We start from the raw sequence: 72,089 nt of genomic DNA on the forward strand, positions 1-72,089 counted from the left end.
TTTAACACCGCGCTTCGCCTCGGTCACTTCCCCCGAATCTGGCGGCGGGGAAGAATTATCTTCCTTTTGAAGCCCGGTCGGCCGCCCGAGGCCCCCGCGTCGTATAGGCCGATAGCAATCAATTCGGTCGTCGGAAAGGTGTTGGAGAGGCTCCTTTACGATCGCCTGTACCATTTCCTGTCCCGTTGTGGACTGCACCACGAAGCTCAGTTCGGTTTCACGAGGGGTCGGGGGGCTGTTCAGGCCCTCCATGCTCTAGTTTCCAAATTGCGGCAGCTGCGGGACGCCGGTCTGCATGTGCTGCTTATTTCCATAGATTTCCAGGGGCATTTGACAGTGTGTGGCATCCCCTGGTCCTGAGTTCGCTTGGTGACTGGGGGTGCCCGAGGAACCTCTGCGCGTTGCTCCGGTCGTTTCTTTCTGACCGAGAGGTGGTTTTCCGCTGTTTCGCGGGAGACGCGGTCGCGTGTCCCACCTTGGGTAGCCCGCAGGGATCCCCACTGTCTCCCCTGCTGTGGAATGTCGTAGTGCGTGGCCTTTTGGCGGTGTGCATGCCGGAGAGTGTGTCGCTCCAGGCGTACGCGGACGACGTCGTCGTTCTGGTGCCTGGAGCTGGGAGGAAGGAGCTTGAGCGTTTGGCGGACGATGCGCTCGGTCGAGTTGCTGCGTGGGCGAGAGAGGCGAGAATTACAGTCTTCCGCGACAAGACGGTGTGCGTGCTCATTTCTCCTCCTTGGAGGGGAATGGGTCGCACTATGCCTGCCGTTCACCTTGACGGTGCCCGCCGTTCTTTCAGGCCTGCCGTTAGGGTGCTCGGCGTCGTCTTTGATCGCACCCTCTCATTCATTCCTCACGCAGAGAGGCTCAAGGAGCGTGCCGAGACGCTGTCTGCCCGCTTGGCGACTTCCTTCCGCATAAGCGGCACACCGGCGCCTGCTCGTCTGAGGGCGCTTTACCGCCAGGTCGTGCTGCCAACGCTCGCCTATGCGTCGCCCGTTTGGTGGACTGAGCGTCCCCATTCCGGCCTATGCTCTCGCTTAGTGTCGGTGCAGCGGCCCCCGCTTTTGGTGCTGGCGGGGGCCTATTCCACAACGAGCACGCGGGCGTTGCAGATTCTTCTGCACGCCCCACCCTTGGCGATTGACCTTGACAGGTTAAACGCGAAGTTCGACCTCTTCTCCCGTCGGCAGGATGTAGCTTTCGGGACGAGGTCCTTCCGTGCTGTCGAGGTCGAGGAGCCCTTCGACAGTTCCGCTCGGCACCCTTCGGAGGCTGTCTCTTTTCCGCACAGTCGTTTGGATGTGGAGGCGGCGGCGGCTGCGGCGTTGTTGCCGGCGCATCACATCTACACCGACGGTGCTTACACCTCCGTCTCTGCGGGCGCTGCTTTTGTGGCGTTCGGCTTGCGGGGTCGCCTTCGGGCGGTCGGCCGTTTTCGGGTGGAGGGTGCGACCTCTGCCTACGCTGTGGAGCTGATCGCCTTTACGGAGGCGGTCACCTTCGCGCGGTCGCTTCCGGGTGCGGCGCCGGTTTGCTTCTATAGATTGTCAGGCAATATTATCGGCCTTGGCTACTACGCCACACGCGATTCCAACATTGACAAACTTAAATCAGACCTTTTGGCCCTAAAGACTTCTAGACCATTTAAACTTTTTCACGTGCCGGGACATTCCGGTGTCCTCGGCAATGAAATTGTAGATGTTGTGGCCTCGCGCGCGAGCTTGTCGCCGCGGGTGAGGCGCGTGCTGCGCTCTAGGGCCTCTGCTCGCGTCGCTTTTCGCGAGGTCGTTCGTGCCAGGTGGGCCGTGTGGTGGCGCGATTTCAACGAGGGTACCGGAATTTTTTCTTGGGTGCCCGACGTTCTTTCTATACCATTATCATTTCCGCCCTCGCGCCCTCTCGTCTCTCTTGTGACCGGCCATGGCCGTTTTCCTGTCTAGTTACATAGATTTAGGATTGCGCCTTCTCCAGGGTGTCCGTGCGGAGCCCCTGAGGGAAGCGTCTTACATTATTTGACGCAGTGTCTTTTAACACGTGATGCGGTGGCCAGGTTGCCCGGACACGGAGAACAGCCTTCTGCAGCACTTTGGCGCAGATAGCTTGATCGCCGTGCGTCTGCCATCTTGTGCCAGATTGTCTCCATTATTAGTGAGCAAATTCCTGATTATGTTCGAGGGAGACGTTAGCGCTCTTTTGGTTTTTTATGGTGCCTGGTTGCCGGTCGGCCGTTCGCGCCACCCCGTGGTTAGCTCGGGGGTTGGACGACGTTTCTTTCGACGGCGGCCCTCATGACTCGGGCCAAAGTTTCCGTCGGGGGCGCGTCCTCGAGGCGCCCTCTCCTCTTTGGCCTTGGAGGCCTTCGTCGGGAGGGGTGTTTTCTCATTTTCCCCGTGTGTTTTTCAGGGCGCGTCCATGGGAGCCTCCGCGGGATTTTTTTTGTTTTTCTTTATTTTTTTGTTTTCTTTTTGTGCTTATATCTTTTGTGTTTTCTAATTGTTTTTCTTGTAATGTTCTTTTCTATTTTTATTTTACTTTATTTTGCTTTTTATTTCTTATTTATTTATTTTTTATTTATTTCATTATTATTATTCCCGCGGCATTGTGGTTTTTCCGGGGAGCCTTTCTGGCCACTTGAGGTAGGCGATTTATTGTCGTCTGCTCCTCAGGGAACCACATGCCGCGGTTTTATCTATGTGTGCGATTGTGTGTGTGTGTGTATGGTTTTTTCTTGTTTTTTTTTCTCTTTTCCTTTTTCTTTCTTTTTTTCATTCTGTTGTTTTTGTGTGTGTGTGTGTGTTTGATTTAGAATTTTTGTTCTTTTTCCCATTTTTGCTCTTTTCTCCATTTTATTTTAAATTCCTTTTCGGGCAGGAATTTTTCTGTTCTCCTCTTTTCTCCTTTTGGGTCTTTGTCTTTTATCTTTTGCAGATCTCTTCTACTGTTCATCTCCTGCCCGTCTCTTCTCTATCTTGTATTTCAACTCTTCACTTTCATCTTTTTCTTTCTTTCTGTGTCTATTTGTCCTTTCTTTTTCTTTTGGGCACCCTCATTCTGAATTAAAATCAATTTTCATCAATAAATCAGCTCGCGCGAGGATTTTTCATTCCTCTGTGCTCGTTGCGCCCTTAGGATACCGTTTCAGTTACCGTGCCCACCACGTTATTTTTCAAATTGGCTTTTTCCACCAAATTAAACTTTTGGCAAATGGGCCCTGTTCATTTTTTTTAATTGGTTTAAGCCTGGTGATGATTCTGCAGGTACAGGCTACTTCTCATTCCCACTTTATTTTTGACATTGCTTTCCTCCATTTAACCGGGAATGAGACTTCGATTGGGGGCAGGTAGGGGCAAAATGCGTAGACCAACCCATCTACAATCTCATCTTGGGAAACATTACAGGTGCAAGAAGTGTCGAAGGCCGCGATCCCGAGTGGAGGATGCTCGACGTTGAAGAACATCCAAAGGTGGAAAGGCCCGCGACAGCTCAGACGGGTGCAGTCAGTTTCTCGTCTGCAGTGGAGACAAGAGCTCAAGCGACAGCCCGAGCAACGCAGCGTCCGCCCTCTACTCCTGTTACGATGTGCCTGAGCGTAACACCGGGCGAAATTGCAATTAGGCAAAAAGAAGACAAAGCTTGAAGGCCTACCCGCCGCGGTGGTTCAGTGGTTAGGGCGCTCGACTACTGATCCGGAGTTCCCAGGTTCGAACCCGACCGCGGCGGCTGCGTTTTTATGGAGGAAAAACGCTAAGGCGCCCGTGTGCTGTGCGATGTTAGTGCACGTTAAAGATCCCCAAGTGGTCGAAATTATTCCGGAGCCCTCCACTACGGCACCTCTTCTTCCTTTCTTCTTTCACTCCCTTCTTTATCCCTTCCCTTACCGCGCGGTTCAAGTGTCCAACGATATATGAGACAGATACTGCGCCATTTCCTTTCCCCCAAAACCAATTATGTATTAGCTTGAAGGCCTGCTTCGAAAGAGCCGGGGAAAAGTGAAAAGAAGGAAGAGTCGTCCGTCATTCGAATATCAGTTTTTAAATTGTCTTCTGCACAGGGAATGCATATTTAGCTCGGGAAGGCAGGTCCAACAGCTGGTGTTACCGAGAGATATGCGAGAGACCGTGCTACGCGTAGGACATGACGGCATTATGGCCGGACACCAGGGTTTTCAAAAAACGGTGTCTAGGATCACCGAGTTCTTTTGGACGGGTGTTCTGAGTGACGTTAAGCGCTTTGTTCGCTCATGTGACGTGTGCCAGCGCACAGTTCCGAAGGGAAGAGTTGGTCCCGTACCTCTGGACAAGATGCCAGCCATCGACCTACCGTTTCAGCGAGTGGCTATTGACATTGTGGGACCAATCTCTCCAGTATCCGCCAAAGGCAATAGATATGTGCTCACTCTGGTTGACGTGGCCACTCGTTATCCTGACGCTATTCCACTGAGAACTATTGACAGTATCCAGGCGGCGGAGGGTCTCGTGGAAATGTTTTCGCGTTATGGGTTCCCGAGGGAAGTTTTGAGTGACCGGGGCTCGATTTTCACATCGGAACCAATGAAGGAGGTTAACCGCCTTTTGTCAGTAAGGCAGTTACTGACTACGCCTTAGCATCCCATGTGTAATGGGCTTGTAGAGTGGTTCAACGGCACCCTAAAAATATGATAAAAAAATGTGCCAGGAGAGACCTACTGATTGGGATAGATATCTCCCAGCTCTTTTGTTCGCTTACCACGAAGTACCGCAAACGAGTCTTGCTTTCTCGCCTTTCGAGATGTTATATGGGAGAACCGTTGGAAGTCCACTTGCAATACTCAAGGAGCTGTGGGCTAATAAAGAGATTGCATCAGGTTTCAAGACAACATACACGTACGTTATTGATTTGCATGACAGGTTGAAGGAAACATGCAGGCTTGCACATCAATGCCTGGAAAAGGCGCGTGAACGCCATAAGGGATATTATGAAAAGTAAGCCATTCGCAGGAATCTGGATCCGGGCGACATTGTTCTCGTCCTGCTACCCACGGATCATATAAGTTGCTGATGCAGTGGAAGGGCCCGTACCTTGTGACGCGGAAGACATGGATTATGATGTATTGATAGATGGCACTAAGAAGGTTTTCCATGTAAATATGTTGAAGAAATATGAAGAAAGAGGTCCCGTACGGTGGTACGCCCACAGGGTAGCTTGTTCGGTAGTGGCCGAGGAGACAGGCGATGTTGCCGAGGTGCCCACATGCAGTGGGAAGAAAAATGCAGGAGGGGATGAGGTACTAATGAAGCTCAAGATGAATAAAGACATAAAATCACAGCTCTACTCCAAATCAAGGGGGAGACGTTTTCGGATGGGCCACACAAAACGGAGGTCATATGTTGCAAATTAGACCTCTCTACAGGTAGAGCCAACTGAGCAGCTCTAGGTATATCTGGGATATATCTTGTTGTTGCTGTGCTAATGTATCTCTGGGATTTATCTTGTTTTGTTGTTGCTGTTGTTGGTATTATGTGGTTATACAAGGGATGTGTTGTGGACATCGACGTGTTTATTAAGGACTCTGTAGGGACAACGGCAGCGGTGTGTTTGTGTTCCGAGAATGCAGTTTGGTGTGCTTTTTGTGTGTGCTGGACATCTGCGGTGCCTTGTGTGCTGGGTCCAGAATCGCCACAGAAGATAGTCGGTTGGCTGGATGGCTTGAAGATGAAGGTGACGTGAGCAGTTTTTCATGGAAAAACTCTTGAGAGAGGGGCCTTGTCACATATATTAAGGAGCCTAAATTAAATTTTAAAGGAAAGGTGTGAAGAAGACGACGTGAATTAACCGAAGAATAAAGAAGAGGAAGAAGCATTCAGTGAGGTGGAGAGAGATGATTGCTGGAGAATCATTCGGTGAGGTGGAGAGAGATGATTGGTGGATAAGGGAAGAAGACGACAGGGCTTATGTGGAGTAACGCCGAAGCTATAAAAGGGCGAGGGAGAGCGAGACACGGGGGGAACAGCAGAGAAGCGGAGGCTCCGGCGGGTCAGGGACACATGGGCTGGAAGAGAGCGACGCCGGCTACTGCTCCGGTGAGCTCGCGTTCTACGGCTTCGCATCGTGGACTACCTGCCGTGCCTGAGCCCGTTCCGGGGAGTGAACGGAGGAAGCTACCACCTGCTACGGCCAGGGGCGTCTCCAGCGTTGTTGCCACCCATCCGGGTGGTGCCCCGAACGCCAACAACACCGTCGCCACCTCCACAGGCGCTTGGACCGGGAGCTTATACGACGTAGCCGGTGACGCCGCCAGCGACGCCATCCCAAGCACGTCGAACGCCACCTCGACGCCGGCTACTGGATCCTTACAATGCCGCAGCCGCACCGAACCAACCGTGAGCACGAACGCCGGCCACTAACAGTAGAACACTAGTAGTAGACGCTGGTAACGGTGTTCCCGGGTCGTGTGTATTTATAGTCTGTGTTTGGTGTTAGTTTTGTTAATTTCTTGTTCTAGTATGTGTGTCACGTAGAGTGTATTAAATGTGCGTTTGTATGGGTACACCTGTCGCTTAGTCCATTCTTTCGGTCCGAGTGTTATTCGGGGAGATCCGTGACAGTGTGCAAGAAATTAAGCATAAATCATCCCGCGAAATTCGCCTACACCGGGTAAATAACTTAGAATTTCTTTCAGAAGTTGTGTCAATTCCGATTTCATCAGGTCAACTCTATCCCGTCGCTTCTTTAAAGGCGGTCGACCCTGCAAACTAAAGGCAAGAACCTTGCCGATACGAAGAGCCCTGCTGCACGCCAATAAAAGTAATTTCGAAAGTAATCATTCATTAAATTATTCAATAACAGGACAAGAAAATATTGATTACGCCACAAATTACCAAACATTAATTGCAGCGATTTCATCAGAGTAATTTAATTTCTACCATGTCTATGTGGGCGTATGCAGTATGTTGAGTTTGAGTCTCGAGGCTGCACATAGTGGATGGCTCCGAACGAATTTCGATCGCCTGGGGTGCTTTAAGGTGCACTAACATCGTAAAGCATACGGGCGTTTTTGCATATAGTCTCCATCGAACTGCGGCTGCCGTGGCCGCGGGATTCGATCCCGCCAGTCAGCCACCGCGACGGAACTACTTGCTCGTAAGTTACTTTTTGTAGTGATAGCTACATTACGGTAGCATTTCGAGCCTTCAGCGTGGCGGCGCCGCCACCTTGTGGCTGCGCCGTCACGCTGTCACGTGGTTGGTCACGTGGTGTGGAGCAGGTGCCGGCGGCGCTGCGCCGTGGCTGAGCACGTGGTTCGTCACGTGGCTGGTCACATGACCAGCCACGTGGTGCGGAGCAGCTGCTGCTGCCAGCGGCGCGGCGCGCCGGCGAAACCGAGCTGCCACAGCTGTGCGCATGCGCAGTGCCAAGTGGGACGAAGATGAAGGAACGCCCAGCGAAACGGAGCAGCGAAAGACTGACTGCAATTCAACTGATCAAGTTCCACTCGGCAAGCTGTAGCTATCGCGTCACTCCAGGTTTAACCAGAACTAAACCACCGCGAATTTTTTTTATCCTTAATGATTGAAAGCCTATTACTGTAAATAACAGAACAGGTGCGAAGACCGATCCAAGCGAATTTATTTCTCGCCGGGTGCAACCGAAGTTTGGCCTCTGCCAGGCAGTACTGCACCGGCGAGTTCCACCGCTGGGATCGTCACTCGCGAGCAGCCGCACCGCGCCAGGCGTGGGAAGTCTGCGGAGACGTAGCTTCAACATTTCGCTGAAGAGGTGAGTGGGAGTGAAGTAGTGACATTTAGTGGGCGTAGTTGTTGCGGAGGAAAGTGCTACGTAGAGGGGAACCGAATGCTGCAAGCGGTCGTGCGCCGGTTGTTTTTGCGTAAGGGCAGACTTTAGCCAGCCTGCGATCGCTATCCCGGCGGCTGTTGTCAACGGATACTGTATTCATGGTGGCGCTTCGCTGCTTCGAAGGGACCATCACAGGGTGGTTAATTAGGTGGCGTGTGTCATAGGTATACACGTTGAGCGGTGGCTATGCGCGCATTGCTGGCGAAGTTAAACAATGGCTGTGACAGCTCCCGGGCGATTGGAATAGCTACCAACGTCGAGATATATCAGCGGCCATTCGGACACGTGGCCAGAGGCACGCGCAGCACTGCCAAAACAATCTTTGCAGCACTGCACGAGGCATATCGCTAGGAAAAGTGGTGTGGATTCCCATCACATTAAGTGGTGATTTGTCCTTGTTGCCAGTGGGTGAGATGCCGCTTGGGATGATTTCTTCGAAGCTTGACGTCATTTGCGCGAAAGAAGCGAGAGAGGTCACGAAAGAGGGTGGCAAACTGGCGATCAGTACAAGCTGGTATCGTCGCGGAGATCTTGTGCGGCTGGCTCTCTCTGTCTATCTCTCAAGCCCACCGGTGACTGACTTCTGCGTAACGTCGCCGAGGAGGAGGCCTTGAGGCCGCAGTGCGAACCGAGGTCGATGCAGGTGGGGATGTATCATTGGTTTCCAGGAGGAGGGAGCGGGCACACGGTGTCATGCGCAAGCAGCTAAGCGAGGAGGGGGTGCTGACTTGAAAGTCCCCGAATAGGTACATGTGTCACAATGTGACCAGCAAGCTTGGGGCAATGCTAGCACAAACTTCAGCTCATGTGACTTCGTTCACATGAATAGGCATGAAAAATAAATGGTCACAATGACGCGCACACAACTTCAAAAAGACCATCTAAATGATAATAAAAACGAAACTGTAGGCACGCGCACTTCTGCAAAGTACCAGTTGTCCACTAACTCTAATGGGATGCCCACTATGTCGTCTAAGACGCGGCAGTCTTCCGGGCAGGAGTCAACGTCGACGGGCAACTCACCCGGAGTTACGACGGTTCCAATCGCAAACTCAGGGGGGATGCTGAACTCCTGATTGTCGTCAGAATCAACGGCCTTGGCACTCTCCTGTTCACGGTCGTTTGTTTCAGCCGTCGCGGACGTCTTAGCGCTGCTGTTTGATTCGGTCTTGTTCGCCTCTTTGCTCATCCGTCGGCGCTAGTTGATCTCGTAGCGTGTCGTCCCATTGCGTCTCGGTGTATTGGTCGTTAGTGCGGCAAGCTGCACGTCGTACGGTAGCGTTGGTGATATCAGACAGCGGTCTCCTAAGCCTGGTGTCCTCCGCGGTTCAGTCAACAGAACAATCGTCTGGTCATGGCCGTGTTTCGCAGTAGCCCGTGCTGGACTATACGGTTCGTACGAACGTGCAGGGTGCGAGGTTGTGCGCACGATAGCCGCGGCAGGAAATGTTATGATGTCCTCAGGCTGAATGGCGCATATACCCATGGCGGGGGAGTGGGCAGGGTGCATTGCTGATACAAACGCACTCATGGGCACGGAATGGAGTAATTGGATAATTTTGTGACCTTGACTCAAATTTGGCTTAAAAATGGAGTTAAAAAAACGGAAATGAAAACGCAGTGAATTCTTATTCTAGCAGAGGAATCTACTTGATGCAACTATATATTCGAGAATAAAATCGCACACTGATTTCAAGGCATACCCCTTGGCGCTGGCCACGAATTAGAGGAGAATTGGAATAGATAGAGGAAGCGTCAGTCGAGCGAGGGGGATCTCCAAGTGAGAGAGAAGCAAACCGCCTGCAAAAGAGGAAAAGGTGATCTATGGACTCTTTTTTATTCGAGATGTTTGCCATTAGGCATAATGAGAAAGGGAGAGAAAGAAGGAGTGTAAACAAGCCTCGCTTAAAAAGTGGTAAGAGTTCGCCTCAATTTCGCCACAAGACTCACAGAGGTTGGTCAGAGATAACCCTGATAGACAATATAGAGATTTAGTCGCGGTATTCTGCAGCACAGGAGGGTCATGGACACCTCACATTGCTTTGAACTGCACAACCGCACACTCCAAGGAAACGCCAGGAGTTGAAAATCCGCTGCAGCAAGCAGAGGCTTATGGCTTAAGTAGTGGAGACGCTGGAATCGTTGGAAGCGTGCTACAGTCAAGTAGACAGTATTAGGGACGAACGGGACAATATGTGCACCAAGGGCGGGCTTTACTAAAAAATCAGCCCTCTCATTAGAAGCAATGCCACAGTGCCCAAGGACCGTGTGGAAGCGTAGTTCCGTAATATGTGGGGGATTAAAAACTCGAAGGGAACGGCTGATAGGAGTATCCCTCGACTTTTCGAGCGCTGTCAAGACGGAAAGACTGCCTGAAAGTATAATAACCTGAGAGATACTGCAGAAAATCCTTATTAAGGCCAACTCAATGGGCAGAAACTCGGCGCGACAAAAATAGGGTTATCGTCAGGGGCCCGAAGAGACCTTGAGTGAATGCCAATGGCTGCCTTTTCATTTTGCTGAGATGCGTCTGTAAAAACGGGAATATGGTTAGGAAAATTATCGAGATCTATACTCTTCGATAAGCCCATTTAATGCATTGGCAGGCACAGTCTTAGCATTTCTTGGGAATGTGTCGTCACAGGAGACTGCAGTATCATCCCGACGGTGGTTCACTGGCACTACAGAATTTAATTGGTACAGAAATTTTTTACAGCAACGAATTAGTGAACAAAACTCGAGGAAGCTTGTGCCTAGTACAAAAAGTACCAAAGTACAGATATGGATTCGTTGTAAATATGTGGTTAGCCTATCCAAGAACAGGTTCCAAAGACCTTGGAAAGGTCCGCACAGTAAGAAGCTGGAACCGCAATTTAGATCATGTATCCGCGCCTCCAACTACAGCACAGCATTAGCCACTGATTTAGGCAGACCTAAGCAAAGGCGCAGAGCGCGTCGCTCCATAAAAAAACGGGTTCAAGCTCGTACCTTGGGCATCCAGAAAAGAGAACAGAGCCAAATTCAAGTATTGGCAGTACATAGGTCTCATAAAGAATGAGCAGAGTGTCCCGACGCATACCAAATTTTTTGTTGCTGATCCCCGCCAACAGGCCAAGTGCACGCTCACCTTTAAGCACAATGCTCCTAATTTGGGGCCGGCAGTCTAATTGTGGGTCATATATTATACTCCAATATTTAACAGAATCAACTTACGGGATTGGGATAGTGTGATATGACAAAAAATATAAAAAGGGGATGACTGGTAAAACAAGGACGGCACGCTTGCTGACATTTAAAGTCAACATGGTATAAAATAGAAATGTGGAGAAAGAAAAAATGAGAGTTCATCAGGGCCCCTCACACTTATTTTATTTTTGGTGTCTGTGCGACTGCTCTAAATGCTTCTTTTTTTTAACGACAGTTGAGGGAGTCGAGCACCTTATCAGGTAGCACCAACTGAAAAAGAAGGCATTTTAAAAGCAACTATCCAAAGCAAAACGAACGGCTATAAAACGCGTGAAAAATAAGTTTTCAGATGGTTAGCGCCTTAAATTGGTCATATAACTATTCCAATGTCCGGTTCAAAAGATGTTTCAGAATATTTCTTGTAGGCGTAGTAAAACAAAACGTTAAAGTAGTCTATAGAATACCTCTAGCTCCCAAAAGTCGTAAAAAAGACGTCTAGAAATTAGCAGCAGCGGGACATTTCCTCTACGAATGCAAGTGGTTTAGAAGACGTGTACAGTGCGATTTGTAGCATTAATTTTGTACAAGTGAAATTTGTTCGCTTTGTTCAGCGAAAGAGGAGCTTAGGGAACTCTAGGCCCTCAGGCCCACATCAGGCTTGCACGGTGCACAGCACAACCCTAGTGCACGCTGCAAGCTTCATGTTAGCGTCTACTGCGGCTGTTCCGCATAAATGAATAACATCAATATCAAGACAATACTGTTTGTTATGATGAATAAAAGATCATATACAAACCAAACGGCACAAGCAGCACCGCAGCTGGTTGCACTAAACGGGCAGCGGTAAAAAGAGTGCAGACCTGAAAAAATCGTATCATGAGCATCTGATGCAGATGATTGGTCCAGAAAAAACCTCACGACACAAGCAGATAAGGTCTCATTCGAAATCTCCGGAGACGTGCTACTTTACTCAGTCGCGCTGACATTGTGCACGTGTTGTGGGGACCTGCCCCGCAGTCCCCTGTGCTTGCTTTCCCGCGAGGCACCGTGCAGCAGCAGCCTCGCCTCGAGGAGGAACACATTCCCTTGTTAGTTACGTTAACTAACGAGAGAGGGCGCCAGCGTCGTGCTGCGACGCTAGCGCCCTCTTTTCGAAGGAGGATAGACGAGTTACTGCAATAGCTTCACTTGAGCAAAGAGAGAGGGAAAGGGCAGGGAAGTTTCCTTGTGGCACATCAACAGGACCAGATGGTATTCCGATTATGTTGACAAAGAAGCTAGGACCAAAATCTAAGCACACAGGTAGTGAATAAAATTATAGTGGATGGGAAAGTCCCCGATGAATGGCGATTAAGTAGAATGAACATGATATATAAGAAAAAGGGGGACAAAGCTGACGTAAGTGACCACGGTCCCATAACAGTGACATCTGTGCTTTACAGGGTGGTGATGCAGATTATAAAGGATAGATTGCAGGCTTGGGTGGAGAACGAGGGGGTGCTAGGGAACTACAAAATGGGTTCCAGAAACAAAGGAGTTTGGAGGACAATCTATTTTCATTGGCGCAGTGTATAGAGATTGCTGAAAATGAACACAGGCCCCTATGGCGAGCATTTCTGGATATTAGAGGAGCCTATGACAACGTTATTCAAGAGTATTTCTGGGACATACTGGGCACATTGGATGTGGAAGATGGAGTAATTAACCCTTAAAAGATATATATAAAGGTAACAGAATGCTTATAAAATGGGAAAAAATGGATCGGGGCCTGTAGAAATACAGCGGGGGCTTAGGCAAGGATGTCCTTCTTCTCATTTGTTGTTCATGTTGTACCTGCAAGGGTTGGAGACCAAGCTAGAGAGAGCGGACTAGGCTTCAACCTTTCATTTTTCAAGCAAGGAGAATGGATTAAACAGTCTTTACAGGGACTAATTTACGCGGATGATATAGTGCTAATGGCTGACAACAAGAAAGATTTATAGAAGTTGATATACATATGTGGTACAGAGGGAGATAGATTAGGTTTCAAGTTTAGTAAGGAAAAATCTGCAGTCATGATATTTAATGATGAGGGCAGCGAGCATAGAATACATGAGTTCACGCTAGAGTTAGTGGATGAGTACAAATATCTTGTGGTGTGGATAAAAAACGGTGCGGAGAATCTGACAGAGCATGAAAAATATGTAATGAATAAAGCTAGTAGGAATGTAGCTGTCATGAAAAATAGGGCACTGCGGAAGTACAATAGGTATGAAGTGGTAAGAGGCATCTGGAAAGGGGTGATGGTTGTAGGCTGACTTTCGGTAATGCGGTATGTGCATGAGACCAGATGTTCAAGCAAGGTTAGAAAGTAAACAACGTGGCGTAGGGAGGATACGTTTGGGAGCACCTGGCAATGCACCAAATCAGGGGGTACAGGGTGATATGGGATGGGCGTCGTTCGAGAGCAGACAAGCTAGCAGTAAGGTATCATTTGAGGAGCGATTGAGAAAAATGGGGAAAAGCAGTGGGCTAGGAAAGTTTTCAGATACCTGTATATAAAGAATGTTGACACGAAATGGAGAAAGCGAACTAGAAAATTGACAAGGAAATATCTGGACAGCAGTAAGGGGCAAATCAGCAATTATCGGTTAAGAAAAAGGTTAAAGAAACAGAGAGAGCTCTGTGGAAAACGAATGCTGACGAAATCGGCACTGGGAATGTACAGGATCTTTAAACAGGAAATTGCCAAATAAAATATATATGAAAATTGTAGGGGAAGCTCTTTGTTGTTTGAGGCCAGTACTGGAGTTTTGCGGACTAAGACATATAGAGTCAGGTACCACGAGATATACATGTTGTGCATTGCGTGCGGAGAGGAGGAGGAAACGGCTGAACACTTAATACTTTTCAGTAAAGGGCTTCACCCTGCAGTGGAAAGCAGTGGGGCTGATTTACCCAAGGTATTGGGATTTAAGGACAATGAAGGGAAAGTAGATATTAAGCGGGTAGAAGTAACCAAGCGAAGGTTATATGATTGGTGGCTAAAAGCAAGACAAGAGTAAAATTTCATGTAATGGCTAGGTGGCTTGAACCACCGCCTGATTTAAAGGGTTCAGCCGTATCCATCCATCCACCCACCCACCCATCCATCATCCATCCATCCATCCATCCAGCCGCCCACCCACCCACCCACCCACCCACCAACCCATCCACTTATCCATCCATCCATCCGAGAGACTGCTGGCACGCGGGAGAGGGCAGAAGGGTCTTTGGGGCTGGAATCGTCGGCGCGAGATGACGTGTCGCTCGCGGCTCCGCTCTTCGCCAGCAGGGCGAGGAAGCGGCGGGAAGACTGGCTGCCGTATCTCGTCCCGTCCGGCCTCAGAGTATATCCCTTGCCCTAGCGTGGGCGAACATTCGCTCGGAACCTTGCTGGTGAGTCGGACGACTTCGATTCATTAGCATATCTTGTTGCTAGCTGGCGTTGTTGTTCCTGTAGCAATAAATGTCAGCCAATGTGTCGTTCCTTTGTTCCCTCAGAGCAAGGCCCACCGTGGTTGGCGTGCTCTCGGTAGCGTACGCTATCACGGGGAGGGGTCCGCGGAGCTTTGAACCGTGTCAGCCGCTATTAAGCGTGGAGAAACTATATCTCCCCAATTGAGCCCCACATCTTGCGCCCAACGTGGGGCCTGTTCTTTGAACATTGGATGACTGTCCGGTTCGAGGAACGCTTTGTCCGGACTTGACAACTGCTCAGCCTAGAGTGAATTTTGATCGCCATGCCCTGTGGCATGCTTTCTTGAGTGCGAGATGCATTGCGCTGCAGCATGTTTGATCTTTTCGACATGCTCAGCACATTTTTGATCTAGTTTTCCCTGGAATTTTTTCACGAGAACCTCTTGGCCCACATCGATGGAGCGCGAGGTCTAACGCCCGCGTAGTTGGCGAGCCCGAAGCGAGTGAGTACGGAAGCCGCGTGGGTGGTCCGAGTTTCTGTATACATTTTCTCTGCTGTCTCTTTTTCGACTCTGGGAGTCGCGGCTCCGGGAGCCGGGTGGCCTGGGGCCACGGGTGCCGCTACGAGCTCGCTGGTATTGGAGCTCGGCACCGGGCGCTCCGACACCGTTCGATACGGTGGGCGCCGACCGCTCAGAAGCTGTTTCGGGCAGTGAGTGGGGTAGGACCAACCCACAAAGCTGATGTCTCCTCGCGGCCTCGCGCACCTAACCCTTGTCGGGTCTTTGTTGTGGTCACGGTCGTTTTCAGTGGTAGTCAGGCCTAATGCTTTTCAGAGCTGCCTGCACCATGTCAGAAGAGGTACGACCACCGGACCGTAGTGTTGAGAGGGGGCGCACTTTGCTGCCCGCCCGTTTTTCTTATAACCGCACGAACTGAGCAGTCTCGTTCAACTCAAGAAAGGGCTTTGTTCGCTCGAACTTTGCGTTTGTACAGCCGCCCGACGCGTTTTGCTAGCGAGTTAGGCATTGTGCCACGAGGCCTTTGCGCATGCCGTTTCCCCTCCCGTGACCTATGTTAAAGGCACGCCGAGAGCGTTTCGGCAATTTTGCAGATCCGGTGGAGCCACCCAGGCTTGCTGTCTGGTGCACATCGTCTCGCTGCCACCTGCTGCGACGGAGCGGCCTGCATCCTGTTCACCGCATCCGTCCGGGGCAGCTGTGGCGAGACCAGTCAGCAGTCACCTCTGGCTGTTGCTGCCTTGGCGACTACTGCAGAATCCTGGCCTGCAGTTTTCCCACCGGCCTACTATTCGCGGGCCATGCGAGTCGTCCCAGCGAAGACCTTTACGCTGCCTTCGGAACACCGCGGAAGTCTTCGTGGACGCTGACGGCGTGACCTCCGTTGCAAGACCTGCCTCAAGTGCATGAAGACCAGGAGACTCCTCCATAGCATGTACTTTCAGGCGCATGGGTCTATTTAAGGTTTGGGAGGATGTGGGGACCTGCCCTGCAGTCTCCTGTGTTTGCTTTCCCGCGAAGCTTCGTGCAGCAGCAGCCTCGACTCGAGGAGGAACACATTCCCTTGTTTGTTGCCTTCACTAACGCGAGAGGGCGCCAGCGTCGCAGCGCGAGAGACTGCTCGCACGCGGGAGAGGGCAGAATGGTCTTTGGGGCTGGAATCGTCGGCGCGAGCGGACGTGTCGCTCGCGGCTGCGCTCTTCGCCAGCGGGTCGAGGAAGCGGAGGGAAGACTGGCTGCCGTATCTTGTCCCGTCCGGCCTCAGAGTATATCCCTTCCCCTAGCGCGGGCGAACGTTCGCTCGGAACCTTGCTGGTGAGTCGGACGACTTCGATTCAATAGCATATCTTGTTGCTAGCTGGCGTTATTGTTGCTGTATCAATAAATGCCTGTTTGCAGTGTCAGCCAATGTGTCGTTCCTTTGTTCCCTCGGAGCAAGGCCCACCGTGGTTGGCGTGCGCTCGGTAGCGTACGAGATCACGGGGTGGGGTCCGGGCGGCTTTGAACCGTGTCAGCCGCAATTAAGCGGAAAGAAACTATTTATATCTCCCCAATTGAGCCCCACAGTGTATGCCCACGCTTGCTTTGTCGCGAACCATTCGTTCGATGGCGGGCAGTTTCATTAAAACTGGTCGTATTTGCTGCCCTCTTCACCCCGCAGTGTAGGGTCGCTACTTGTGCCAAAAAACTTTACTCTGGACGCGGCACACGCTTTGGGTTACAGCACTGAACGCGTGCCTGTGTGGTTGTGCGGAGGGTACTGGGCAACCACACAACGTACACAACTACGTACCGCGCGGTTCGTTTTGGCGTATTCTGCAAAACTGACGCCGTGACACTCCCAATTTTAGTTCTCCTTCCCACCCCACACGTGACGTTGCGACGTGGATGCGTGGTCGACGTGGATGCGCCCGAGAACCCGAAGCTCTGGTGTAGAATATTGTTTTTCTTTACTACTCGCTGACAGCTTACTCTCTTTATCCGTAATAATTTACTGCATGCCTCTCGTCACAGCTAAGATAACAGAAGCAAGGTCGGTCCAAGTGTACAACCTCTGTCCATAAAGTTTCGACACTGATTTATTTTCTTCTCTAGAAATTATTCCCCAAAACAATTGTTGGTGCGTATGTGTAGCTCCATTTTTTCGGGCTAAACTGAGCTATTTATGTTATTTAACGTGGCAGCTGCTAGATGGCACTACATGTAGAAAAATACGTTGCCACTAGTCGTTTTCGCATTCTACTGTGAGTGAATTTGGAGAGATGGACGTTCACATCGAACTGCGTGTACACATATGATTATGTCTGAAGCTTGGTAAGATAGCCACACAGGCGTTTGAGCTCCTTCGTGACGCTTACGGCAACGAGACATTATCGCGGGCGCGAGTTTTCGAGTGGCACAGGAGGTTCGTTTCGGGGAGAACGTCGGTGGAAGACTACACAAGGCAAGGGAGCCATTCAACCTCACGGAATAAAAGCAACGTGGCTCGGATCAGGGAAATCGTGCAGCAAGACCGCCCCATTACAGTCGGCATGCTATCAGATGCTCTCGACATTAGTAAGACAACGTGCCATCATATTTTGCGTCGGAACTAGGGGAAACGAAAGCTGAATGCCAGGTTTGTGCCGCACTTCCTCATACAGGACCAGAAGGGCACGCAGGCATCTGTGAGCGCTGATTCGCTCTTCGAAGCAGGGAAGGGTGCTGCATTCGTCGACAGCATCATCGCTGAAGAAGAAACATGGTGTTTTCAATATGATCCTCAAACAAAGAGGCAGAGCGCGGTCCACGATCTCTCCGGTGTCGAGAAAGGTGCGGAGACAGAAAGCAAAACAAAGACAATGCTGATAATTTTTTTCGATGCCAGAGGTGTCATATACCACGAGTTCGTGCCACAAGGGCAGGCAGTGAATCAGGAGTTTTATATCCGCGTGCTCCAACATATTCGTGATGCACTGCGACGCCGTCGCCCTGACTACTGGGCATCTGGACAATGGAGCCATCTCCACGGTAACGCAAGGCTGCACACTGCTCTCAGCGTGACAACATTTCTCGCCAAACACAGCATTACTGTACTTCTGCTTCCGCCATACTTGCCTGACCTCTCCCCATGCAATTTTTTCCTGTTTCCTCGCGTGAAGAGAGCCCTATAAGGTTGCTGGATGGGGAGCGTGGAGGCCATTCAAGACGCCATGACAAAGGAGGTGACAGCCCTGCCAAAAGAAGTGTTTTCCAACTGTTTCCAAGACCTCAAGAAGCGTTGGAACCTGCAGTGTATAGACTGCAAGGCAGACTATTTCGAAGGGGTGCTGCACAAATGATTTCAACGTTAAATGCATTTTTAATGGACTCAGTCTCGGGACTTTAGGGACAAAGGAAGTATTAACTGTTCGCCAGATGCTCTCGTGGTTCGGTCTGTTCCACGCACTATACGCACCGCTAGGTTCCGCAGGTGCGATCGCGAGTCACCTCCAGCTGCGCTAAGCGTCGGAAGGGCGCCGAGACGGAGTTTCTACTTGTATTTTGACGCATAATTTTAGCTGCGTGTTTCCTTCTTTGAAATGATGTATCAAATAGAATACATGGCTCGCCACGTGGCATTCGCCTAAAACCGCTAAATAATGAATACTTGAATTTCTTCTTGATGCTGTTTTGGTTTCATCAACCGAACGATGGATGTGATGCGTTGGGAGTTTAGATCACATGAGGCGCGGAAAAAAAAAGTATAACCGATGATACGTCGCTTGTTGTCATTGTAGCTCTTGAACCATGTTTGCTTAAGCGTTGAAATGCAGTGAATTTAAACTACGTTTCAGCGAATATATTGCAGTTTTTGTTTCTGTGTGCATCTCGGGACCTAAACACACACACACAACGCATCAAAGCCATCATTCGGTTGATGAAACCGGAACCGAAACATAATCAAGAATAAATTCTATTATAAATTATTTAGAGGTCGTTCGCAAATAACACGTGGCGAACTATGTATTCTAATATCTGGCGCATCATTTGAAACAAGAAGGCCTCCTACTAAAATTAGGTGTCTATGGCCCTTTAAGTGGGGAGGCAGAGAGTAAAAGCCGCTGCGGTGCCTCAGCGGTTATGGTGCCCGGCTTCTGACCCGAAAGACACGAGGTCGGTCCCGGCCGCAGCGGTCGCATTTCTATGGAGGCGAAATGCTAGAGGGCCGTGCACTGTGCGATGGCAGTGCACGTTAACGAACCCCAGGTAATCGAAATTATCCGGAGTCCTGTGCCGATTGCAGTACCAGTAGCTCCAGCGGAAGGTTCTGAGTGATGAATCACTTAAGAGCGCAGGGTAGACCTCATACTTCCCATGTATTTTTAGCCATATTTAAGACGCATTTTCTCAGCAAGTGCTACATGTAGCTTATTAGGCTTTCCTTCATTTTATTCTAATTTTGTTCTTCTTTCAACCGCACTAGAAGTACTGTTTTATAGTAAATATTTATATTTTTGTTATCATTTTTCCTGGAAACATGCTCTGAACCGAAAATCTGCTTCGATGTGTACCATTCCACTCCAATATCTTTGCAGCTCTGATAGCTAAAGCTGAAAAAAAATCATCCTTTTTATTTGTTGTGTTTCTGATAACGACAAAAAAGCATTTTGAGATATTCAGTTCCAAAAATTGTTTATTTCAATTTTTGGGCAGTGAAAACGTGCACTGAAGCATCTATAAGTCAGTATCAGTGTTAATTTTGAATTTCTTAGTTTTTCACTCGGCTTTTACGGACTCCGTTGTGGTCCCCCTGCATCCACAGTAAAGTACTTTCTGCGTGGGTCTCCATTCGGCAACCATATCACGACGTAGCGCCCCGGTGGTATCCCAAAATCCTTCACGACGTTAACTCGGTCCATGCTGTCATCATAAAATGTGCGTCTAAGGTGGCAGTTCGGAGATTCGCATTCTGAGGAAAGCATTCTTTGGTACGCACTCGCAGACGACCTGTTTAAAGGACTCGTTGGCATTTGGTTTCGCCCGTGAACGCACTTTTTTAGAAGCCCCGGCTGAGCTGGTGACTCGAAAGCATACTCCGTGGCGTGAAGAACTGATCTGGACGAGTATCTGTGGACAAAAAGCTCGTTTATATATCATCTGGCTCTTGTGCGCATACCAAGTGTCAGGGAATTTCCTAGAGAGCCAGTGACAGGGATCAAATGTGGAAACATTTCACCGAAACAGCCTTAGAAGGACAGTGAGGAGAATTCTATGAAATTTTTTTTTGTTAGCAAAATCTGATAGTTCGGCATTTCATGGCTTTGTTGCCGCTTGTCCGGGGGCGAAAAATGAATTTATTTCAAATAAATTTGGATTCGAAGTTGAAAAAAATTTTCCCGCCCCTTCGATTCAAACTCCAGAACTCTTATGACGTCACGGCGCACTCTTATGACGTCATAGAACGGAGTGACGTGAAACGTGACGTAAACGCATACTCCGTGATTTCTGGCGCTAAGCCGTGCGGTCTAGCAGCAGCCGAAATGAAAGCTACCGCCGCCGCACGTTGAAGGCATCTATCGGGGGTCGGTACCATCGCTTCGTTCACATTTGCACCGGCGTCTTGCCAGCATTACGTTGGATCCCGTTGCCGAACCCGACGACGAAGTTCTCGCAAAAACTCCGGCCTACATTTCAACGACCTCAGCCCCACAGTGCGTGAGATGCTTTACAGGGAGCACGGTTAGGTTAGACGCCGGCAGGTCGTTTCCCCCTTCCTCAGTGAGCAGCCGTTGCTAATTAAATATCTTAACCCCAGTGCAGGGAGTCGCGAGGGGCGAGGACAAGGTCGGCACGTCACGCCCATCGGAGGCTGGCCGAGGCTTGAGGACAACAGATTGTGATTATTTGAACGGAGCGGTTGCACGGTGCAGCAGGCGGCGTCGAGGTCTCCCACGGTCGCAAAGGCCAGGTTATTTATTTATTTTTTTGCCACAAAAAACGGATGGGTGGTCAAGGGTGCTCGCGTTTAAAGCTGGCGGCTTGAAAGTAAAGCCGACGCACGACGCTTCAACGGTTTCCGCGCGTTTCCGGAGGCACAGAGTCCACTGGATCGGGCTGTCTCGCCCACTTGCATGTACCACTTGCATGTACCGTGGCCGGGCCGGCCACGGCTGGTGCACTCGGCGCGAAATAGAGAAATGCTCCAAGTCTCCGCCAGTGTGGTCAGAGTGCGCCGAAGCCGCCGAACGCGTCGGCGGTCAAGCGCATTTGGAGTATAGAGGGTCTCGCTTTGGCCGACGTGACGTCGCCGTGAAGCGCGCGCGCGTTACGCCGGAGTATAAATGCGCCTTAACAAAGCCTGCGCTTAACCGCTAACCAACGTATTCGGTGGCGGCATCTACGGGAGCCACTGAAACCCTCGCCCACTCTCTGAATAAAAAAAACCGTGCCGAGGCTCGGAATTGAACCAAGACCTTTAGCGTTTGAGGCGGAGACGCTACCACTCCGCCACAAGGGCTCAAGATTTAGTCATGAATAAAGGCGCAGCTAGGAATGCACTCTTCCGATGCAGATATGTCTGCGCTTTCGCTGCGTATACCCTGGCCTAACAGAGCTAGACCATGAGCAATTTTTCTTAACTGCCTTGTACCTTACCTCCCGTCCCTTATAAGCGATTTCCGTTAAGTAGTTTGAAGTTGACTGCCACAACCGGGAATGTTTCTCCGGGCGAGCGTGCGAAGACACAAGTGCTCTTTATGCTGCGAACTGCCTTGTACGATTACCGACCATCGTGCCATCATAGTTTTTCATCGACCGTGGCGATCATCTGACCAGTCTTCACAGGCTCCTTCAAAGGTTGACTAGCACTTGAAGCGGCACTTGGAGGTCCTCTGCTGTTCGGCGCTTGCAAATCGATGCACGTCAAAAACAAAACCACGGGGCACGCAAAGCTCATAGACGCGAAGTGCCATAGCAAATCGAAACTCTTCTGGCCGCCTGTGGCGCCGCCAAGCATCGGTTTTCTTTGCATCCCACATTCAGGTTGTCTTTTGTCTGTCTTCCTTGAGTGATAAAAGTGCAGTATCGGTTTTAAAAGAAAACTTACTTCTGTACTGAACCGCGCAGCCTTCCTTTGTCAGCCTCAGAGATTCGAGGTTCCCATATATGAACGAAAATTCCTCCAAGGAGGCGTATCTTGTCCTATGACGTCAGCACGTTTGTACTTGCGAGATTGGCCTCTGGCGGCGATACCTGTATTTTGGTTCTTGCTATTTCCTACCTTACAAAAGCTTTGTTTTCGGTAAGTGGCGTTTCTGTGATCAGCGGCTGGTATTCTATCGATACAAGCCAACTTCGATTTCTCCTCAGTGTCCTTTTTTGTTTGTTTTACAAGTATCTATCCGAAATGAAACGACAACTTTCGAAATAATACACAGGAGTGAAGGAATCTCGTGCCTGACAGGGACGAGAAGAGCAGAGAGTAAAGTGGGACAGCGTTCAATGAAACCTTCCATATACCTTGTTCGTTGTGCTTGATTGCTGTTAAAGAATCAGCTGAGTTTAAAAAAAGTATTGCTTCAGAAACACTTTTTTGTTGCAGCAGAAATGCGAATGAGTGGAAGCTCCGAAGAGATCGGGCGTGGCCGCCCACCACTCGGTATTGAAAATGGCGCTGCTCTCATCCTGCTGTGTGGCGGAAAATCATGCGAGCGGCTGAATGAGATTCAGGAAGGTTTCCGCATTCGAGACTGGTAGGAAACCAAATATAAATTTTACTTGCATTTCTAATCCCTGTATCCTCAAAAAGAAAAAGAAAAAAGGAAGACGAAAAATGAGCCACAGCACAGTTCACGGTCGCTCTAAAAAAACACATTGGCATGCCGGAACCATGTTCATGACGGGCTTGTTCCTTTTTAATCATCTAATGGAACTGGCTTGAGGGGCTCGTCAATGGGCAAGTCTTCTATGTCACTTTCCTCACTTTGGCTTCGTGGTGGCCGTCCAGCGCTGAAGTCTGGCACAGCAAAATGTGGTAGGCTCGACCATATGCCGGAAGCGGTGCGCTCGAAGAACTCTGAACTGCACTGCACCGAGGATCCAGACGACAAGTTGATCTCGTTCATGGAGGCGTCCGGTTCACTGCTGGAGGCCTTATGCTCTCCGTGGTCGGGGCCACAAAGGTCAACCGAATGGCACTCCACCTGCTCATTCTTCTCTTCGTGTACCACGGCAGCGCCAGGCTCAGGAAACCCCTTCTGGTCCTCAGTATTAGTGGCACCACCAGCGCAGGAGACTCTGGGCGCAGCAGGCCGGGCGGCGAACCGTCGCGTCGTGTTCGTCAGATCTTGGAGGGCTCGCCTGGGCGCCTCTTGGTAATTTCCGGACGTCGAATTGGATGGTGGGACGTGGCCGTCCATCGTTTTCACAGAAATTGAATCGCGTCGGTATAGATAAAGCTCTTGGTAACGGATTATTCTTTAGTGCACATTCGCTGCTGGGCGTAGCGCGTGGAAGCTGCGCGAGGAAACCAATTTTTCCCCCAGGGGGCCGCTCGTGGGAGCCTGCGAAGATTCGGAGTGACGGCACGAATGAATGATTGAATCAAACTTTATTTTCATGAAGGAAGGGGATAAGGGGGTGGTGACTTGGGCACTGGGTTGTTGGATGGTTTCAGAAATCGCGCTCTGCCTTTTGTGGGGACCTCTACGCTTATCTACTTTGAACGAAAGTACGTGCGGGCGCAAAGATGCTGTCATTTCTCAATCGCTGGACGTAATTGGTTCAAAATTGCAGGATTTAAACCAAAAACTGCAGTTCTAGTATTTCGTAAGGAGAGTCTTGTCTAAGTATTCGTATTAATTTTTCCGAGTTCCGCAGAAACATAAAGCGTCTTTAAGTTTGGGTGTGCAACATTACAACGTCCTAACCGAAACACCATTGGAAGGCTACAAATTTGGTAATTCGATTCTTCATTGCAGTCGCGCGTATTCAGGTTTTGCGCGAGGCAAATAAAAAGCTGGGATGGATGGGTAGATTCAAGGATTCTCGGGCCGACCGCTGTTGAATCCGGTACGCCTTGCTATCTCCCCCATCCCGCAGTATGGTCGCCACCTGTTCCGCAAAACTTTTCTCTGGATGCGGCACCCGTGTTGACCTACAGCAGTGGACGCCTGCCAGTGCGGCTGCGCGGCGGAGTGAAAACTGCATACTGTGGGCGTCCTTATAGCTTCTTCTTCAAAATTGACACGTTACACTCCTCCCAGTTTTCTCTCCATGGTCCCAAAGGGGACGTTTCGGATGGCGGCACTAAGTGCAAGTCTTCGAAAACCGAAGCCACGATTCAGAATACCGTTTTGTTTTACCACTCGCTTCTATAAAATGATACATGCATGAAAGAATTACGTTTGAAAAGTACTTGAATTTGATTGTTCAGCGCATGCCCGAAAATAGCAATAATATAATTAAATAACCTTACCGGTTACTGCTCACGAAAATTAATGGTAATACAATTAATTATAGAATGTAACGCAATGACACTGAAATTCCTTGCTTGTTTGTAGGCATATAAAAAGTTCACTGGTCGTAGCTTCTACAAGCATTTAAGATTTATTAATTTATTTCACCGCCGGAGATGAGCTTCAAACTGGGCGTCGAAAAATTTGCCCTGCTTTGAAGAAAGGGTGTCTTTCTCTTTGCTGGAAAGTCTTGTCAGCCTTGAGTAGGATAAAAAAAATGTAGAACTGGTAATCGGTGTGTGTCGGGCGTATGAAGCACCGGAAGGTACGTCGGGGCCCGGGGACAGTTGAACAAACTTATGGCAACACCCTTGAGTACCTGCGAGGAGACATGAGTAAGTACTCACCTCCACACGAAAAAGGTAAATAAGGGGGCAGTTGGTCAAAAGAAGACAGCTACAAACTCGTGCCCGTGTCTCTTTAGTTTTTGGACTGAACAAGATACACCCAGCCGTATATACATGGACACCTCGCTGTATTTGGTGCAGGGTCAAACTATATCGCACTACGTAAGGTTGGAAGCAAGCAAGCGCCGTACCAGTCATACACGAAACCGGATCGCGTCAGTGGGAGGTAGCGGTGTCCAGCTGGGATCTGGGATTGGTGGCTTTTGAGGGAGGAAATAGTGATGTGACTGTCTCACTTTTTAGTGGATACCTCAATCATGCCGTGAGAAAAGGAGGAAGATGGGAGTGAAAGAAGAAGGAGAGAAAGAGGTGGCGTTGTGGAAGGCTCCAGATCATTTCGACCACCTGGGGAATTTCAACGTGCACTGACATCGCACAGCGCACGGGCGCCTTTTGCGTTCCGCCTCCATCGAAACGCGGCTGTAGCTGGGATCTCACGCCGCAGGAGCCATATACTATAGGGGCTCAACCACAAGAAGCTTTTAATAGACTTGATTTTGAGCAAATAGAGGCGTTCTTTCCCACTCTTTTCACACTGAGGTCTGCGCCTACATCGCCACTCCTCCGCATATGAAACTTCGCTTGCTTGTTGTTGTTGGTGTTATGCTCATACAACGGCACATGGCCACACAAGGGGATCGGCTTGATGACCCTGGCATTTCGCACGTCACTTCTTTTGAGACGGCCCGCCCTACAAATAAGGCCAAAGCTTTGTCGATACGAATAACAGTGCTTCATGTCAACAAAAGCAATTTCTAAGGCCATTAATTACTTCTATTGCAGAGTTACTCCTTCAGGTAATTCATTACATCACTGAATGATTATACGAGAAATTTAATTCGTTACATTACAAATTACCGACAAATCATTTAAACTGCTTTTATTTCAATACAGCAATTTAAGTTCTGACAGGTCGAATATGGTATGCGGTATCATGAGTTTAAAGCCTCAAAGCTGCGCGTAGTGGAGGGATCCGAATGAATTTCGGTCGTCTGGGGTTTTTTAACGTGCTCTAACATCGCACAGCACATGGGTGTTTCTGCGTTTCGTCTCCTTACCCGCCGCGGTGGCTCAGTGGTTAGGGCGCTCGACTACTGATCCGGGGTTCCCGGGTTCGAACCCGACCGCGGCGGCTGCGTTTTTATAAAGGAAAAACGCTAAGGCGCCCGTGTGCTGTGCGATGCCAGTGCACGTTAAAGATCCCCAGGTGGTCGAAATTATTCCGGAGCCCTCCACTACGGCACCTCCTTCTTCCTTTCTTCTTTCACTCCCTCCCTTATCCCTTCCCTAACGGCACGGTTCAGGTGTCCAACGATATATGAGACAGATACTGCGCCATTTCCTTTCCCCCAAAAAACCAATTATTATTATTAATTTTATCTCCATCGAAGTGCAACAGCCGTGGCCGAGATTCCATCCCACCAGTTAGCCATCACGGAGGGACTAGTCGCGGGTAGGTTCTTTTCTTTATCCTTAATGATTGCATGCCTCTTATTGTAAATAACAGACGTGGAGGCTGCTCCGAACGTATTCACTGCTCGCCAGGCGCGACCACTGTTTGGCCTCTGCCAGTATTGCATCCTTGTATTCGACATGCGGAATCGCGACCAGCGTCCAGCCGCGCCGCACCAAGCGCGGGAAGTCCGCCGAGACGCAGCCTCTACATCCCGCTCAAGAGGTGAGTGGGGAGTGAAATAATGACCTTTAGTGAGCGTTGTTGTTGCGCAGGAGTTCTACGTAGAGGTGCCGATACTTATTTGCGTGCGGACAGATTTGAGCCAGCCGTGCGTTCACACTGGCCGCAGCGGTGGCTCAGTGGTTATGGCTCTCGGCTGCTGACCCGCAAGACGCGGGTTCGATCCCGGCCGCGGCGGTCGAATTTCGATGGAGGCGAAATGATAGAGGCCCGTATACTGTGCGATGTCGGTGTGCGCCAAAGAACCCTAGGTGGTCGAAATTTCTGGAGGCCTTCACTACGGCGTCCATCATAGCCTGAGTAGCTTTGGAACGTTAAACCCCATAAAGCATAAACTAAAGAAACTACCATATTGGCTGTTGCCGAGGAAGGCAATGTATTCGTGGTGGCGTTTCGTTGCTTTGAAAGGGCTATAACGAGGTGGTTAATGAGGTGGCCAGGGGGCAAGTGCCACCCTTATACGCGTTCGCGCGATGGTGATACGCGCTGCTGCCGAAGTTGGATGTAGCAGAAGGGCGGTCGTACGGCGGCAATGACAGCTTTTAGGCGAGCGGAACAGGCACAAGCATCGAGAGGTTTATGAGCGGTTAGACGAACACGTCACCAGGTGCACGCGCAACACTGCCGAAACAATCTCTCCAGCACTGCACGAGGAATAGCGCTTGGAAAAGTGGTGTTGAATCACACCACGTTGAGTGGTGGTTTGTCCTGGGTGCCAGTGGCGGAATGATTTCTTCGAAGCTTGATGCTATGTTAGCCAGATAAGAGAGAGATCACGATAGAGTGTGTCTTCAAATTGGCGACTAAGCTGCTATTGTCGCAAGGATTTTGCGCGGTTGAGTCTGAAGTCCTCCTGTGACTGATTTCTGCAAGACGTCGCCGAGGCGGAGACCTTACGAACCGAGGTCGATGCACGTGGTGAAGTTGCCAGGGAGAATTAGCTGGTCGATGGGATAATGGGCAGGTAGCTAAAGCGTAGTGGGTGATTACTTGAAAGTACCAGAATAGGCAGGGGTCACAATGTGACCAGCAGGCTTCGGGTTTTATGTAATCGCAGTTTTCAGGCTAAGGCATTTCGTGCACGTGTGATGAATAATTATTAAAAAAATAGTTGCAGTGACACGAACACTAGTAAAACATTTTACCAAAATGAAGAAAAAATAATGTAGGCACGCTCGCTCGCGTAAAGTAGCAATTGATCACTTGTTCCAGTGGGATGTCCACACTGTCTTATGCGACAGGTTTTTGTGCAGCATCCTCAACTCAAATTATCTCTTCCGATTATGCGTTATAGCATACATAAGATGTGCAAGATAAAAAAAACAGCGCGTGCACCCAGGCTTTATTAAGTAACTGCAGGACAGCCTTGCATATTCACTGCGTGTTCTAAAGAATACCAATTTAACATATCATTGCCTATAGAATTGACAAGAAACGCCCCAGAAAAGCTCCGGAATTGAATCAGCGAAAATAAGAAGGCTCGATCGCAGATATCAGTGAACGATCTATAGTTGCTAATTAAATAGCTGTATTGAGCTTAATTTAATTGCCTATTTTCAAAGCATCCTTTCATGTCCCGGTACACGCCGCCATATCACTAAACGGTTTCATGACTGAGAATCAAGGTGTAAGATTATACGTATTTCTTACTCCCGGCTCGGAAGTGAATTTTATTTCCTACTCTGATGTGCTTTCTATGTTGCTAAATTTGAAAACCGAAAAGTAATGTGGCCCATATAACGTTTATAATTCACAATAAGCTGAATTGCTTGCAAATATTTTGTGTACCATGTTTAGAGCATCCTTGCTGAATGGAAAATTGGCAGATGATTGGAAGACGGCTGAAGTTTACCTAAAAAAGGCGATCGTTTACTGCTGAAACACTTCCGCCCAGTCTCACTCATATAATCATATTTAAACTGAGCGAACACATTGTTGCTTCTCGCATAAATCAATTTTCAGATGAGCACTTTATTCTATCAAAATTTCAACACGCTTTTTGTAAAGGCTATTTGACAGGAACTGATTAGTATTAGTAACAGCGATCCATTCCCTTGCGTTGTCTTTCGACAGTAATGGTCACGTCGATATAATATTTTTTTATATTTCACTAAAGCTCTCGATAAAATCCGTTATTATCAATTAGTTCTAAATCTTGTATCGCCTTTCCTGAAATTTTGTTTTCCGGAGTTTCCGACTACTTAATTTACTGTATAAACAGCAATACGTTTCCTTCAGGGAGAACAGTAGGACTGTCTTTCAGTCACTTCTGGTGCACCACAAGGGAGTTTTGTTGGAACTCTATTATTTTTGCTGTGTATTGACACCACTGAAGTAGTTTTTACAGTAAAGATTCTTTTGTTTCCAGAAGATTTGGTGTTGTACGAAGGTATTACATGGGCCAGTCACCACATTGACCGCGATATTTCGCTAACATCAGGGCGTGGTGCGAGAAATGGAGTATGCATGGTTATTAAAACGAATCTACTTTCCTTCGCATATCATTGCAATTCATGAAGTCTCTAGCTACAATTATTAAAATGTGACGATCACTAGCAGTTTATCCTTGAATTTGTATGTTAAAAGTATCAGCGGGACGCGTTTCGCGAAATTGGCTTTTTAATCTTGGAAAAGTCCTTTCCCATGTTTAATCTACTCGCTTACCATTCACTTAATATGCCTAAGCTCCAGTATGAACGCATAGTGTGGGATCCATGTACCAAAATCGATATTAACCAATCTGAAAGAACAAAAAAAAAGCTTAAGGTTTATTTATTCTCATGACCGTTTACCCCAACCGGTCGGAAGCCAACCACTTAAAGCAAGAAGAAAAAAATTGGCACAAGCACTTCGGACTGTTAAGAGACCCAGAAAGGGGGTCTCAATGAAGATGCGATATGTCTGGGATGTTAAAAGACGACGGTTCATAATTATCCTCCAGCAAGAGTTATTTTAATGCGTTTTGATGAAGCTGAGTGATATATTAAAGAAGAAATAACCAGCCAAAAAAGACGAACACAGAAGGAGATAACAACACAGGACAACAGCTGGACTAACAACTGAATTCTTTATTGAGTACAGACCACCGAGTAATCTCAACGCATGCGCCAAGGTGACAGACACTCAAACATGGTTGTTCAAGTAATCAAGTTCTTTTATCGTCAGCGGTATCGATGGTGAACTGACGCAAGCATCGCCATGTTTGGCTACTTGAAAGGCCTCAGATATTTCGCGGGCCTTCCGAGTTTTTCCATAGCCCAGAATGGTGACATCAGAGAAACGTGGAAAACATTTGCCAGGACATCTACTACAGTGCCAAGCAAGATTGCGATCTTCACCAGCGCCAACTTTTGTTTTGTGCTTGCGCATCCTCTCTTTCACACAGTCGCACCTCTGACCTATGTAAAATTTTCCACAGGTCAGCGGAATCTTATAAATCACTTCGGTCCGGCACTTTGCGTACGTAGTTCCATGTTTGGTCGTGCAACGCTTCTTGTTTCCGCCAGTCATAATTCGTGCACAAATACCTTAAAGCTTGACGGGGGCCGAAAAAATCAAATTCAACCCTTGGCGCTCGGCGAATTTCTTAACATTGTGCGCCACTTTGTGCAAATAAGGCATGACTTGAAATTTTTCTTTTGTCAGTGGCATCATTGTTTCCTTCTTGACCCCGCCGTTCATCTCCTCTGATACGGATTCAGTGACCGCTCTCAACATTTCTGCTGGGAAACCTGCATCAGACAGGCGTTTGGCTTGCGTAGTGACACTGGTTGACACGGTGTGGCAGCAACTTTTTTTTCACAGCGTTTTGGAAACAAGCGTTACCAATACCTCTCTTGACTAGTTTTGAATGGTTAGATTCAAAGGGTACGAGCCCTTTTTTGTTCTAGGTGAATACATTCAGCACAGATGGCCGTCTCCAGAAAAGGTTAGTAACAAGTCTAAAAAACGGGTGGAGTTGTTAGTGGCTAACTCGTGAGTAAATTTCAGTTGGCATGAGCAGCGCCTAAAGGCACCCAAATCATGGTCAACTATCATCTTACAGGAATCATTAGTTCCGGTATTTAAAAGCACTAAAAAGTCATCAACGTACCTGACAATTCGCAGAACACAAGCGTCATCCAAAAAACTTAGAAGCGAGCGGTCAAACTCTGCTAAGGAAATATTGCAGAGCACTGGGACTACGCAAGCACCTATACAAATTCCATTGTTCTGAATATAGAACTTGTTGTTCAACTCGACAAGAGTAGAAGAGAGGTACACAGCAAGAAGCTCCAAAAAACTTTCGCTCTGGATTCCACATCTTGTTTGAAAGGCCAATTCTCCAGACTCTTCAATCAATTCTCTCACCGCATGAAACAGTTCGTCGTGAGGAATAGAGTAGTAAACGTCCTCGATGTCCACAGAGAAGGCCATGTTTGCTCCTAGTAGGCCTTGATGTAGCTCCTGCACGAGAGCTGCAGAGTCCCTAATCCCGAAAGGGTCTTTTGGCGTAAGGCTATTCAGATGTCGTTGAAGATAGTGTCCAACCACCTTTTGCCACGAGCCCTCTTCTGTAACGATGGCTTATGTGTCTTGGCTTCGTGGCTCGAAGCTGACTCTTCTACAGTCAGACAAAGAAGGCTGTTTTGTTGTGCTGCCTATGGGACGGTTCAGCGAAAAAGCTGCGGCAGCCATGGAACTGCTTCGAAAAAACCGACCAAGGTTAGGTCCGCTGCTGAGCAGCTCCTCGGAGAACTCAATTTGGATCACCTGCTAAAATCTGTAAAGAAATTTTCGCAGAATTCGCCGCAAGTTTTTTCTCAGCCAAGACACATAAGCCATCGGTACCGTTGAGGGCCATTGTTACAGAAGAGGGCTCGTGGCAAAAGGTGGTTGGACACTATCTTCAACGACATCTGAATAGCCTTACGCCAAAAGACCCTTTCGGGATTAGGAACTCTGCAGCTCTCGTGCAGGAGCTACAGCAAGGCCTACTAGGAGCAAACATGGCCTTCTCTGTGGACATCGAGGACGTTTACTACTCTATCTCTCACGACGAACTGTTTCATGCAGTGAGACAACTGATTGAAGAGTCTGGTGAATTGGCTTTTCAAACAAGATGTGGAATCCAGAGCGAAAGTTTTTTGGAGCTCCTTGCTGTGTACCTCTCTTTTACACTTGTCGAGTTTAACAACAAGTTCTATATTCAGAAGAATGGCATTTGTATAGGTGCTTGCGTAGCCCCAGTGCTCTGCGATATTTCTTTAGCAAAGTTTGACCGCTCGCTTCTAAGTGTTTTGGATGACGGGTGTGTTCTGCGAATTGTCAGATACGTTGATGACTTTTAGTGCTTTTAAACACCGGACCTAATGACTCCTATCAGATGATAGTTGACCATGTTTTGGGTGCCTTTAGGTGCTGCTCATTCCAACTGAAATTTACTCACGAATTAGCCACTAACAACTCCATGCGTTTTTTAGACATGTTACAAATCTTTTCTGGACAAGGCATGTGTGCTGAATGTATTCACCTAGAACAATAAAGGGCTCTTACCATTTGACTCTAACCATTCAAAACTAGTCAAGAGAGGTATTGGTAAGGCTTGTTTCCAGTACGCTACGAAAAAAAGTTGCTGCCACACCGTGTCAACCAGTGTTACTACGCAAGCCAAACGCCTGTCTGATGCAGGTTTCCCAGCAGAAATGTTGAGAGCGGTCGCTGAATCCGTATCAGAGGAGATTAACGGCGCGGTCAAGAAGGGAAACAATGATGCCACTAACAAAAGAAAAAAAATTTCAGGTCATGTCTTATTTGTCCAAAGTGGCGCACAATGTTACGAAAGTCGCCGAGCGCCAAATGATCAATTTGATTTTTTCAGCCCCCGTCAAGCTTTCAGGTCTTTGTGCACGAATTATGCCTGGCAGAAACAAGCGTGGCACGACCAAATATAGAACTATGTACGCAAAGTGCTGGACCGGAGTGATTTATAAGGTTCCGTTGACCTGTGGAAAATCTTACATAGGTCAGACGGGCGACTGTGTGAACGAGAAGATGGGCAAGCACGAAACAAAAGTTGGCGCTGGTGAAGATGGCAATCTTGCTTGGCACTGTAGTAGATGTCCTGGCAAATGTTTTCCACGTTTCTCTGATGTCACCATTATTGGCTATGGAAAAACACGGAAGTCCCGCGAAATATTTCAGGCCTTTCAAATAGCCAAACATGACGATGCTTGCGTCAGTTCACCATACCATCGATAGCGCTGACGATAAAAGAACTTGATTGTTTGAATAACCATCTTTTAGTGTCTGTCCTGCCTTGGCGCATGCGTTGAGATTACTCGGTGGTCTGTATTCAATAAAGAATTCAGTTAGTACAGCAATTGCCCTGCGTTGATCTCTCCTTGTGTGTTCGTCTTTTTTGGCTGGTTATTTCTTTAACATGCCATACCAACAGGACCACCATTCTGCCCTGCCTGAGTTATATGCAGACAAAATTTGAACTTCCGCGTCTTCGCGCCTTTCCCTCTACTCTCACACACCAAAAGGGCGGTGCTCCTCTGCCGGCCCCACCCACTCGGCCCCTCCCCTACCTCCGCCGGCTGCGGCACGCGCGGAGTGGCCGCGGCCGCGGTAGCGCGTGACGTCTGAGAGTTTGGCGCTGTGAACCAATGATAATCCCCCGCTGCTGACGTCATTTGCAAGACGTGACGTCGTATGCCAGGTTTTCGTGCGAAAGCCCGGCACCGCGCGTCGCCGCGAGGTGCGAAAGCGGGAATTTTTAAATATATATTGTAAATTTCCCGCCCGCTTCTGAGGTCTCCTACGCGGCATGGACGCTCGGTGGCCTGTACTCTACATAGTGCAAGCATTTTAAAGCCAAGCTCAAACACCCATTTCTGTGGCCCTTTAACGTCGCAAGACGTAGACGTTTGCTTGAGGTCTACGAACTGATTTCAGGCGATGAGTATACTTTTTTCCATGAATGAGACCCCCAGCCCCCACACGCGCGCGCGTATGACACCACGCTAAATGCTGTACGATGAATGGTTACATCAAAGTTTTGATATGTCTGGGAAGGCATGCAATTCAAGGTGCATATATCGTCGGCTCGAATCCCTGTCGCAATCTAGCCTCCTGTTTGACTACTACATGTAAGCTATACGCAACGAAAAATCGTAAGACGCCACCCGGAACGCTGTGTGACAAATGGTTGTGTCACAGTTTAGAAACGAATGTCGGGAAAACTGGAGCCACATGGAGGTTCGAGTAGTTCGCTATACGAATGACCTAGATTGTCTGAAGTGGCGGTGCTCGGCTTGCTGGTTACGTCATACGGCCGCTTCATGACGCCACACTATTTTTCTTGACATCGCTGGGATTTTCTACATCTGAGAGTACACACACAGAGACGGCGCCGGCATTTCTCTTAATGAAACAAGTAATGCTTTTGCATTAAAAATCTGCAGCGAGGATAATAAAGTGGCACTTCATTCTTTACAGTGTTTATCGTCGTTTCTCACACGACAGACGTCACTGCCATCCTGGTGCACTAAGACCTTACTTCGCGCGGACCGATGCATTCAACCTTTTTTTAGAGCAAAAACACTACTACGCCATTTCTTGCAAGGTCATTAATCCCGTCGCAATGACCTTGAGCCGCCGGAGCTCAAGTGTGGCAAATGTGACGTCACGGCACTAGGCGAGGGTTTTACGACTGCTTCGCCGGTGCTTGGTCGCTCAGTCTCGCAAACGACGGCGCGCCGGCTAGGCCGCCTGTGCGTGCGCTTCAGCGCAAGCGACAGGATGAATCCAATCATCCAGTAGAAATAGCTAGACGGCAGGATGCGAAATCTCAAGCAGAGAAAAATTTGACTGCTGAAACAACGGAGTAAAGGAAGGCCGGATAAGCACGCTGCAGAGAAGCTTACCAAGCGCGGGAGCGTGCCAAGATCGAAGCTACTTTAACCGTCGCCGTCGTTCAGCAATACGAAAAACAAGGAGACGGTGCCGTGAATACAAGCAAAGGCACTCACGACGAATGTTTGACGAAACACACCCTTCGGCTGGCGGCAAGCTCAACTGCGACGGCCAGGCTTCACCGCGACCTCACGCACAACCCGCTCGGCAGCGTATGTAACGTGTGTGAAAGATGAAGCCAAACTTTAATGAAACATAGTCTTTGAAAAACGAAGGCGCGTAACTGCACAGTAAAGAAATTTACACCCCTAAAGGTGTAAATGGCTTGTAACATGGGAAGCACCCTAGGGATAAGTATATTAACACCCCCTTGACTGGGCTGTTGCATCTGCACACTTCTAACTGGGTTGCTGGGACCACACCCTTTTGCTAGGGGTGCTGAACCTGCACCCTTCAGGGTAGGGTGTTTCCCATATGGCAGGTGTGTTCCTGTGACAATTCCCAATTTGTGCTTAACGAACGACTCCATAAGTCTTTCGTAAAGCAAAAGCTAGGAACTGCACAGGATATGCAACTGTGTAGTGTTGCAAAGAAATTAGTTAAAAATGAAAACAAAAGCACACATAACAACCGCATTGGTGGAAAATGCAACGACCTACTTTCATTCCACAGGCAAGAACATTAATCAGGCATCTTCGACGCCTTACTCCCAAGTCGGCTTGCAGTAACATCCTGCTTACTGGATTTATAAATGGGTGAATATAAAGAATGTTTCTCACAGAACCACATGGAATGTTTTTTGATACCTATACAGAAACATAAAACACTTTCCAAGCTTGCACCCCAAAAACATGCTTGCAGATACTACTATTCTTACGCTTTATGCCAACGAGTTGCTCAGCCACTGTGCTGAAATGGATGTAGCGCTGTTTTTATAAAAGTGTCAATGAAACAAGGCATTTGTAGAACTCACAAAAATTTATTAACACCAAACAGTTGAGTTGGTTGACCCTCTTAGATGATGCCAAAGAAACTAGCACTTGGTTTCTGTTTCTTGCATTAAGTTTCTTGGACGTCAGCACTTGCCACTGAATGCTTTTTTACAATTCTGTTTAAAAACTTCGTGACAACTGTTCGGGGTGTTGTCACGTTCATCTTTAGGTACAGGCGCTCCAAGAGAAGTAGCGTGTTAAATGTGTCACTTGAATAACAAAAGTTGAAAAGCCAGTACGCTCTAAGCAAAACAATTAGTCCTTCTGCGTTGCACGTAGAAAACAGGTGCTTGCGTTCCACGACGAGGTAAAAATAGTCTGCGTCTTCAATGGACCCTCCACAGTAGAGTACACAAGTTGTTAGTGGCATTAGAATATCTTGACCCTGCAGTGAGAAACAAGTTTACAATTTAGGTGGCTAATTGCAGTAGTTTGTACTAAGTGGCTTGTTACTTTAAAGCTTCCCTCATCCACAATGCAATATTTTTTGATAGCATTAAGATATCATAGGCCATAACAGGATTTATCAGATACTTTCCAAATAAATACACAATGGGCATTATTTGGATGTATGCATATTCATTTTTAAGAAATGCTCTTACAAACCTAAATGAACGCATCATCTTTGTTTGCATGAATAACTGAGATGTCAGATTCGAAGCAGTAAAAATGCAACTTATGCCATTTTCTCTCAAAAAATGCTTAATTTGTATTCACAAGTAAAATTCTCCGATTGGAAAGTAATCCTAAAAATATAAAGTTGGCATTACTTACACCTCCTTGCACAAACATTGCATGAAAAGCTTTTGGTTCTTTTACATTTAGGGCTATTATCTTCAAGGCTGCGAGAGAAAGGTGGTCTGAAAAAATTGCTCAAATATACCTCCAGCCGCAATGTTGACTCGAAAAAGAAAAACAATGCCATGACTCATTTTGCGTTTCCCACATTTCGGATCCTACCGGCGACACATGGTTGTTTTTTCTTCTACTTTCTGAATATTTATCTAGATGATTACATTACTATTTCACACTGACACCCGCAGCAAAAAAAAAATAAAAACATTCCCTATGCTTTCCTTGGGGTCAGTTGCTGTTGGCTTCCTCTTGAGTAAGTATTTGACAAGTGACATGAAAGCCACGCCACATCAGATGTTATGCACTTTGCACTTGACTAGTTCAAATTTCTTTTACAGAAACCTATGTCGCTGCGATAAATGATATAACAGGCTGTTTTTAACCAGAAATTTCTCTTTGATCATGTCTTGCTACTAGGGCCACATTCACTCCTAAAAACATAGTACAAAAATCGAGCAAAATATCTTGCAGACATTTTTTCGATAACGTCGTTCTGCCAGACACTCAGAATCGCATTCAAGTTTACAGCATTTATTCTTGCATAAATATCTGCAAAGTCGAAGTTATCGGATTTAGAAATGTTTTTATATATGTTTTTTGAACAACAGTCATATCACCAATTCTATATTTCTGAGGCAATTACATCGAAAATAATTTTTAAGGCAGCAGTTACTGTAACACATGTAATAATCTAAACATTAAAAAAGTGCTTTGAGCCGCTTGTATGCCACTTCTGTTTTCATGCTAAAAGTGAACAAAACAAAGCATGAAAAGAATATTCTGCACAAGTAGTTGAAATTGATTATATAGTTTAATTTAAATTCCGCACGTACGTCGTGTACAGCGTCGTGCTGGGCATATTGCTAATGTCCCTTGCAAAAGCTGTAGTATCGGCTCACTGCACGCAACAACCTCCTGTCGTCCAAGAGCAACCGTAGTGTCAATGCCACGGCTGATGCAATCAGTCACATCCGACCTTATGAGCCGTTTGAAGTCCGCAATGAACTACATGAGACAACAGAACTTCATGCATATTGCTGTTTTAGGTTCATTACTCCACAGCACTATTAAGAAATATCACGCCTAATTATGGAAAACAACATATTCTTTAGGAACAAAAAGAAAGCAAAAGGAACAACAAGGGTTAGGGGGAAGCCTCAGGCACTAGCCAACGGTTCGGCAAGAGGACTTGACTTTGTGAATACTAGTCCTCTTCCTGAACTGTTGGCTAGTGCCCGAGTCTTCCCCTCACCACTTTTTCATATGCTCTGTACCCTTCAAAGAATTTCACCTTCCAACCCCTTCTCTATAATGTTCGGTAGTGTTTTCTGCAGGAAAATCTTGCTATTCATTATATTATTGGTAGATTAGCTATGAAGTCTATTTCTTGAACTAATGAAGTTAAAACCTAGCTCTTCCATATAGTGCAGCTCTTCACCTTCTGTGAACCTAAACCAGGAAAGATGGAGTCAGTATAAAGTCTTGTCAATAAAGGCTAAACATGCCAGCAAATAATAGAAAAGGGTCAGATTACCAATGATTCTAGTAATGTTCTTGCACCTTTCATGCAAAGCCATCTTTTCTAACTCTAATTATACTTAATTACAAATCTCATCAAATGTCACAGTGTTATGAGTAGTTAGGGCATGTGATAAAACATTTTGAGCTACAAAATTGTATGTTAAGTATCCTTCATTCATATATGCAAAGAAAAAATTAAGCCAATCACTTACCCTCTCTGGCTGCATCATATATAGATACAGCTTTTTCACATCTTCAATTTTCATCATTTTGATACTTTGCAGCCTGCTTTTTGCAGTCAGACTCATTCTCTCTCGTATGCAACTTTCATCAGGATTTCATTTCTTTGCCTCAGCTAAAGCCATTCTTCATGAGCTGCCAAGGCGGTGTCATCTTCGCCCAAAATGGTTGTATGCTTTATATCCTGGAATATTTCAGACAAGCTTCTAAACAAAGAAATAAGTTCTTTGGACCTCTGGGTGCCTACTCCTAAATGCATCTTTGAAATGCTGACCTAGAATGTATGTTTCATACAAGCTAAATAAAAATTTTACCTTTAAATTCATTATCGGATTTGCACATGCCATCTTGATTTTTTGCCTTCCAGCTTGTGAAATTGCAAAACAAATCATGACAATGTTTTGATACCTCCTGTAAAGTATGAACGTTTAGAACAGGAAAAGCTTGACGCTTACCTTCACCGGCGTATACTAGCAGAAAATGGCATCAGTTTAAAAATATTATGAATGACACATGATAAACTGCATGCAGGAAAGGAAAAAAGTATTTAGGAAGCATGCACAATTCGTTTATAATGAATATGACTGAGTGCAACTGCACATAAACTTCCACAACGCAAAGGAAAATCATACCGGTAAATAATGCTCACATCACAGCATTAAAACTCGAGAGGTTTCTCACTAGCTTTGGTCTTGTGTGCCTCTTCAATTCGGTTGAAGTGAAGCCTTGAGCCTGCTTTCTTTGTGAACCAAATTTTCTCGTTTTCAGCTACTAGTGGATCTTCTGAAAGCCGTCGTTGCTGGTTCTTAAACTTAAACCGTAATGTAACTTTCCAGGAATCCTTTAAAAGAAACAGGACAAAATAAATAAACAGCAGCACTGCTCAATATACACAGTTCAAAATGGCTCAGAATTGAAAGCAATCGACTGAACCTCTAACATGGACAAGAGATCACTGTAAGAATAAAATTATTTTAGGCAAATTGGCATGCCAACAAAGCACACAAGAATACTAAAAGGAGCTACATCATATTTTGTAACTCTGAAACAATGAAACGGAGTTTCCTTGCTGATCCAGTTCCCACGACGTCTGTCAGTTGTGGGTACTTCTGAAGATGTGTAACTCTAGCATAGGAGTCCCTTGTAGGCACCCTGTACAGAGAGAAATGCTATTTTTAGAGACGTTCGAAACATTAACATACAACAGTTTCTAAGAAACATTACAAGTTGTAAACAAAAATTTATTACAATATGGCCGTTTTATTCTCAACTGGAATACCAAGCAAAATCAGACTGACTCCCATAGTGGCAGAGCACGCAATGAAAAGTTTGCCAAAGTCTGCCAAAATCACCTCTGATGTTACCCGTCGCGGCGGCTCAGCGGTAAGGCACTTGACTGCTAACTCCAAAGACGCGGGCTCGATCCAGGGCGCGGCTGCTGCTTTTTTTCGATGGAGGCAAAAAGCAAGGCCTGTGTGTACTGTGCAAATGTCGGTGCATGTTAAAATGCCAGGTTGGCGAAATTTCTAAAGTCCTCCAATACACCGTCTCTCATAGCCTCAGTTCCTTTGGGACGTTAAACCCCACAAACCAAAGTAGCCTCTGATGTGTCCAGCACGACCTTTTTAAATTAGGTACTAGGTGGGCATTATGCTAAATGTGTAGCTTAATTCATGTAAATTGGCATTTGCTCCCTGTAGAAAATGAAACCCAATTAACTGGCGCGATTCTTCATGTGTCTAAACTAAAGACGTGCGACACCATATAAGGGTGGCCAGGACCACGCTCTAAGCTCGACTTTTCTGAATCTTCAAAAGGTAACTTCAATTGCAAGGGTTTACTGCATAAACATTTAATAACCTGGAAGTTTATCCACTATATATATTCGCCCTGGCTACTTTAAAGAGGCTCCATGAGCCGAGAAAATGAAATGTGCAAAACCATGTTAACACTGCATGCTGAAACAGAAATGCCACTATGACAAGTCTGGAATGGGAAAATGTATAGCATTTTACATACTCAATGGCACTCTATGGGCCCCACAGATGCAACAGTAAGTCATGCTACTTTAACTTACACTGTGTACTTCAGCATAGCATAGAATAGAAGATCGACAATCTTTCCCTGCACAGATGAAGACAGCGGCTTGCCAGATATGATTAAATCATGAAGACCACCGAAGCTCGGCATTTCAAAGGCTTTTCCATCGTAGTCTGGAAATGGCAACCTAAAATATGATTTAATTTAAGCCTGTGTAACTGTTTCCAGTTATCTTAGAAAGTCTATTCACTTTATGAAAGAGAATCCAGCATAAAAAAGTGGCGGGAAGACAGCATAATACGGAAACCACTCAAAGTTGTCTAGCGATCCAGAAAATCAAGCAGAGACCAGAATTCAGATGTACCGAGGAATGGACACGACAAGGGAGGCTTCAGCAGGCACATACTTTATGGCAGAAACCCAGCACTTTCAGCAGCTGGTTAGTATATCATTTTCATATTACAAGGTTCTTTAACTGCCGATATTTTTTTCTTCCCTAATAAACTGACGTCACAACTTCACAAGCTTATATGAAAGATCCCGGCACCATTGAGCGCCCAGATTTTTTTCTTACTACTGCTCTCATTTTCCTTCAGCACTGGCATTAAATTTTTCCCGTTGTGCTCTGACAGGGTAGACCCTTTAGTTTTTAGAGTTCAGTATGCATATCTGAACTTATCATTTCTGTTCTTTCAACTGGTGCTTGAAGCAGCCACTCTAGCTAAACTGCATTCAAGATCAATTTATTGAGGCACTTATTGGCATTATCGGCAATACCAAAACAAATATTTTTTCAACATAAATATTCTCATTATTGAACATACAAGTTACCAATTAGAATGCTAGTTAGAGAAAGCTCAACAACATAATGACCACATGCATTTTAGTTCAAGCATCAAAAAATACTTACACATCAAAGAACACAGGTTCTTGCATTGGTTTAGCTCCAATGTTAGTGTGAACAGGCGTATCGCGTTCCATCTCAAGCATTGTGTTCTGAAGCAAGAAATGAGATATGATATTACCATTATAAAATGACTGATAATTCTTCCTGATTTCTCAACAAATTATTACAACAAATAACAAGTAAAGTCTTTACTGCAAATATGTACTGAAAACAGCTATTTCTGATTTATGCATTTATTATGAAACTGGAAGCCCATGTTCTCACTTTTGCTTTTGAAGCAAAAAGTATTTTGGTCAGACAATGCTTTCAATCACTAATTTTCAAAATGCGTAAGGAAAATGTAAACAATAAATAGGCATACTAAATGCTTGGGGACAGAAAAAAAACAAAAGCATCATAATTGTGCTCCATAAAAATATATTGTGACAGGGAAATTCATTTTTCTGAGCTCTTATAATCATGCGCTCCAAAGAAAACAATACTGAGATGGAGAAACTATATTTTTGTTTTTATATTTAGGTGTTTGACTTTAGTTAAAACACACACAAAAAGATGAACGTTCGCTGAATAAAAGTTCCAAAACTGATATTTCACCAGGAAATGGCACTACTATTAATCTTCAACAGCTAGTGTGAGCCATGCCGACGGAAGCTATAGGGGAGCGCACAACAAAGCTAGAACAGCATGACACCTGGGAGAAGAAATCTCAAAAAGCGGAAACCACAGAGTGAAACAAGGGGCTTTAAATGCACAGAACATATATACAAAGTCCAACATAACTTTGAAACTTGAGATATATAAAACCGAAATTGCAACTAAGACAACTGAGCTATTGGGAGTTTTTGCTCTGAAATTGGCACAGGAAAAAATATGAAAGCCAATAAGCCCAAACTATAACACATACAGTATAAAATTCGCTTTTTTAAAAGTACGATGATGCACTCAATATTTCCCTGTATAATGCACTTCATTCGAAATTTTGTTAATTTCAATAAGCAAATTGTATGGACTGAAAAAATTAGCAAGTATGAAGCGGTGTAATATATTGCACAATGGCATTCAGGTACTTGCTGTTTGTCACATGCCAAAGGCGGTAGCTCAGATGGTTGATTCGAGGCTTGAGCATCATTAGTTAGTACAGTGACTTTGCCCATGTCGGGAATTTCATCTCCCGCTGCCAGGTCAACATATTCTTGAAAATGGCCATCCAGAATCTACAAACAAATTCCAGTAAAGATTACGCCAGTTGGTGTTTATACCGATTCGGCATCCACAAAATGTTGTGATTTCATGATGTAAAAGTGGTGCACTCTAAGCTTTGAAAAACTCACAAGAATACTCAGGAAGCAAAAAGACGGCAAAGAATATGCCCTTTGTACTTCGCGGCCAGCCGCACTAAAGCGGAAATCGCCCATGTACCGCGATGCAGCTTAGTATATAGAAATGGCGTCGCGTAATATTCTCCGAGCTGCACCTCCACGAAGCGCTGCGAGTTGGTAAAAATTCGCAGGATGATTACGATTCTCCATAGTGCGAAATTTCGGCGCACCTGCGAAGGTGTGTTGATGTTCTGATATACTGAGGTAAAGAATTTTGAGATACGTGTATGTATAATACCAGACAACATTGGGGCCAGCCTATTTCCTCCGAAGAAGCTTCACCAACAACCGCAACAGCTCGAAACCAGCCCAAACGCTCTCATCTACCAAACTCCCAAACTGTTAAAGCCGGCGGCTGCGCTGAGAGCGGGAGGAGGCGCCGCAGCACGCTCCCAAACACTGAAATACAATCCGAAACTTTAGAAACGGACGAAGACGCTGAGAGAGGCAAGAGGCGCAGCAGCACACGTTAATCTGCATGGGCACAAGCAAAGAATACTCTAATCCGAAACTTCAGAAGAGAGCTGGGGCGATGAGGAACGAGGCACCACAGCGCACTATAGTCTGCACACTCACAAGCAATTAAAATACCTAAATACGGATGTTTAGAAATGAGCTGAGGCGCTGAGGAACGAGACACTACAGCACGCTATAATCTGTACGCTCACAAGCAATGAAACACCCAAATCCGAAACATTAGAAGCGGGCGCGCTGCGCAAGTGCCGCGAAATCCATATCGAATAAAGCAACAGGTTCACCACGCTTCGACAATAATTTGGGAGTGTTAAATTGTCGTATTCCCGGGTTCGAACCCGACCGCGGCGGCTGCATTTTTATGGAAGAAAAACGCTAAGGTGCCCGTGTGCTGTGCGATGTCGGTGCACGTTAAAGATCCCCAGGTGGTCGAAATTATTCCGGAGCCCTCCACTACGGCACCTCTTCTTCCTCTCTTCTTTCACTCCCTCCTTTATCCCTTCCCTTACGGCGCGGTTCAGGTGTCCAACGATATATGAGACAGATACTGCGCCATTTCCTTCCCCCCCAAAAACCAATTATTATTATTATTATTATTATTATTATTATTATTATTATTATTATTATTATTATTATTATTATTATTATTATTATAAATTGTCGTGCGCATCCACTGGCCTATCGGTCAAGTGCCGTCGCCAAATTTCTCACGCACGTGTGTCCGTGAAAAACCAATATAACACGTACAGAGCAACCATACTTCAGTTTACTCGCAGTACGTGATAAAACGCGGTCACAATGAAAGGATGATCACATGAAATTTCACTCCCAAAGGGTCGATGATGCCTCCTAACACGGGACATGACGTGAATGCCTCTGTAAAGCATGATAATGAGCCTTCCAGGATTGTGAGCGTCCTCCTCGCATTCACATGCGGAACAGAAACCATGACACGCACAGGCGGCATTTCTGCGCCGCAAAAGTCGGACGGGGCTCAAAAGCACTGTATATCACCAAAAGCTTGCGCCTTCACCGTCTGTCACCACCAAACGCACCAGCGTTAAAACGAAGCAATGGCGGACCACGGGCGGGATGTGGGCGGGAAGATCATCACGTGATCAGCGATGCGAATAACGAATGCTGCGTCCGCAGCGCAGTGCACGTATCCGCCCATGTGTCCGTCTGTTTCTCTGAACGACCGAGCGGTAGCGCTGGCCTATTACATAGTCGCGTAAGTTTTTTTGTAACATTAGCAGTGATCAATTTTATTATTACAAATAGTATTTTATGACTTTTTAAAATAATCATGAGTTTCGGAAGTACGCACATTTGAGCACCTAGTGTCTGCCAGAGCGTAGATCGGCGTTGTGGACTCGAGGTAGCGCTACAATATTACAGAATGTGGGGAAGAGAGAGAAGTGGAAAGAGACCGGAGGCCACTGGTATCCCTCATGCTGCAGGCACTGTCTGAAGGAGGCGCTGACTAGAATAAAGAAAAAAAAAAGACGAGGCGCGCAGAGTAAAAAATGGCGAGCCTCAAGCGACGCGGTGAATAGCAGCGTGTATTTCTTCTTCGGCAAGTACACCGGCGAAGGGATTTCAGTCGCATGCAATGATATGTGAATATCGTGCTCGACGTAACGGGGCGGCGACAGGTCACCGTCGTTCACTGAAAGCGCGCGGAGTTCGTTTCGGCGCCATCGGCGGTGACGGAGGATACCGGAACCATACCGCATCACTGCAAGTTTCTTTGTTGTGTTCGAAGAGAAGGCGACATAAACTTCAAGCAGCAAAGAATTTCACGACTGCGGAGTCAGTGCAGCATACTTCTCATTGGAACAGATTGCCATAGGTAAGTTAATATAGACTATCTGCACTCACGACGCGGCGCCTGCTTACAAATACTGTTTGTAAGAGCGACGAGGAGCGAGGCAAACAAGTTTCAGCCTCGTCTTTTTTTGTGGGCCAATGTGTTAGCATTATGTTTTTCGATTGGGTATTACAGCGGTTTGTATCCTGAATGCGTTATTCTTCACGTATATCTTAGTTTTTGCACCATTGGATAGCGCCTTCCGGAATTCCGAGGCAAAATGCTGAAGAGAGCGCTGCTTACAATGCATTGGGAGCAATGCAAGCTGCCAAAATCTAGAGGTAGAGCTTTGCTCAGCTAACGAGACATGTAACCTTTCGTAGGCATGTAGCCTTCCATAGGCATGTATCGAGACATGTAGCCTTTCTGCCTTTCATAGAAATTGTAAAGCCATATCGTTTTGTTATAGGGCAATAGTGGTTATAGCGTGGTTTTGAAATCTGCTCGGTGACAGCGCGGAACATCAGTTGCTTAGTTGTATTTTAGGGTGCAACACATGTGCGTGCTCCGAGCGCGCGCCATTCGCTTCCTCAGCCTCCACGCGTTGATTCCGTCTTTTGCAAGTATCCGCAACAGCTTCTTGTCGGTCGCTGTGATGTATTCTTGTGAAGGGGGTACTGGGCACGGGTCAGTATCTCGCAGTAGCTACGCTTTTTCCTCTGTCGCTCTAGCGCTGTCCTCCTTTCCTTGCGTCTGATCCGCACCACTTTTTCGAGCGACGTCCGCTTTCTTTTACTCGCGCTTCGCTTTTTTGTAGTGAAAGAGTGGCCGAAAACGCCCGTTCACGGCCGGGCTCGAGGAGCGGGAAGCGCGCGCTCGCCTCGAGACAGGTCGTGGCTCGTTGTGGTTGCCTTCTTTGTCCGCGGTTCAGCGAGTTGTTTGGTTCGTTTTCGATTGTGCCGAGTGGGTCCATGACCTTTAAACGAGCCTCCACGCCTGTTTTAGTCCGGAGCGGTGTGTCAAAGGTTTCAAAGTAGATCTTTTGTCGCCGAGCTGCCATCGTTACGGCGTCCGTGTCTTAAAAACCCGTGAAATGACTGCCTTATCCATCGAAACGATTGAAAGCGGTGTTTTTGCATATCACGTGCAGCGCGACTGCCTTCGCAGAACTTGGAACACGCTGATAAGTGCGCAAGCAGTTCCGCGGCGAGAGCCGCTGTAACCCCCGCGGTCCCTACTTGCGCGATATGTTAAATGTATTAGTAACATTAGCGCGCAGAAGACTTCTTGGGATGCTGTTTCTTCAGGGGTTAATAGAGCGCTTTTGAAAACGAAACTACCCGTCTAGCGTGTATGTTGATCTGAAAAATTACTGTTTAGGTTACTGCGCGGCGCCGCTTATAGTGCGGATTTTCCCGTCCCCCAACGTATACCTATAAGCGATGTACACTGTATACAGCGAATTAAAAAAAAACAAAAAAACTCGCCAATTAACTCTTTCATTACCGCAGCTTGGAGGCTATAAGGCCAATGAGAAATTAGAAGCCGTAGACAAGACAAGGCAATGCCATATCAGATTTTGAAAAAGAAATAACAGCTCATTTTTTAAAGCTTTGCAGCGCGAGGACTGTCGGTGCATTGTTTTTTTGCTCGATACCGAAACTGAGCGCAGTTCACGCGCAGGAAGCTTGGCGCAGCCGTGACGTCCGCTGATGACGTGTGGCAGCGGCACCAGCGTCAAATTCGATCGCCTGCTCTATTGCGCCGTGTAATGCGCTTCCTTTCCCTCAATGCACTTTTGAAATAAGACCACGCAGTCTGCAAGGACTGTTCCTTTCACGCCGGAAAAATTTGAACTTCCGTGTCTTCGCGCCTCTCTCTCTCCTGCCGCACGCCAAAACGGCGGCGCTCCTTCGCCGGCCCCACTCATTCGGCCCCTCCCCTACCTCCGCCGGTAGCGGCGCGCGAAGAGTGGCCGTGGCCGCGGTAGCGCGTGACGTCTGAAAGAATTTGGCGCTGTGAATCAATGATTACCCCCGGCTGCTGACGTCGTTTGCAAGGTTTGATGTCGTCTGCCAGGTTTTCGCGCAAAAGCCAGGCACCGCACGTCGCCACGAGGTGCGAAAGCGGGAATTTTTAAAAATTTATTGTAAATTTCCCGCTCGTTTTGAGGTCTCGTACGCGGCATGAACGCTCGGCGGCCTTTACATAGTGCAAACATTTTAAAGCCAAGCTCAAATACCCCTTTCTGTGGCCCTTTAATCCCCGATATAAAGTTTTGATTCCCTGATATTTGCACAGCATCACCATACATAGGCCTAGAAAGCAATACCTCTACTCTAAAATAATAATACATAGCTTGTTCCTTTGTCGCCCGGGGAATAAGTTGCAGCAGACGAAAAGGTTCGGTGGCTTTGTCTTGCGAGAATTGTGGTGGTGAGGCCGGAAGTTATGTTAACTTAAATTTTTTGCCTAGCACATGATATATTTTTTATAATAGCTCTTACTTGGCATAGGGTCACACAAAGAGCTGACTAAAACCAATACTAAACAAGACACATGCTTTTGCTTGCTTTGCAGATGCCAGGCATCCGCTTTTTTCGTTGCCCTAGGTGTGACTGCCAGAGGTTTTCTTTGAGGTGCCTTTTCAGGCACCTGTGGCTAATTCATGGACATGAGACAAACCTGGTGTGTGGCCTAAATGGCTGTATGAATACTTTCAAAATTTTCACTTCATACAAGAGACGTGTACAGGAATCATGCTGAAAAAATTAAAAAAAGATACAGTAGCGATGGATACACCACAAGTTCCTCTCGACCAAGGACTAAGTGAGTGTGCTCCATTGAAAGACATTAAAGAAACGCCCCCAAAGGACGGAGACCAGGACAAGCCGCAGAGAGAAGTGAATATGTGAAGCAACTGGCAATGCTGCTACTTAAGTGGAAAGAAGGAAAGAGGCTGACAGAGTCGACCGTGGATGAAATAGCAAATGACGTGATTCCTTTTCTTAAATCTATTATTGAAGACAGGCACTCCACCACAGAAGAGATCGCAAATGTTAAACAGCTCTTATGTAGCCCTGAAACTGAGCAGCTCTTGACATGGCATGGCAAGTTTATGTACTGGAAAATTCATCTGTCCCTTGTTGGACCCCGTACTGTGGAGCTAGGAAGGAAAAATGGCAAGATTGATAGCATGCAGTATGTGCCCTTGTGTAAAGTGCTTTAAATCCTTCATTTTCAGACAATTTCAATGGTTACTTGAAACAAAGTATCCACTTGTGCTCTGTGCTTGATGGAAAGGGTTTTCGTGAACATACATACTTTGCTGGTGATGACACTAAGATTTCTATACAACTGTACAGTGATGAATTTCAAGTCTGCAACCCTTTGGGCAGCAATCGAGGAAAACTTAAGATAATGGCAGTGTACTTCTCTCTGCTTAATTTCAGCAAAAGCTTGTGATCAACTTTGTCGCACATTGACTTGGCTCGTTTAGTTAAAGACAAACATGTGAAAACATGCGGCATGACTGCAATTCTTGCACCACTGCTTGAAGATATTAACAGTTTGAAAATTGATGTCATATTTGTTAATGAAAGGCGTGTGAAAAGGTCCTTCTTTGTCTTTACCGGTCACAACCTTTCTACCCATAGAATTGGTGGCTTTCAGCAAAGTTTCAGTCATAGTATAATTTGTAGGTTCTGCATGGTACTTCACTATGAAATCACGTACAAATATCCGGAGATTGATTTTTAACTTCAGACACCAGCAGGACATCAACACCACTTAAGTATGTTGAACGCCGGCCTGCCAACTGGGCCACTGTACGGAGTTAAGCAAGCGTGTGCTATCACTAGTAAGGGATTCAATCCTACGAAACACTTTTCCCCTGATGTTATGCACGATATGCACGAGGGTGTCATACCTTTTGCACTTAAACACATCATTTCTGCTTTAATTTCAAAACATTTTTTTTCTCTTGACCAGTTGGACAAATCTATTGCTCATTGAAGGTATGATCCAAGGAATATGCGAAATAAGCCAGAAGCCATCCAAAAGCAGTTTTAGCAAGGAAAGGCCACCAAAAAAGGTTCAGCTTCAGAAAATTTCTGCCTCTTTCGTCACCTAACCTTTTTTGTTGGAGAGTGTCGGCCATTGGACAATGAAATTTGGCATCTTTACTTGCTTCTCCACGAAATCATGGACATAGTATGTGCCCGGAAATTTCTATTTCATTGATTGCTTACTTGCAGAGGAAGATTCAATTCTTTCTTCTGGACTTTAAGGCCTTGTTTCCAGCCGTGACTTTTCTTTGTAAGATGCACTACATGATTCATTATCCATCTTGCATTGAAAATTTTGGGCCTTTGACTGGGCTTTGTGCAATGCGATCTGAAGCAAAACATCAATATTTTAAGGACATTGCTCGCAGAATACACAATTCTTAGAACATCGCCTATAGCTTGGCTGTAAGGCATCAATACTTTCAGTGTTTTTCATTTACAGTGGAGGCCAGCAAAACAGCGCCAGATACAACTAGATGTTTACCTGTCATTTTTGCAAACCTCCCTGAAAAAATCAAGCAGTTCATTTCTGAGCATAACCTTGAAACTACTCATTCCTACACTGTAACCTCAGTTTGTATGGATTGGAAGACATACGAGGCCGGATGTGTTGTTGTGGAATATGTCCCTAATGATGATTCCCTGCCAAGGTTTGTTCAACTCCGCGAAATATTTTACATCAACAAGGTATTGCTGCTGTTGAGGAGACTGTCTGAAACTCTTTACTTTGATGAGCACTTCCACGTCTATGTTGTGTCTGCTACTCAAGAAGATAAAGTTTTAACCTCTATGCCCAGCTTTGACACAGAACTGCTGTACATGCTAAAGCACATGGGACGCACTGTTTTGAAAGCACGTCACTCATTACTTTACTGATTTCTGAATTATTTTTTATCATCTTCCCGCAATATTCGGTGCCTTCATACTTTCATTGTGAAGAACCAGGACACAGCAATTTTTAAGCTTTCATCATTTGAAATTCTAAATTGTTTGCTGCATGCTTCTACGCATGCATTCACTTACTGAACTGTTTTCATTATCACATGTTCCTCATTTACAAAGTGTGAATTTTTCTGTGAATTTTTGTAGGTAATATGTTCCATTTCGTCATGTTTCCACTTCTTATGCTTCCCTTTTATGGTGAATAAAATCAATTTTATGGAAATAGATTTCATCCATTTTCATCTATACTGTTAGATGAGGCCCTCAAATTATATTGCTTTTTACAATAATTCCAGAAGATAAATGCAAGTCTTAAATATCACACAGCAGTGAAGAGATGCAATCAAGTAAAAATTGTTTTGTGAGTTGTTCAGCGTAAGTGATTCTGGCAGACTTGTACTGCGCATATATGTTAAACGATCCTAAAAACTGCTTGAGGAAAACACTTGTGTTTAGAATGGCAACTGAAAAAAACTGCCAACTAGATGTAAAGATATGGACATCTGGTCGAACTAAACTTAAATGGCGGTTCTTTATCCGTGGCTGCCGCTTTCTTAGTTTTACCTCTGGTACACGCGAGCCTTACAAGGCAGTGTATATATAAATATATGGTCATTTTATGTAGCCTTCTTACACCCTTTCTACACCCTACGCAAAATGAGGAGTGCTTGGAGGAATAGCACCCTTTTAGACAGTGATGAACGGTGTATATGGTAAAATAAGGGCGTGATAAAGGTGCACTAAAGGATGCATATTGCCGGAGCACCTTTTTAGGTGCTCTGGCACCTAAATGTTTTACTGTGTATACTGTATGTGCAGCGGGAGTGAGAAAAAATGAATTGTGCGCCACAAAAGAGCCACTTTGACGCAGCGGCTGCCAGCGATGTAAAATATAAAAATAACGAAATGCTTCCGGTATAATAATCAAACTCAAGTTTACTATACAGTGTACTTCGCAAGTTCGACATCGGACACAAAAAAGTGCGAATATTAAGGGTTTCAGGGCAAGTTGTTATCCTTATACAATGGCGCATGACCCCACAGGGGAATCAGCCAAGAATTGGGGTTCGCAGAGTGTTTTTGAGATGTATTTTTTCATGGACGAAAATAAAATAAATGCTGAAGAAGAGAGGAGTAAACAAAAAGAGGAAACATCAAAGTAAAACGGGAAATGCATAACACACGGAGGTGTGGGATTTCACTGTGGGATTTGTAGCCGAGTGAGTAAAGAAAATGTTAGCATGGCAGCCGATTAGAATCCAGGGAGAAATTTTGAATGGCGCTAAAAACAGACCTGTGTGGCTGTACCCAAGTATGGTGGCGCCAAACGAAAATATGATCGGGCTGCTCAAACTAAGGCCAGGCTGTTGCAACAGCTTCCTTAATAACAGTCTTCTCATCATGCTGAAGCGGCGAGAAAACAACAAGAAATGATCTATTAATTCCTGTTCACCACAGAATGCGCATACGGACAAAGCGCCAAACCAGAATTCTGCAAATAAAAATTTAAGGGTTGGATCCGGCAGCGCAGCCTTGTTAGAGAGACCTCAAGCTGCCGTGAATGAAATGATTTCCTGTTCCACGAATGCCTGAGATGCAGGTAATAATCAGATCTTAAAAGAGATCTAGTTGTCATGCTTAACAAAAAACGTCCCCGAATCCTCACTGCTGCATGCTGATGTACGCTCTAGCCGGAATGATAGGTAGCCCGGGGCCATTGAGGGACGCCTTTGCCAGGTTATCAGCAACTTCATAATTGATTGTCGCACTGCTATGACCTGGTACCCATATCTTACGAACAAGGCTCAAATGCTGATGGAGTAATGATAGGAAGGTGTTAGACTGGAGAATCCATAGTCGAAGCAGAGGACGAGCATAAAGAAAGAGTCTGTAATGACCGCCAATGCAGAGAAAGATGGGTCTATAGTTTGCGAAAAGCAAGTACGACCTCCTGAAACTCCGCTTGGAAAATTGCGGTTAAATCCGGAAGGCGCAGAGAAAAAGACCAATCTAAAAGCGGGCGATATATTCCCACCCCTGCCCTTTCATCACAATGGGAGGCATCAGTTCCTATCGTTGTGCTAATAGGTTCATGAATGAAGTAAAAGGAACGCCGACCAAAAGGTTGTTTAAAACGAAGACGTTTCGGCTTCCATACGGAAGCCTTGATCACTGGGCCGAAAGCCCAAAGTACAAAGCTTAAGTACGTCGCAGTAATCGCCCCGAGCATCTTGCGTACGTAGGCGGGAGATTGCCTGCGTTTTGGTTAAGGGTTTTGTCTGTAGTTTGGATTATCAGGGATTCCAGATATCGACGTGACAGCCAATTATTTTCTCTTGCGATGACTGATGCTTCTTCCCAAGCTATATTGTGCGTCGCGGCTTCCACGTGTTCCGCAAGTGCATTAGATGCAATCTTTTTGTTCCTGACGTCGTTCTTGTGGTCCCTCAATCGCCTTTCGAAATTCCCGCTCTCGCCGATATAGCAGTAGTGGCAGTCTGCGCAGGGAATCTTATAGATGACGCCAGGAAACTTCTCTTTCTTTATCTTGTCTTTGGCGGCCACCAGCTCATGCCTCAGCTTGCACGCAGGAACGTGAGCGACGTGCACACCGTAAGTGCGCAGAACGCGATCCAAAGACTCGCTCACGCCCGGCACATATGGGATAGCGGCTCGGGCTCGGCAAGGAGGACCAACTGGTTCTGATGGGCGTGACTTGGCGCACTTGGCGTAGATCAGCAGCCTGATCTTCTGGCCTTGGGCAGATGTTTTTGGCACGTCGGACGAGAGAAGCCACGACGGAGCGTTTGTGGAAAACCGGGTGGACAGAATTAAAATGAAGATACCGGCCTGTGTGGGTTTCTTTTCTATAAACTTTGAAAGAAAGGCGGTTTCCACGGCTTTCCACCAAAACGTCCAGAAAAGGAAGACTGCGTGCAGCCTCCTCCTCTACAGTGAATTGCATGGAATCTTCCATGCTATTGATGTGATCTGTGAAAGGACCTAACGCATTCTTTTTGATAACACAGAAACAATCGTCGACGTAACGCACAAAAACCTTTGAGCGCGGTTCGAAGGTAGCCAGTGCGCGAGCTTCTATTGCTTCCATGGTAAGGTTTGCGGTTGTCACGGATATAGATGCGCCCATAGCAGTGCCATGAACTTGTCTATAGACTGTACCCCGGAAAACAAAATAAGTGTTCTCAAGGCAGAACTGCAACAGCTTCAGAAGATCCGATGCTTCGATAGGGGTTCTTTCACACAATCCGTCGTCATTCTGCAGCGCTGAGCGGCACACCTCCACAGCCAGATCCACGGGTACGCTGGTGAACAGTGATTTCACATCAAAGGACACCATGACCTCGTCGTCCTCCACCGTGACATCACGTACTTTTTCAATAAAATCGAAAGAGTCACGTATGAAAGTCGAGCCCTTTCCAACGAGTGGCGCAAAAACCTTGTGTAAGTAGCCCGACAAGCGGTATAAGGGCGACCGCGTAAAGTCAACTATTGGTCGCATCGGGACGTTTGGCTTATGGATCTTCTGGAGACCATGCAAGGCGGGAGCTGACCCATTGTGGCAGAGGAGCTTGAAATAAAGTGACTTGTGGTCCGGTGGAACAAATCGGAAGACGTCAGTCAAAAGAATCTGCAAGTTCCTTTCTACCTTGAGCGTAGGGTCCCGCTTCAGCGGCAAGTACGTACTGTCGTCCTGCAGAAGGCCAGTCATTTTCTCAACGTAGTCGTTGCTGTCCAAGATGACGGTAGCATTGCCTTTGTCAGCGGGAAGTATAATAATGTCCGTGTTTTTACGCAGGCTTTTGATGGCATCACGCTCCTCGGAAAGAAGGGGGTCGGAGGATGTCGCGGAAGCTTGGCAAGGATGCTGACTGCACGAGTTCGGGCCTCATCTCGGCGGTTGTTATCTACTTGACCTATGGCGCGTTCCCGTTCTTTTGGTGAAGTTATCAAGGCTGCTCCCTCGCGAAAAAGTGCTTGCGCCTGGCCCGTCCACTTCGACAGTCCACAACCTGTCTTCTTACAGGCCTACTCGAGCAGAACTCGCCGTACTCAAGCTCGGGTTGAACTTTAACACGGGACCTGCGCTGGACGCAAGAAAAATCGTCTGTGCTGTGGAACGCGCCATAGGTCAAGTAGAGAACAACCGCCGAGATGAGGCCCGAACTCGTCCAGTCTGCATCCTTGCCAAGCTTCCGCGACATCCTCCGACCCCCCTTCTTTCCGAGGAGCGTGATGCCATCAAAAGCCTGCGTAAAAACACGGACATTATTATACTTCCCGCTGACAAAGGCAATGCTACCGTCATCTTGGACAGCAACGACTACGTTGAGAAAATGACTGGCCTTCTGCAGGACGACAGTACGTACTTGCCGCTGAAGCGGGACCCTACGCTCAAGGTAGAAAGAAACTTGCAGATTCTTTTGACTGACGTCTTCCGATTTGTTCCACCGGACCACAAGTCACTTTATTTCAAGCTCCTCTGCCACAATGGGTCAGCTCCCGCCTTGTATGATCTCCCGAAGATCCATAAGCCAAACGTCCCGATGCGACCAATAGTTGACTTTACGCGGTCGCCCTTATACCGCTTGTCGGGCTACTTACACAAGGTTTTTGCGCCACTCGTGGGAAAGGGCTCGACTTTCATACGTGACTCTTTCGATTTTATTGAAAAAGTACGTGATGTCACGGTGGAGGACGACGAGGTCATGGTGTCCTTTGATGTGAAATCACTGTTCACCAGCGTACCCGTGGATCTGGCTGTGGAGGTGTGCCGCTCAGCGCTGCAGAATGACGACGGATTGTGTGAAAGAACCCCTATCGAAGCATCGGATCTTCTGAAGCTGTTGCAGTTCTGCCTTGAGAACACTTATTTTGTTTTCCGGGGTACAGTCTATAGACAAGTTCATGGCACTGCTATGGGCGCATCTATATCCGTGACAACCGCAAACCTTACCATGGAAGCAATAGAAGCTCGCGCACTGGCTACCTTCGAACCGCGCTCAAAGGGTTTTTGTGCGTTACGTCGACGATTGTTTCTGTGTTATCAAAAAGAATGCGTTAGGTCCTTTCACAGATCACATCAATAGCATGGAAGATTCCATTCAATTCACTGTAGAGGAGGAGGCTGCACGCCGTCTTCCTTTTCTGGACGTTTTGGTGGAACGCCGTGGAAACCGCCTTTCTTTCAAAGTTTATAAAAAGAAACCCACACAGGCCGGTATCTTCATTTTAATTCTGTCCACCCGGTATGCCACAAACGCTCCGTCGTGGCTTCCCTCGTCCGACGTGCCAAAAACATCTGCCCAAGGCCAGAAGATCAGGCTGCTGACCTACGCCAAGTGCGCCGAGAATTGAGTGAATGCGGCTACCACAAGCACTTCGTGGATTCTGTTCTTCAACGGTCTTCACGCCCATCAGAACCAGTTGGTCCTCCTTGCCGAGCCCGAGCCGCTATCCCATATGTGCCGGGCGTGAGCGAGTCTTTGGCTCGCGTTCTGCGCACTTACGGTGTGCACGTCGCTCACGTTCCTGCGTGCAAGCTGAGGCATGAGCTGGTGGCCGCCAAAGTCAAGATAAAGAAAGAGAAGTTTCCTGGCGTCATCTATAAGATTCCCTGCGCAGACTGCGACTACTGCTATATCGGCGAGAGCGGGAATTTCGAAAGGCGATTGAGGGACCACAAGAACGACGTCAGGAACAAAAAGATTGCATCTAATGCACTTGCGGAACACGTGGAAGCCGCGACGCACAATATAGCTTGGGAAGAAGCATCAGTCATCGCAAGAGAAAAGAATTGGCTGGCACGTCGATATCTGGAATCCCTGATAATCCAAACTACAGACAAAACCCTTAACCACAACGCAGGCAATCTCCCGCCTACGTACGCAAGATGCTTGGGGCGATTACTGCGACGTACTTAAGCTTTGTGCTTTGGGCTTTCGGCCCAGTGATCAAGGCTTCCGTATGGAAGCCGAAACGACTTCGTTTTAAACAACAACCTTTTGGTCGGCGTTCCTTTTACTTCATTCATGAATCTTCTTCCCGACCAGACGAGTTTTCGTCAGACTTTAGATTTCATTGTGCTAATATGTATGCTTTATAAGTGGTCTTCTAATAATCTATTTAAAATTTGTGGTGGTAAATGCTTAGCATTTTTGGGGAAAATGTCGTCATAGACAATTTACACGGGATACGCACTGTGTTGTGTCGGAAGGATGTTAGACAGGAGTACATTGCTCAAGGAAATTTTGTATCATAACTACCTGCGAGGTCTGAAATCTAGGCCAGTTGACTCTAAAAAAGGAGGTCGGCTGGCAACGAAAAACGGACGTAGAAGGAGCGGTGGAAACTTCTTTCTTATATCCTGAGGTACGTCTGAAGAGTTAGAAAGTTAATCTAGGTGATAAACGTGGAATCCGGGCTGCAAGGTAAAACACGTTGTTTTCCAAAAAATTTGGGAGCCAACTGCACAGCCGAAGCGCCTCCCGCTCCAAAAGAACGAGGGGGCGAATTTTGTAAGCAGCTGCACCAGAAAATAGCACAGATCCAAATTCTGAAATATGTCAGACATACACAAAATAAATCGTTAAAAGGGCATCTCTCCTCATCTCTCCGGTGATTCCTTAATCTCGCAACATGCCCACAGCAGGAGCCCCTATCGCTGTAACATGATCAGTGTGAGAGCACAATGTGAGTTTGTCATCATAAATGACACCAAGATATTTTAGACTTCACTTGAGCAATATTTTGTGGCTGGTAAGTTAAAGACAGATGAGCAGTATCTTTTATTTGAAATACATGGGCAGCGCACCTGCTAATATTTAAGGTGAGTCACAAGCCACACAACCAACTCTCAAGCTAATTCAGATATGATTGCAGGTGCAAATAAAGAGATTGAATGCCAGGCACAGCCGTGAAAAATGTAATGTTGCCCACATAGACGTACGTGCGAATTTGGGGATGGCTGGGATTAGAGCTCAGTAGAATTTTAAAGAGCACGGGTGAAAAGACTGTCCCTTCAGGAAAACCTCTGGTTTGCTTACATCACCCAGAGTTGACGCCATTTAGTACATAAAAAAACTGTGTTTTCGAGGAACAAAGATATCCACGCAGTTAAATAATGTGGAAACTGCAGAGTCTGCAACCTCTGCAATATTATAATCTTATCCCGGGTTCCACACTCTCATAAGCTGTGGCTACATATAATGTCACCAAAGAAACATGCATTTTTTTGGCGCTGTGCAAGGAAAATTCGACTCTCGAGGTCGGCGTGTGCATTCCATATGGAACATTTTGGAGGGAAACCAAGTTGGCAGGGGCTGAGGATATTCTCGCGCTCCACAAACTCCGAAACACGTAGGAGTATAGTTCTTTCAATTAATTTAACCACATTGGATAAAATAGGACTAATATGTTCCGGAGAATAGCCGCCACCATTATTTTTAGGTAAAGGGATCATTTTGGCGAGCTTCCATTCAGGACGAATCCAAGCATGTTTGACAGAATAATTTACCAGCTGGAATAAAGAGTTTTGAGACTCCTAAAATAGCATCTTTACCATTTTTGTTGTTACCCTCTCAGGGCCAGGAGCAGCAGGGGGTAACCTCAGCATTATGGGGTCACGGTTAATTTGATTCACTGACGCTACAAACATAGAGCGCAATCCTTGCTTTAATCCTTTGGCAATTGTTTCAGTTGTTTCGATTGTTTTTGCGGTGTCAAAACACATAAGGGTAAATTTTCTGGAGCCGGTATCTTTTTCCGGGATCTTAAAAATCCGAAAAGTGCGCGTCGGTTTCCTTATTTTGTTAGGAAATCGAAAAGCCCAGAGTCATAATCGTCTTTCGCTCGTGAGATTGTGCGTTTAAAAGTAGCTGCAATAAACTTATAATCCTGCCAATTTTTCGGGCACTGACTGTGGAGGAGCTTCTTCAGTGCAGCCTTTCCACGCCTGTAATCAAGCGAAAAATCTGCATTTAACCATCTAGTTGAATTATTTCCTTTTGTTGTACTTACCAGAATTTCGGACGTCTTACGACATTCCTGAATAGCCAAGCATATGCCTGTTAAATTATGCTCTTCTGCAGAATTAACCGCTGACGCAAGAGCAGAGCACACAGTGAACTGACACTGGGTATAATTAACATATGAACTCAATTGAGAAGACGCCGGAGTTATGCAACAATTAGCATAAAAACGATAAGAATGTGATCAGAAGATGTAACACGATTATCTGTTGACCAATACAGAACAGGCACACAAGGACTAACACAAATAGGGTTTGAGCGCGGAGAAGTGCGGAAGAACCCGAAATCATGCACTAAATATTGTTGTATGTAGCCCAATCCAAAGGCGTTTGCCGCAGAGATCTGTCCTATAGCCCCCGTCATCTGATGTGAATTAATCGTCGACCAAGAGACATGACTTCTGACAATTAACTAGTAGGGGATCTAGTGGCCTGGTCACCGCAAGGAAAGTAAACAGTCAATAATAAAAAGGGATAGCACCCTGGAATTCCAAAGTCTCAAGCCAATAACTCACAGTCTAAAGGATTGAAAACCAATCTTAGCCCAGTGACAAAATTTAAATGAAACTAGTATGAGTAACCCTCCTCCTCTTGACTGTCGAACTTGTCGAAATGAGTAATTTTGTAAAAGGAATTTTTTTCAGTTGTAAGGCAAGTTTCTTGCAAAATAATTATGCGTAGATTAAAATGGGATGAAAGGTAAAATAAATCTCTTGAAGCTGAAAGAAGTGACCGACTGTTCCAGTGGAGAACTCTTATTAACACCCCTGTGGTTGTGTTATCCGGGCAGCAGCAACTGCCTGTAAGTAATAAAATTATGTGTTCGCTAGATATTCTCACGTTATTAAATCATGATGCATACACTACAAAGATATGCTTTTCACGCTTCCTCGAAACCAACAACCCATGCGCAAGTTTCTTTGAAGCGGCTCTTTATGACCGCAACCACCAAGCCTGCCAAAATATTTTCCTTTGGCTTAGAGCTAAGCTGTTGCTTCCTTGATTTCGGCTGAGGATGTGGAAAAGACGGGATAGACATGGGGGATCCACTGCGTTTGAGGATTCGCATATTTGAATCCACCATCTCTGCATCATGAGTGATTTGAACATCATCTGAATTACCGGACATATGAATAGGAGAAGCTGCAGTAATTTGTACCGCCACCGCGGTGGCTCAGTGGTTATGGCGCTAGGCTGCTGCCCCGAAAGACGCGGGTTCGATCTCGGCCGCGGCGGTCGAATTTCGATGGAGGAAAAATTCTAGAGGCCCGTGTAGTGTGCGATGTCAATGCACGTGAAAGAACCCCAGGTGGCCGAAATTTCCGGAGCCCTTCACTGCGGCGTCCCTCATAGCCTGAGTCGCTTCGAGACGTTAAACCCCATAAACCATAAACCAGTAATTTGTTCCTGGGGCTGAGACAGTACAGGCAAGGAATGTTGGGTCATTGTTGGGCGTAGAACCGGCGACATGGCAATACCCATCTCACTTGTTCTGCTATCAATGTAGGTTTTTTCTGCGTGCCGAACTGCTGGAGGAACGTCTACGGAGCCTGCCTTCACGGACGACGTCTGCCGGCTCAAGGATGAAAATCTCCGTCTTTTTTTCAAGCCCGACAATCAAGTGTACCCAGCAACGGACAAATCCGAACTTTTTCTTATGTTGTGCTTGCAACAATGTGCACTGGGTATCAACGATCTTCGGCTACAAATGCTGCGGAGCGGCACTTCACCAGCGGGGCGTGGAACCGGCGTCATGGCAGTGCCCATTTCAACTGTTCTGCTATTGATGCAGGTTGGTTTTCGTCATCACTCTCTAACCCGCCAAGCTTTCTTGCTGCCGCTTCCACCCCACACGTTGTTTTTGATTGTGTCATCACAACGAAATTATGTGCCGTCGCGGAATGTTCATGTTAGGCGGCAACTATCTCCGTTTCGTAATCCTGCATTTTACTTCTTCCTTTTGCTGTTGTGTTTCGGAGATGTTGAACTGAACCCAGGTCCCTTTGAACAGTTGACTCAAATACATGAAGGCCAAAAAAACATGATGTTGAAATTAACAACAATAGAAGCAAAAGAAAACGATACTACAACGAAAGTTAATGATTTGAGAGAGCGTCTATGTTCTCTTGAAAAGCAGCTTACAAAAATAGATGACATGAGCAAAGCAATATATTCTATTTCAGTAGAACAGCGCCATCACCATGAAGCGTTGAAGTTTCTCAATGCCAAAATTGAAGATTTAGAAAACAGAGGTAGGCGGAATAACCTGATCGTTTTTGGTTTCAAGGATTCTGAGAACGAAACCGCGGCCAAATGAAAAGAACTTGTTCTTGGGTATGCACCTCCGAACTTTCACTTCCCTCATTGGTAACTGAACGCGCTCACCGGCTAGGTAAATTCGAAGGTGGCAAAGATCGACTTGTCATTGTAAAATTTTTCTCTCTCAAGGTATGGCAGTCGGTGCTCTCAAGTGCGCATAAGCTGAAGGACACATCTTGCAGTTTATCAGAAGATTTTTCACGTGCTGTGCGTGAAAAGAGAAAGATTTTGTGAGATTACGCAAAAAGAAACAAACAGGACAGAAAGAAACCAGCACTAATGTCACTAATGTTCGGTACGCTGCACTTAAACGGAAAACGTCGCCAGTATGGCAGCGAGTCAGGGGGTGTGGTCGAGTGGTGACCACAGGGCTCGTCCCTGAAAACAAGGCCGCTTAGTTTGCTGCTCATCAACTGCCAGAACATTAAAAATAAAACTGATGAGTTCTGTCTTCTCGTTCAGTCTATAAATCCATCAATTGTTCTTTGAAGTGAGTCATGGCTCGACTCGTCAGCCTTAAATTCTGAGGTTTTCCCTTCCGGATATCAGTGTTTTCGTCGCGATAGTTGCACAAGTGGTGGGGGTGTGTTCATTCTCGTTGCTACGGGAATACCATGTGCAATGATGGAATCTTTTGCTGTTACAGAGTCTGTGTTTTGTTAGAAATTAGGATTATCAATTGGAAAAGGCTTAAAAGTTGGGGTATTCTACCGCCCACCAGGTTCATCACGAGCAGAATTTGAGCATCTATTCGATATTCTCGACATTGTTGATGGTGATCCTATCTTGTTGGGCGGTGACTTCAACCGACTCAGCATAGATTGGTCAGCCAGTTCCCCGAGAGGCAGTGCTCAAGGTTCCTTGTACTCGACATTTTTTTATTTAATTGATTCATTTTTGTTCCATCAGTACATTCACGATGCGTTTCGTAATGATCGCTCTGGGAATATTCTTGATTTATTGCTGTGTAATACCCCAAACGTTATAACAGATGTTAAAGTACTGTTGGGAATAAGTGATCACAATGTAGTGATAGCTGACACTTCCATTGGCAATGTGTCAGTCGCGAGAAAACTCACGCGAAAAGCCTATGTATTTAGTAAGAGAAATTATGAGAGCATTAACATTGAATTAGAATAATATTTTTCAGTTTTCGATAGTTTGGCTGATGAACTTGGTACTGAGCAGTTATGGACCATTCTAAAAGAAAAACTCCTACAGCTACAAGACATGTGCATCCGCGCGCACACTATATCTCCTAGAAGAGCTAGAATCAAACCATGGTCCAACAGCCAGTTACACGCTCTAACGAAAAGAGTCAAGCGAGTCTACCTGAAACTTAGAAAAAGTCGTTGTCCTCCGAATCTGGCTGAACTAAAAAGGTTGAAGTCTTGAGTTTAAATCGTTAGCAGGAACAGCGAAACTTTCTTCTTTTCTTCACTAGGAAACAGGTTGGTACAGGATTGGAAACAATTCTGGAAACATGCTCGCGGTCGCGGAAAAGATGACTGCTCGGTACTGTTATGATTCAGGTAGCAACATCTCACCGCTGCCATCAGTTGTTGGGATTCAGGTAGGGCGACTGGGCCGGAGAAGAGGCGAGGACGATCGGAGGAAAAAAACTTGGAAAACTTTATACAAGTACTATTTACATAATGTACAAGTACGGGCAACTGAGAGGGCTTCTCAGTAAAGAGAGCTTCTTAGCAGTCGGGAGTCTCTCCCAGCAAAGGGTATCTCTCAAGAGGGGCGCTCTCTTCTGGCACCAAACCAGCAGCTCCTTAAGTACTCTTCGTATTTCCCAGATCCCTAGCTGGAGAATATAGTTCGAAGAATGATGTCCAATCACACGATGGCACTGATGGTACCACCTACGGCAGGGCGGTCCTGATGTTCTCTCGCAGCTCGGTCGAGGGAAAGGGAACAGAACCCGGTCACGTTGTCTCCCACGCGGCCTCCAGGTGGGCGCGCACGTGTGTCTGGACCGCGCCCATGTGGACCCGGAAGGCGCCTGCGTGACACAGGAATGCAGGCTGTCTCCCAGCAGGGGTTGAAAGATCTTGTACTCATGACCGGAACGCGGAACCTGTCGAAGGTGCGACAGTCGAGCAATTGTTCAACCCCAGCGTGACTGAAGAGGGCAACACTGATCTTGTGCTTCGTCGTCTGAGGACTGGAACGAATACGTGGGGACTATATGGTCGTCGCTGCTTCCGGCATTCCTGAACGAATACGTGGGGACGCTATGATCGTCGCTGCTTCCGGAATTCCTGTTCAAACACGTGGGGACGCTATTATAGTCGCTGCTTCGGGCATTCCTGCAGCCACGTGTCGCTCAGAGGGCTCACCCACCCTCGCGGTGGTCCTCAGGGAATTCTCCCCATGTCCAAATTCGCCGACCTCAACGGCAAGAAGGAAGCGCGAGCACAACAGCACCCCCGCCCCCAGATATTGCGCCCGGAAGATGAACTGCTGGCACGTAGCTCGGCTGACTGGGCGTGCCAGGAACCAGATGCTCTCTGGGAGTCTTCGGATGACCTTCAGTGCCGAAGCTCGGCATCGCTTGCCCTCGTCAGATGGCCGTTTTGGGAAATTCTATGCAATGCTAGCCAAAAGGGACCACAGACGCCAAACCACACGCCACGAAAGCAAGTGCCCTCAGAACCCACTCATCCCGCCAGACCAAAACTCAGGGCCAAAACTGCGCTTAGCAAAAAACTTCAACTAAAACTTGAAGAGATCAATTGTTTTGCCTGAATGAACACAAGGTGTCTCCCGACGAGGAGTTTAAACAGGGCACCTGTCCAAGGCGTGTGCTCCCGCTCGAGGCGCACTTGGATAGGAAAAAAAATTCGCTAAATGAAATCAGGTTGGTGCTTAGAGGGCACGCGGTACGGGAATAGGTGACTGGATTTGGCCGACGTGGCGTTCAAGTTTGCCCGCCTCAATACCTCAGAGTTAAAGCACGTTACACCACTCGCTCTTACTTATCCTTGGCTGAAATAAGGAAAACGTACTCCTAGGTATGTTACCTGATTATGAACCACATTACTGCAAAGAAAGTGGGAGATATACGCTCTACATTAGGAAGAGAATATGAAATAAATCTCCAAAACTAAAGTTTTTGGGGACATCTTCTTTTGGTCAAATCTTTACCAGCTAAAAGGCTCGGCTTAGCCCGTCGGCATTGGTGTGGAGCTTGCCTTTTTTGTAGCGAACCTCGAAGCTGTGGTGCTGGAGTGCCAGGCTCCACCTCAGTAGACGACCATTTTTGTGCGACATATTGTGCAGACAAGTCAAAGGGCAATGGTTCGTTTCTACTGTGAAACGGAACCCGGAGACGTAGCATGCCAGTTTGTCTATAGCCCAAACGAGGCATGCGCATTCTTTTTCAGACGTGCTATACGCCTCTTCCCGCATGCTGAGCTTGCGGCTGAAGTAAAGGACAGGCCGTGTGTGCCTGCCATCGCTTTCCTGGCAAGGAATAGCGCCTAACCCGCGGTCGCTGGCATCACATTGTATGATAAAGAGTTTCGAGAAATCTGGCGCTGCCAGTACTGGGCGCTCGCTTAGGGCCGTTTTCAGACTCTGAAATGCCTTCCCTTTCTTTTGGTTAAAAGAAAGATGGGTAGGCTCACTTTTTCTCAGCGCGTCGGTAAGGGGGCTGGCTAAATGAGAGTAGTCCTTTACATAATGCTGATAATAGCCTGCTAGGGCAAGTAAAGCCCTGAGTTCCGATTTTGTGGTTGGGGGACGGTACTCCACCAGGGCAGCCACTTTAATTTCTGCAGGGCTGCGTTGGCCTCGTCCAACCACGTGCCCAAGATAATTCACTTCGGCGCACCCCAAGTGGTATTTTCCCGCCCTTACCGTTAAAGCAGCCTCAAGCAGTCGGCTCAACACAATACGCAGGTGTTCAATGGGCTCCTGCCAGTTTTGTGAGAAAACGGCCACGTCGTCAAGGTAGAGGAGAGCGAAATCTGCAAGTCCCCGCAGCACTTGGTCCATTAACTTTGAAAAACAGTACGGGGCATTTTTCAAACCGAAGCTCAACATTACAGGGCGGAACGTGCCCGCGGGGGACACAAATGCTGTGTACCCGCTGGCGCGCTCAGTGAGTGGCACCTGCCAGTAACTACGAACTAAATTCAGTGTGGATTTATATTCTGATTTAGCGACTGTTTCAACCCTCTCCTCGATGTTCGGATTGGGTAGGTCTGGTCCACTGTGATTGAATTCAGTCTCCGGTAGGCCACGCAAGGTCTTGGATCCTTGCCTGGAACCTCTACAATAATGACTGGTGACGTATAGTCACTTTCGCAGGGCACTATGACGCCAAGTTCGCACATACGGCGGATCTCCGTCTCAATGATTTCCTTTTGCCTTGGAGAGACAGGGTACGGTTTGGTCCTGATCGGCTGTTCGCTGGACAGCTAAATGTCGTGTTCGATGAGGGTTTTTTTTCCTGGCTTGTTTGAAAACACCGCCTCAAAGTCGCGGGCGACGTTTTTTATGTCTCCTCGTTGACTTTCCGTCAAATGTGGCTCTCTGTCGATTGAATTGAGCAGCTCATTCGCTGCCTACTCGACCTCATGTGGGACATAAGGTATGTCTGGGATCTCTTCCTCTGGCATGTTCAGCGCCATATTAACCATGGCTTGACGCTGTGCGTAAGGATTCATCAAATTACTGTGGATTATCCGATTGTGTTTGTTCTTATATTTTACCTCATAGTTGGTGTCCGAATGCTTGGGCACCACCTTAGTTAGCCCTTCCCATTGCACCTCAAGTTTGTTCCTTTTTGACGGACGCAGCAACATCACCTCGTCGCCAGGTTGAAAGGTGCGCTTGCGTGTCGATTAGTCGTAGTACACTTTAGACAGTGACTGCACTGCTCTGACATTTGCTTCCATGAGGTCGATGGCTTTCGCAAGTCTTTCCAGTAGCTTTAGAACGTATTCCACTACACAGGGATCCTCTCCGTAACCCTCTCATGACTCCCTCAGCATGCGCAACGGGGTCCTCAAGTCACGCCCGTAGACTAGTTCAGCAGGGCTAAATCCTGTGCTTTCGTGGGGGACGGATCTCATTGAAAAGAGTGCTGCTGGAGTGCAGCCTTCTCAATCTCCCTTATGCTCAAAACACAGAGACCTACGTATCTGCTTTAGCACTGAGTGCATACGCTCGACTGGGTTTGACTGATTGTGGTGAATGTAACTGCGGATTATTTTAGTCCCACACCATTCAAAGAACTTTGTTGTCAAGGAGCTTGTGAACACGCTCCCGTTATCGCTTTGTATCTCTGCACGGAACCCTACGCGAGAGAAGATTGACAAAAGGGTGTCTACAACACATGCGGAACTTAGCTCCTTCAAGGGAATGGCCTATGGAAATTTGGTTGCCACGCACAGTGAGGTCAGAATGTAGCGACAACCAGAGTTAGACGCTGGCAGTCGGCCGACAGTATCTATTACAAGACGTCGAAAGGCTCTGTAATGATTGGAACTAGTGTGATGGGCGCTTTCCATTTATCCGTCGACTTGCCGACCCGCTGGCAGGTGTCGCAAGAACTAACAAGCTGTTCCACATCTTTCCAGCAGCGAGGCCAGTAATATTCGAGGGCTAATCTAGCTTTTGTTTTCTTTATGCCCCGGTGGCCCGCCCATGCATTTCCGTGCGCGAGCTCTAGAAGCAGCCGCCGGTACTTCTCAGGCACCAGGAGTTCCTCATATGCGCGTCCCCTTGAGTCGCAGTATTTCCGGTACTGAAGGCCTGGTTTTTCGTGGAAGCTGATGTTCTTTCTGGCGACTCCCTCTCTCACATTATTGCTTGGAGCTCTTAACGATAGGTCGCTTCTCTGCTCTGCAATGAGTGCTTTCCTATCAACCTTAGTCAACTCCTCCCAACAAGTCGAAGCAAGTGTTAATGTCGAACCCTTCGCGTTGGTTCGTGTTGCCTCATTCTCTACGGAATCGGCAGTTCCTTGGATTTCATGAGCTACCGCTGGTTCGGGAACACCTTCATGGTCATGCTCATGCGGTTTAGACGGATCAGTTTTCCTGCAGGAATCCCCCAGCTGGTCGGCAGAATGGTTCGGTGCCTGTTCATTTATCGAAGCACAGTCGAGTTTCTTTGCGAGCTCTCGCGCTCGATAACGTGTCAGCGCCATGCAAGCCAAGCCCGAGGTGAAAGACAGACGTTTCTCTTTCAGCGGCTGCTCGGATTTGTTCGAAAACAGGTAGGGCAAGTGTGTCGGCAAGTTTGCGCTAACTGCCGCTTCTGTGTCTAGCCTGCCAAAAGTCCCCTCTAGAGTCACCTTCGCTATAGGCAAGAATGCACTCTGTTCTTCAGCGACCTGCTTAATCCAGGCGCATTCGCCGGTGTAGTCCGTGGAGGAAACAGAGGACGGATGAGCGACATCCATGGTAACCGCTGAATGCCGCAGTGCTCTGGAATTCTTGCCTTTATCACCACGTCCCGTATGTATGGCTCCAGCAATTTAAGGTTTTCCTCCGACTCTCGCATGCACGCGAACGCCATCTTTTGGTGTTTGCAGTTCAATGAGATGTGACCCTCCTTGTTGCAATTCTAGCAGACAATGGCCTTTCGCGCTTTAAACGCGCGAGCTCCAGGTGCCTGCTATTTCGGCGAATCGGCAGATTTGGGTGACTGAATCTTTTTTTCGCTACCTCCTCCTTTTGATCCCGCATCCTCTGCTCGGTGATCCCGGCGTGCTGGTGGCACCCTTCCGTCGGGCATTTTCTTTAAATAGGTTTCTCCCTTTTCTAACCTGTTATCGCACCCTGCCTTGCTTTGGAGGTTTCGGCGAACGTGATATTTGTCTGCGAGCTGTGCCGCCTTGTCTAGGTCTATATCTGTTAGCCTATCTTGGAGCCATATCCTCAGATCTTCTGGAATCGCGCTATAGCACTGCTCAGTGTGATGCACTCCAGTACCTTGTCATGACTTCCGTGCACCTCAGCGGTCTTAAACCACTCGTTTAAGTTGACTTTAAGCCGGTACGCGAAGTCAGTATGCGACTCTCCGCCTTTATTTGCCTGCTTGAATCGCTGCCTAAAGGATTCAGCAGAAAGCCGGTACTTTGTAAGCGGTGCGCTCTTTACCTTCTCGTAGTCATCACACTCTTCCCGTGAGAGGCGAGCCACCACATCGGCCGCCTCGCACGGAAGGAGAGGAACTAACTTCTCCGACCAAGCGCTCTTGTCGATGTGCATCTGCCCGCATGCGCGTTCGAAGTTTACCAAAAACAGTGCAATATCGCCTCCCACTCGTTATTGTGAGACGAGATCCTGCAATATCTGCCTCCCTTGCTCCTCTACCGAAGCTACAGGGCTAAGACGCGCCATATTCCCTCCGTTCGACGCGATTTCGAGCTCCTTCATTTTTCGAGCATGTTCTCTCGCTTTTTCCTCTGCCTCACGGACCTCCCGTCTCTCTTGAGCCAACCGAAGCTCTTCGTTTTCTTTCTGCTCGAACGACACCCGTCTTTCTTGAGCCAACCGAAGCTCTTTCTTTTCTTTCTGCTCGAACAACTCCCGTCTTTCTTGAGCCAACCGAAGCTCTTCTTTTTCTTTCTTGCGCCCAACAATCGTTTCCAAAGCCTCGTCGACCTCCTCAGTAGTCACCTCCGCCTGCCGCATAACCTCGAGAATTTCTTTTTTTCTTTTCGCAGAACGTAGTGAAATCCCCAGCTCCTGGCAAATTTCGAGCAGCTCCTGCACTTTTAACTTCTCCATCGTGAGTTCCACCATGCGTTAGCAAGCCCACTAAAACAAAAGCCCTAGCTTGAAGTTGACAAAACAGTTTCCCTAAATCAATTTCCCAGACAACAGGAATCCGCACCTAGCATCTGCCTGTGCTAGAACGGTCAGGCTAAATGAACGGAAAACATTGGGCACACATCCTGCCAAGGTATAGCTGACGCCCGTCAGTCCCGCAGCTGCTGAGGTCCGTTGGAGCCGGTAACTTCACGTGGACGCCCCACAGCTGCCATCCAGTTGTTGGGATTCAGGTAGCAGCATCTCACCGCTGCCACCAGTTGTTGGGATTCAGGTAGCGTGACTGGGCCGGAGAAGAGACGAGGACGATAGGAGGAAGAAAACTTGGAAAACTTTATACAAGGACTATATACATAATGTGCAAATACGGGCAACTGAGAGGGCTTCTTAGTAAAGAGAGCTTCTTAGCAGTCGGGAGCCTCTCCCAGCAAAGGGTATCTCTCAAGAGGGAGGCTCCCTTCTATTACCAAACCAGCTGCTCCTTAAATACTCTTCGTATTCCCCAGATCCCTAGCTGGGGAATATAGTTCGAAGAATGATGTCCAATCACACGATGGCACTGATGGTACCACCCACGGCAGGGCGGTCCTGATGTTCTCTCGCAGCTCGGTCGAGGGAAAGGGAACAGAACCCGGTCACGTTGTCGCCCACGCGGCCTCCAGGTGGGCGCGCACGTGTGTCTGGACCGCGGCCATGTGGACCCGGAAGGCGCCTGCGTGACACAGGAATGCAGGCTGTCTCCCAGCAGGGGTTGAAAGATCTTGTACTCATGACCGGAACGCGGAACCTTTCGAAGGTGTGGCATTCGGACAATTGTTCAACCCCAGCCTGACTGAAGAGGGCAACACTGATCTTGTACTTCGTCGTCTGAGGACCGGAACGAATACGTTGGGACGCCATGGTCGTCGCTGTTTCCGGCATTCCTGAACGAATACGTGGGGACGCTATGGTCGTCGCTGCATCCGGCATTCCTGTTCGCACACGTGGGGACGCTATTATCTTCGCTGCTTGCGGCATTCCTGCAGCCATGTCTCCTCCAGAAAGCTCACCCACCCTCGCGGTGGTTCTTAGGGAATCCTCCTCATGTCCAAATTCGCCGAACTCGACGGCAGGAAGGAAGCGCGAGCACAACAGTACCAACGGTAAGAAGTGGTGAAACGCTCATTGAAGATGACGCATGTAAGGCCGAGACCTCTAGTAGAGTATTCATTTCATCGCATTCACGAGTTCTGCAGATTTCAACAAGTGCTGATCTGATGCAAGGTGTTATCTTTAAATAACAGGTATTCGCAAGTTATTGCGTAATATGAACCGATCGGTTGCAAGCGGCCCAGGTGATTTGCCAACAGCAGTTATCAAAAATTGTGCTGTTATATTATCATTGTATTTACTCGATTATTTGAAAGGAGTGTGTAAGAAGGGACTCTGCCAGAAGACTGGAAATTGGCTCACGTTGTGCCCATCCATAAACGTACGGACCGAGAAATTTGGCACTAAACTATAAGCCAGTGTCTCTAACAAGTACTGCTTGCAAGACAATGGAGCATGTAATTTACAGTTCTATTATGTCGCACCTCATTAAACATAATTTACTTCACCCTGCTCAGGACGGATTTCGTGAAGGTTTGTCCTGCTCTACACAGCTCGTTGAGTTTACATATGACCTAGCTGTTGCTAATAATAAACAGAAAGTTATTGATTGCATTTTTTGGACTTCCAGAAGGCATTTGATGTTGTTGCACATGACCTCCTTTTTTCTAAATTACGCAGCTACAATTTGAATGAAAAAGTCATTGCATGGATTTCTGAATACCAATTTCTACGACAGCAGTGTTTAGTTGTGTGGCCGCTCCTCGAACTATGGCCCTGTCACTTCGGGCGTCCCCCAGGGCTCTGTTCTGGGACCGCTTCTTTTTTGTTATATATAAATGATAATTATGCTGATGCTACTTCTTCATTTAAAATGTTCTCAGACCACTGCGTGATTTATAGAATTATAGATGGTGTACTGGATGAGCAAAGCCTGCCGGATGACTTAGATAAGATAGCCCTGTGGCGTAAAAAGTTGGACATGACTTTGAATATAAAATTGTTTGCATGTCGCTTTTTCCAGAAAGCGCTCTTACCCTTCTTCTATATACACTATAAACTATGCGGTCTTGAAAAAAGAAGAAATAATATATACTTAGGCGTTTTTCTTACTGCTGACCTGAGGTGGTCAAAGCATGTTAATTACATCGTAAAGAAAGGTGCTGGCATATTAGGTATGTTAAAAGAAAATTTCAGACATCTTCCATAGCATCTCAAAGAACAGCTATATTTTACTCGCGTCCGCACGGTACTTGAATATTCATCAGTGTGCTGGGACCCGCCCACACAAGAACTTATTGATAAAATTGGAAAAAAGTTCAAAATAGGGCAGTCCGCTTTGTCCTTGGAAATTACGACAGGACACTGAGTATCTCAGAAAGCAAAAGGAATCTTCGGTGGCCAGAACTTAAAACTCGAAGAAGAAATCTGAGATTAAAATTTTTACACAATATTTTCTATTACTAGACTGGTATAGTCCGAACGAATTATTGGAAGCTGCCTTTCTATGTCTCGAAGCGAAGGGACGAGAATTTAAAGCTTTATGAATTTCCTTTTAAAGGTGACGCACTCCGATATTCGTTTTTTCTGCGAACAGTTCACGAATGGAATGCTTTGCCGCCACATATTAGTAATGTTCCACCAAATGAAGCCTTTTTTCACGCGTTAAGTGCATGATTTCGCATTTAGTGAATGTGAACGTGCCCCCCTGCTGTAATGCTGAAAGGCGATGCAGGTACCAAATAAATAAATAAATAAATAGAAAAAGGAAGACGACGGGCATAAGCCCGAGCCGCATGGCCATCGCCTGGGGCACGCTCCGGGCCAGACTAGCTGACCTCGGACTGCTGTTGGCCCTGCTCTCGTTAAGAAGCTTCTCCTAATAAACCCTACCTTACGTATGGTGCAGGTGCCGGGTAATATCCTCTCGCCCTGGAACTCCGCAACTGAACGCTACCCCCTACCGCGGCGCCTAACCACCAAGCCGTACAAGTGAGCCCGGCCGCCGTCGTCTGTGCTGGTTCTCTCCGCCAGCGAGACCCCGCTATCTTCAGTGGCACGGGCGACCATGATGCTGAGGATTGGCTCACATCGTATGAGCGGGTGAGCGCATACAACAAATGGGACGCGGAAGTCAAACTGAACAATGTGATTTCCTATCTCATGGGCGTGGCTAATCTGGGGTATCGGAACCCCGAGGCGGACATTACATCATGGTCTGCTTTTAAAGCAAACTTCTCAGAGGTATTCGGCCGCCCGGCAGTCAGAAAACTCCGTTCCGATCAGCGCTTGCGTGCGCGGTCGTGGCAGGTAGGCGAGAACTTCACGAGTTGCATCGAGGATGTCGTCGATCTGTGCAAGAGGGTTAACGCTCAGATGCCCGAAGCCGACAAGATCAGGCATATTCTAAAGGGCATTGATGAAGACGCCTTTCAGATTTTGTTCGCGCGAGACCTGCGCACCGTCTCGGAAGTCGTCACCCTATGTCAGAGTTTCGACGAACTACGCAAGCAGAGGGCTCTGACACGCGAACACACCACGAACGTCGACTCGCTTGCTGGCATGAACGATGCAAGAGACCAGTCATCGCTCCTACTTCACATCAAGAACTTCATCCGCGAAGAAGTTGCTCGCCAGCTCTCGCTTATTTCACGCCATCAAGAGCCATCACCACTCATAACTCCGAATTTGCGGCACATCATTCAAGAACAGGAAAGTCCTGGCGCGCGCCTGACAAACGCCCGATCTGCTACTTCTGCGGCTTGCCAGGTCATGTGGCGCGGCTTTGCCGTCGACGCATGAACGTCTCACGAACACCTCCTGAAGTTTCCGGTTACTGGTCCCAGCGTCAGTACTCACCTCCTGCTGAGCCGCCCCTAAGCCGTTCTCTGACTCCTGAGCGTACCTCCTTCTCTGGACGCCGTTCGCTTTCTCCACGTCGGCGCTCCATCTCTCCGATGCGACGGCGCCCCTCGACCACTCAAGAGGAAAACTAGGTGCCGCAGTTCCCGAGGCGAGAGGTGCGCAGTCGTCGAAATTTGAACGGCCTCGTTTTCTGCCGCTAACTTAATTGAAGTTTTTGTAGAGGGCGTATCTGGGATGGCGCTTGTCGATACAGGTGCTCCGGTTTCTGTCATGGATTCAGCACTTTG

The 72,089-nt window shown here is 47.1% G+C and overlaps 1 pseudogene across 1 annotated transcript; it reads right to left on the minus strand.

Moving 5' to 3' along the window:
* Positions 1-35,423: 35,423 nt before the first annotated feature.
* On the minus strand, positions 35,424-40,395 carry LOC144116117 (uncharacterized; annotated as a pseudogene). Its single transcript, XR_013311744.1, has 6 exons — positions 40,142-40,395; positions 39,135-39,216; positions 38,714-38,905; positions 38,379-38,475; positions 38,037-38,248; positions 35,424-35,833 (listed from the first exon to the last, which is right to left on the minus strand). The product of XR_013311744.1 is annotated as an uncharacterized LOC144116117 (transcript).
* Between the last annotated feature and the right edge of the window lie 31,694 nt (positions 40,396-72,089).

The sequence above is a fragment of the Amblyomma americanum genome, chromosome 1 (assembly GCF_052857255.1).
Source record: "Amblyomma americanum isolate KBUSLIRL-KWMA chromosome 1, ASM5285725v1, whole genome shotgun sequence".
Taxonomy (NCBI): Eukaryota; Metazoa; Arthropoda; class Arachnida; order Ixodida; family Ixodidae; genus Amblyomma; species Amblyomma americanum.